We start from the raw sequence: 54,679 nt of genomic DNA, 5'->3' as shown, positions 1-54,679 counted from the left end.
CGGCGTTCATCCTGACATTCTAATGATTACCAAGTCTCAAGTAGAGATGGGTAAGTCATGTCGTGAGAATAGCAGGAGGCCCTAGTCTAAGGGGGACACCTTAGGTGAGGGATAACGGGCTAACCTCGTGCGACAGCTGATGGGTTTCCAGTTACTACACCCACGAGTGCACGAACGGGCAAAGCTACATATTCATACAATCCGGATGGTCAAGTCAAGTAGTCGGTCTTGCCTGAATTAATTTGTTTGGTTCTTGCCTGTTTGAGTAATCGGTCATTGCATGATTTAAATGTTTGGTTGTTACATGCTTATGTAATTGTTTTATTTGTAGGATTAATATGATTAATTAAATTACACTAGCTTACCCTTCTTTTTTGTCTTGTCATGTTTGTCCGATCGGTTTTTCCTTTGCAATAATCATCCGACGGGTGTGAGCAGAAGGAGAAGAGGTCTCGGTGGAGCAAACTCTGGAAGGAGAGGATCCACCAGTTTAATACTGACGTTTGTTCTTTTACATATTTTAGTACTAGATTAGGTTTTTGTTTAAAGTTTTAACTTTATAGTTATTTTTGGATAACTGTACTAGTCACACTTTATTATTAAGTGGATAACTGGTCTATCATATCATTTCATGTAAACATTCTACTAGTTTATACCATATTTTGGATGTTACAATGATGATATTAATAATTTAATGACTTAATTACTTTTTAGGTTGTGATAAATTTAGTAACTTTTAGTCGAGTCTTTAATAAACTTTTATAATCTAGGAAATACTTACTAAATTAAATTTTTTTATTGAATCAACTGTGTTTTGTTAACTTAATAATGTGGTTGTTAATTACCTAGTTCGTTATTATCTTATCATGTCATTTTATTAAATTATCGTGACATGTAATTTTGTAAATAATAATTTTATAATTTATGATTTTATAATTTTATAATTTTATGACACTAAATATGATCTAATTTCATCACTACCAAAATATACTTTTTACAAAATAAAAAATTGACTCGTACAAAATTTAATTTATGTAAATATGTATAGTGATTGGTGATAAAATTAGACAATACCCATTATTGATGATTTATCAAATAATAAAATTTTAAAATTATAGTTCTTAAAATTTTAAAATAATAAAATAATAAATTACATGTGAGAACAGTTCGAGCAACCTAACAAAATAATAATCACATCAGTCAATTAACATTAAGTTAGCAAACAAAAATTAACAAAAGATATATTCAATTTGAAATTTTAAATTTATGAAATATTCAATAAACTATAAAAATTTACTAAAGACTAAATTGAAATTTCCAAATTTATATTAAGTTTAAAATCATTTTTAAAATAACAATTTAATATTTTTTTAACATTTCATTTTAATAGTTTTAATAAGCCAAAACAATTAACTAAAAAAAACCATATAAAATTTCATATACATTTATCCAAATCATAACATCAAACTTTATACACCACAAACTTTTAGAATTACGAGTGACTATACATAAGCTGAAAGTTTTACAAAACATCATGTCTACATAAATTACTCATACTATCTATGTATATGTACCCTTGTTGTTCATCTCCTACAGCTGAAAGTTTTACAAAACATCACATCTACATAAATTACTCATACTATCTATGTATATGTACCCTTGTTGTTCATCTCCTACTCCACTGAATCATCATTCTCTGTTCATACCAATCAAATGATCATTACAATAGAGAACACAAACGAAAACAAAGATAAGCTAATATTACCAAAGAACATCCATACAATTAAATCAATAGAATATATATATATATATATATATATATATATATATATATATATATAACAATTATACACTCAAATCAATTAATACATAATTATGTACATCGACTCTAGATTTGACCATCTATATACAAGTATTGATATTAAACTTTTGCGGAACCTACATTTGTGTGATGAAATAACTTGACCATTCAAGCTACCTTACAAGGTTAATCCATTAAACATCTATGGCCCAAAGAAGAGCCACTAGACCACGAACCTCCTGTTACTTCTCATGATATACCCACCATTCTCTACTTGACCTTGAATGATTATTAGAGTGTCAGGATCATCCATATTACAGCCCTTACATAAATACTTCACACTATAGAACAACAACAAGGATTTTCCCTTGGAACTCCCTTTCACCACATCTTAATCCATACACACTTCTAAAATTACCATCGATAAAGCATCAACAATTACAAATAAGTAGATATTAAATCCATAACCAAACAAGAATTCATAAAACACATAAACATGAAAAGAATGGACACAAAGAGTGCCCAACGAGCAAGATCCCTCTCCCAATGAATTACGGAGAAAAAGGACCCAGACTTATAAAGGAGAAGTGGCACTTAACACCACTCAATATCGCTCAACGCCCAACAAACATATAGTCCAGCATCAACGCTTAGTAACCTTGAGTGCCCCTCAATGCCCAGAACACAAAGAGCTCACTATCTTTGTAGCGCTCAGTGCCCAACTTCATTGTCCTAGAGCCTAGTGGCTCTCTAACTTTACAGAGCTCAACGCCACTCAAAACCCCTCAATGCTATACCAAAAATCAGTAGCTTTGATTATGTACTACAGCCTTATCCAAATGACCAAATTGCTATCCTTATCCTTATGATTGTTTAGAAAACATGTTTAAACCTTGGATTGGATATCAATTTGCTCAATTGGTCAATGACTCAGTCCATTAAATCAAACCAACACTCATAACAGCCCAACTACAAACTTAGCAATACTTAAATATCAAATGTCAACAAAACAAGAAGCTAACCAAGTCTTAAATAAATGACATCACTTAAACTCCTAACTCCAAACTTACTCAAGGAACAACTCCCGTAGGAATTCACTATCAAACCCTTATTACTAGACCCAGTTTTAGCCAATACGTTAACCTTTTACCCATTTTAATATCCAATAACAAAACCACCATTTATGTCATTAATCTCATCAAGTCAGATCATCAAAACAAGTGAAATATAACAAGCAATTTTATCAAAATTTCCTCGTACCAAATCATAAGATTCCAAACCCAAACACTCAAATAATTGTACCATAACACAACAATATTTCAGCAACAATTCCAATTAACTAAACAACAATTCCTAACCCTCATAGTTCATCCAAAACCAGTAACATTCACCAAGCAGTCATAACAATATTTCACTCCACCAAACTACCAATTTCACACCATTTCAAATATATAACAAACATCATACTAAATTAAAATGTGATAGTTAGCTTTCCTTACCTATTAGGAGGTCAAACAACCCTAATGAACACAAACAACTCCCACATATCAAATATCTCTATCTGTTCCTACAAATAACAGAATTATGATCACGATATGCCATTGAAATCACTGATGGATAGAGAACCTAATGGAAGATGTGGATTATACATGTGACGAAGCTAAGCTCACATGCATAAAAAGATAGAGAAAATTGAGAAAAAAAAGTATAAGTTAACTTACTCTTTTATAATAATTGATCGAATAGGAAGGAAAACTTTGTCATAGTGATCACTTAGATACTTCTTAAAATGACCCAATAGTTAAAACACTAAGAAAGAGGGTAAATCCTCATAGAACTAGTTTTAAAAAAATTGTATGTATTTTAAGTAATAAGACTCATAAATAGAAATTCTATTTATATTTTTAGCTTTTTAATATTAAAATAACATATTCCCATCATTTAGAACACATTATTAGATTTATTACTATGTTCTCTAGACTCACAAATTTTCTCAATTTATTTTTTAGTTAATGCTTTTTTCTCAATTTTTTTATACTTGATTTTCTTTACATAAACTTAATTTCAATCACATTGAGTTTTCTTAAAAATATAAGACGACATTGAGATAAATATAAATAAAAGCAATACTAAATCATTATATAAATATTAAACTAAAAATGTTATTAAGTCTTAATATTAATATAAATTATAAAGAATCACTAGGAATTTTAAATATACAATATGAGAAGTTCCTTCAAATTGAATTTCATATTAATGCTAATTCTTCTATTAATAAATATACATATAGTTATTGAAGACTAAACCCATCTTCAACTACCACAATTATTAATCAAATTCAAATACATATAATGTAATTAAAACTTCTCCATTAAGATTACTTTTTATTATAATGCAGGTACGAATCATTTGGGTCATCTCTTTTCACGTTCTGCAAATCTAATATTTTATGTCTAATATTTTCAAATACTATTACACATAAATTATTGCCATATTTTAATTTTCACTCGTCATAATATTGAAAGAGTACAGTTAATCGTTTATGAAATGAGAAAATGGTAGTTAGAAAAGAAATTTTCATAATATACCTTGAGATATGTACATTGAACCACAGAAAAAATGAGATAAACAATATTATTAAATTAACATAATGTTCAAACTTATATTCTTACTCATCTAAAGATAACTTGGGAATTTACAGGTAAACTAAGGCCCACTAATTTAAAGACATTTTTCAATCTTTAAAAAAGTCTTACCATTGGACTTTTAAATAAACTGTCAAATCAGATTATGCTTTTAAAAATTCAAGCTTTAAAATAGAGCAATATCAAATAAATAGACCAAGTTCAAAGACTTAAAAAATTAGACAAGACCAAAGTTTTACGAAACCTAACTCAACCCTTCTGTTTTTAGCTTTGTAGATATTTTTATGATCTTAAAGTCACTTGCATTAACAACAAAAATTCCCACAAAAGAAAAACTATGGAAATAAACACAGAAAAAGTTTCTGCTAATAGTTGTAGATCAGTCTTTCATCAAAAATATATTATGGGCAAACATTTTCTCCTAAAAGCTTCTAAACAAAGAAAAAACATGAAAAAAAAAATACATACTTCATCATACATTAAAACTACTTGAATTAAAAAAATAAAATGAAAAGCTTTATGAATTTATTTATTTTTTCTCCAATAAGTTCTCCTGGAAAAGTTTATTCAAACATATCTAACATGTCATTTTCACTTGAGAAAAAAAAAAGATATTGAATGCTGAATATAATTTTCAATTAGTTTATATTATATTACCATGCATATAATGCCTTGTGGCAGATTCATTGGTGCTTAAACCCCTAACACAAGATTTTTGTTCACAACAAAGTAATCAGAAATGCAAGTAGTTGAACTTGTGGTGGGTATCCACCACATACTTTAGAACCACAATACAAAACAAGTAGGACAATTAGCAAGTAGCAATCAAAATAATCAACCAAAGTGCTGCAAAAGATTAAATTGAACACTTCAGCATCATAAATCAACGTCAAACTACATTAGCCACAGGGTACAAGGTATTGCAACTTGTACTTTTTGGCTGTTTTCACGTTTTATCTTCCCAAAAACCTCTTTATCCTGTTCAACTACACCACAATAAACAACTTACACCATTCTTTTTTATATAATGTTATTTATTATATGATCACATCCTTTCACCCCATACCACAAAGGTCTTGTCATCCCAGTGTATCAAATTGTTCATTTCAAATGTCATGTCAAATCATATCTCTTCACTGACCTGTAACAAAAATGACTTTAACTCCTTGTAAAATCAATAGAGATTACTACTTGGGTGTGTGGAAAACATTGGGTTTATAATTGTGGTAGTGGTACTAAAAACAATCACTTGTGTAGCTTTTTACCTCATTGTAGAACTGCACCATAAAGAAAACGTTTTATTTGATTAATAAACTTTAAGTTTATGCAGAAAAACTTGTGATCAATATCATGGCTGCATAGGCAAAATTGTTCTTTGTTTTGAACATAGGCAAAACATGGCAGGTAGAATATTGATCCTTCTAGAACTGATTATGCATGCATCAAATTTACCTAAGACATTGCTCCATTAAACTAATTTCACACTTATAACAATGATGTCGGGAGAAGTAAAATGATGGGGTAAAAACCAAACCTATATTTAGATAAACATATATAGTTTGTGAAGCACTACAGTAACTTTCAAGATACATTTTGACTACTAAGACATTTAGGTAGTTAGTCTTTCTACTTTAGTCCACACTTGTGCTTCAAAAGCATGATTGATTTTCCATCACAAATTAATACCAATACATTTTCAGTGTGTACACTGGAATACAGTAGACAGTGATATTTGAAAAAGACTTGGAAGAACGTTCTATCTCTTAATGTTGAACTCACTATGAAAATTTTTAATTGATTCAAGTATGGTATCCACATCATGCTTGACTTAAGCAATAGGATCTTAGCAAAAATCGAAGTCGTCGTAAAATGCACTTGATAATATTCTGCCACTGGCTTGCAGTGGACAAATGAACCATTACGTGGAACTTCTTTCTTATCATTATCAAAGCTTCAACACTTTAGAACTGATTCCATTACTTCAGTTTCAAGAAAAAGATCCAACCACGAAAAGTAAAACAAAGCAACAAAAGATTCAAATGAAGGAAAAGAAAACAAGCTAACAAGGAAAATAGTAGCAGGGTTCATATGTACCTTTCATGGGTCCAAGGAAGTCTGCAATTCAATGTATATAACTCACCTCATTTGACTTATCGACAACAACGATATTCTTCCGCTCATGATCCATTATTCTTGTACACTGAAAAATGTTTCAAGCATCTACATCACCCAAACTAGTGTGATGAACAATATTTCAAGCATGACTTTGCAGGCAATCACACATTCTAATTAGTTTAATTAAAACATACACTTAAATAACGAGATAAACAATATAGAAATAGTAAGTGACTAAACGAAGTAGCCGATATGATAGTGTCAAAGGAGCTCTAATAATAATGAAAATGATTACTGCAAACCATATGACCCATGTCATCCTAAAGAAGTATTTTTCAAAGACCAGTGATACAAGATCCAAAGGTCAAAAAGAAGCCCTGTGAAGACTGCTGGGTTAGTTATTAGAATTTCATACAATGACTACATATGAAATAATTGGACTGAAAGATGGGCAAGAGAGGATCTTCATCAACCATGTTACATGAATTACATATGATGCGGACAACTAACAACCAGTGCCAAATCAACCCACAGAACAGAAAAAGGAATGGTTGTGCTTCAATACTAGTCATAGGTAAGTCATTTTGACATATATGCGTTTCCTATAATTTCTGCTTTTAATGTAATAAAAACTCAATTTAAATAAGATGATCATCACAAGTTTAGGAGAAATGTCACAGATGAAATTCAATGATATTATCAGTGGCAATATTTTCCTTAATAATTTCATATTTTTTTGGACAACTCCACAAGAGAAAGATAAATAAAGTGTTGATAAAATCATAAGTGTGTAATCCACTTTATATATCAATATAAGATAATCTGATCAATACAAATACCTTTGCAGCAGTCTCAACAATGCAAAACCAATCAAAACGTCAGAAATATAAAGTGAAGATCCTCTGACTCTTTAACCTGCAACCATCAATAATGAATTTGACTTTCAATCTCCACAGATATATAATAAAACGATTTATTTACTGATCAAATTATGTTAAGAAAATAAACGATGGCAGGAAAAGGTGTCCTCTCTCACATATATGAGCGTAATTGGTAAAACAATGGAATATCAGATTAAAAAACTAAACTTTCTGTTAAAATTGTGTGCTACATAGTTCTTTTTCTAGTTTTTCTAAAACAAGAACTTGTCAAGATAGAAAAGGTACAAATGCAAGGAAAACAAATCCACAGGAAACATACAAAAATGCAAAAATGGCTAACAACAAGGAACATGCAACACTCCGTGTCAATTTGGCTGAAGATCTAGCAAAATATACCTCCTAATAAGAAGACTAATAAAACAGTACAAAGAAGCAAGCTGAACTGCTCAATTTGAATGAACCTAAGAGGCAACCAATGACCAACAACGATTGGAGCTTTTCATTCGACATTTCCACAAAGATACACTAAATAATCACCAACTGAGATTATCAGTAATGCCTTTTAGCCTGTCAAATCCTCTAAACTTTTCACACAGGATTTGCTGTGTATCCTTGAACAAAACGAATTGCCAAATCCTCAGCTTCCAGCGAAATCATTGAGATAGAAGGTACTTCTTGCAGTCTCCCAATGTCTTTAAGATTCTCATGTTGATAGAACAAAGATAATGGGAAATAAACCTCATGAAATGGTTCGGTAAGAAGCAATAGATGTACTTCCTCGTAAGAATTTAACTGCCGCACCAGGAGAGATTGTAGATCATCTTTTACCGAGGACCCCTGCACTATCTACTTTTGCTATATAACACCTACATAATTGATACCATATTAGAGAGAAAATAAATTTGTATATTATAGACTGAACAGTACAAAAGTGATTGCGTCTGTTAGCACAGTTGGGTGTAGTACAGACTGAATAGGAATTATCTGTAACAGATAAACTAATTCTGGTAGTTATAACTGATAACACACTATGGTTACTGCAAGAGCTTAATTTGATACAGAAGGAGTTATACGCTCACATCTTCTCAGACTCATTCTATACAAGGGTCAATAATCCATTCAGAAAAAAATAAATTTGTGAGCATACCTTTCTCTCTTTGCACAAAATGAAATATGGATTACAAAGAAGCGTGAAATAAAAAAACCATAAAGCAAAAATTATTCTAGTTCTCTGATACACACTCTTTTTTTAAATTTAGTCCTTCACAAGTCTAGTTTTATCAATTAAATTCTACAAAGTTTTTATTTAGTTCTACCATACTCTTTTTATGGTCTGGGAAAAATTGCACCGAAGAACTCTTCTGCTATGGCAACATGTGAAAAAATTGTGCATCAAATTATACTGATTGCAGCATTATGTAGTGAATCCTATTATTCTGTTTCATTTTCTCATCAAAGCCAATTGTGATTCTGGTAAGTATTAATCCAGCGTATATTCTCTCTCACATTCATGGTTGTTTTCATTCCTCTCAAGAATGGGATAAGATCCAAGAATATTTTCAAGACAAACAAGACCAGGAGTGGTGCAGTTTTGCATTGAGCTTAGATCGATAGTTCTTGAAGATTGACCTATGTCAGACATTCTTTTCTCCATCAAAACACTTGTTGATTATCTCGCTTCGATTAATGATCCGGTTTTGCTTCAAGAACACATGGATGTTGTTCCTAAAGGACTACTGCAAGAATATGAATAAATTATTTCCATTATTAAGTTTGAACCATTTCCAATTGAAGAAGTTGAGATCCTACTTCTCGCACATGAGTTGTGTCTTCAAAGGTTTCACAAGAAGGATATTTCAAGTTCTGCCACTGTTAATCTTACTCAAGTTCCTTCATCCAACACGATTCCACAACTGTGATTGTCATCTTTCCTAAAAGCAAAAATAGTTCATTCATGTGTATAAATAAGTATCTCTTGATAAAATAAAAGTGTACATATTGACCTAAACATGTTAAACTTTAAACAACACATTCAGATCAACACAGCGGAAGCAAAACGGATCAAAATGTGTACCTCCTGCCATTGCAGCTCAAAACTCGAACAAAACTTTGTTTTCCAAACCTTTACTCATTCAAAACTCGATAGTGTGTTTATCTAAATAGAGGAGTAGGTTTAGTGATAAAAAACTGAGATAGATTCTATTGTCCATCACATAACACTAGGACTTTAGAATCAAGAAATGCAAAATTCCTTGAGAATGACTTGGTCAGTGGGAGTGATTAGTTTCCAAACATTGTTTATGAAGAAGATCACTATGAAGCTCAACCCCATGGCTCAAGTGATAGATTGATTGTCATTCACACTCCTCAGGCACAAATGGGTGTTAGACAAACAACAATTGAAGCCTCATAAACTACTGAAAACGACCCTATAGATCAATTTGCTAATGAGGACCAAAAAGATAATGTTGAACAACCTGTTGAACAACCTGTTGAACAACCTGTTGAACAACCTGTTGAACAATTGCTTGAGCTACAAGTTTCTCAATAAAATGATGAGGCAACATTGAGAAGATCTACTAGAGTAAAAAAGTCAGCATTTCCTAGTGATTATGTAGTGTATTTGCAAGAATTTGATTACAATATCAGAGTTGCAAATGATCCTGAAACGTTTTCACAAGCCATGAGTTCTAAAGAATCGGACCTATGGTACAGTGCCATGAAAAATGAGATGGATTGATAGGATCTGGAGGGTATATGAGAGGAAAAAGAAGAGCTAGGAGAGGAACCGAGAGGAGTTTTAGAAGCTTAACTATAATAGCAGTAAAGGGGTGGGAATAAGCTCATATAAATAGAGCTGATGTATTTTTGTATAGTTTGAACAGTTTTATTCTTGGTATAGACATGACTCTTTTATCCAGTGGAGGGGGAATTAGGCTCCCTTGGGTGTTTGGATGTGTACAGATTGAAGAGGGAATCAATACAAAAGTATTATTTTGTTATCTGTGTACTTGTTGGGTGTGTGTAGGTGTGGGTTTAGATAGGTTTCATAAACAAAAACCTATCATGGATTCTATGGCATCTAACAAAGTCTGGGATCTCGTTCAGTTGCCTAATGGTGTGAAATCCATTGGATGTAGATGGGTCTTTAAAACCAAGAAAGACTTACAACGCAACATTGAGAGGCATAAGGCAAGACTTGTTGTCAAAGGGTTCACTTAGAGAGAAGGAGTCGACTACAAAGAGACATTTTCTCTTGTATCTAAGAAAGATTCTTTCCGAGTAATTATGGTATTAGTAGCTCATTATGACTTTGAGTTACATCAAATGGATGTGAAAACAACATTTCTTAATGGTCATCTAGAAGAAGAGGTTTACATGAAACAACCTAAAGGATTATCTTCTAAAAGTAGTGAGAACTTAGTTTGCAAGCTTAATAAATCTATCTATGGATTAAAACAAGCCTTCCCACAATAGTATCTAAAATTTCATGATGTAATCACTTCATTCAGCTTTGAAGAAAACATCATGGATCAATGTATATGTTAGAATGAAATCAGCTATTAAGATTTCTAAGGAATTAGGCTTTACAAAATCTGGGAAATTAGGATTATTGGTTCCTGATTATTAGGAATATTTATTATAATTGATTATGTATTATGCTATAAATACATGTTGTGTGGTCTGCATTAGACACATAATTCATTCAAAACATATACAATTCTATATGGTGTCAGAGCAAGTTCTCCAAGTTTCTTCCACCACTATCTTTGTCGCCCGCCATGTCTGAGTACCTCAGTCCTGCTCTCCTAATTTCAGTTCTCTGCAGTGCCTCTTCCACTATTTGCTACCTCTGTCCACCGTCAACCATAGTCTGCCCCTTTTTCTCTGTCATCGAGCATCCTTTTCCTCCCATGACCACCATGATCGAGATCAGCTTCCTCCGGTGACCACTACGCTTCATTCACTACTTCAACCTGACCGACCATGCTTACACCCAACTGACCGTGCTCTAACCTAACTGACTAGGCTCCAACCCAGCTGATCGTGCTCCAACCCGACTTTGATATGAAGGATATGGGAGAGGTATTTTATGTCATTAGCTTTAAGATCCATAGGGAAAGATCTCGAGGCATGTTGGGTTTGTCTCAAGAGACCTATATCAACAAAGTTTAAGAAAGATTTACATGAAGGATTGTTCACCTAGCTCCCGTTATGAAGGGTGATAAACTCAATTTGAGTCAGTGCCCAAAAAATGATTTTGAGCGGGAACACATGAAGAATATTCCATATGCTTCAGCTATCGAAAGCCTTATGTATGCTTAGGTTTGCACAAGACTTGGCATTGCATATGTTGTTGGAGTTTTGGAAAGATATCAGAGTAATCCAGGTGTTGACCACAGGAAAACTGCAAAGAAGGTAATGAGATATCTTCAAGAGACAAAAGATTGCATGTTCATGTATAGACGAACTGAATGTCTAGAGGTGATTGGCTACTCCGATTAAGACTATGCTAGTTGCGTTGATTCATGAAAATCAACATCTGGTTATATTTTTATTTTAGCAAGTACAGTTGTATCTTGGAGAAGTGTCAAGCAAACCTTGACTGCTACTTATACTGCGGAGACTGAGTTCGTTTCCTCTTTTGAGGCTACCTCGTGTGGTATATGGTTAAAGAGTTTCATATCTAGGCTTAGAGTTGTGGACTCTATTTCTAGGCCATTAAAGTTGTATTGTGACAACTCTTGTTGTGGTGTTTATGGCTAAAAACAATTAAAGTGGATCTCGAAGTAAGCATATTGATATCATATACTTAGCCATTAGAAATTGTGTTAAGGAAAAGAAAGTGATCATTGAATATGTTAGCACTGAGTTGATGATTGTTGATCCTTGGCTTAATACCTCTGATGGTCCCTATTTTCGTTAGGTGTGTTCAATTTGGTCCCATTTTTTTTTGTTCAATGTTGTCCTAAAGAATGTAATTTTTGTTCAATTTAGTCCTTTTTGCAAACGACGTTTAAATCGTTAACGGCAGCCAGTCCAGATGTGCACAAGACTAATGAGATGGCATTTAACTTCTGCCACGTAACCATCTTCTTCAACCTTCAGCCCAAACAGAAACCGAAACCCTAGCGCCGCCACCGAACCCTAATGCCGACCACCGCAGAGATCGTCCAAAGTCACCATGCTGCCGCGAAGCCGCTCCTGCAGAGAACCATGGCAGCCATCACGCGCAACCTCCATGGCCACCACCATCAAAGTCGCGATCTCCTCAGGCCGTCGCGCTACCCAGATCACCTTCGCGCCTCTGCCATCACAGGATTTTCTTAAGAAGCCCACCCAAACCACCAGAAACAGAGAAAGCCGAATCGCACCAGCCAAATCGAGAGCTTCATCGTCAGCGCGACAATCCTTGTCGCCGTCGCGCAAAGCTCCAAGGCCATCATCTTCTCCAACCTGCAAAGAACCACAACGAAATCTAGAAAAATCCCAAATCAAAGAAACCTAAAATCGCGCCGCTGCTTGCCTCCATCGGCCACCATGAGTGCTTTCTTACACAACTAGGTTCGTCTTCTTCATGCTATAATGAGTCGCACAATTCGCGAAATCATCCTCCATTGAAGCAAAACCGCGAGCAGCGTTTTCCTTCTTCTTGCGGCGCAGGCGCAGGAAGGTTTCCCCCAAATGCAGAACCCTAATTTTGGGTTGAAGGTTGAAGAAGATGGTGACGTGACAGAAGTTAAATGCCATCTCATTAGTCTTGTGCACACCTGGACTGTCTGCCGTCAACGATTTAAACGTCGTTTGCAAAAAGGATTAAATTGAACAAAAATTACATTCTTTAGGACAACATTGAACAGAAAAAAACTAGGACCAAATCGAACACACCTAACGAAAATAGGGACCATCAGGGGTATTAAGCCTTGATCCTTTAAATAAAGGCGTGCCACCAAAGAATTTTAAGGATCATGTAGTACCACTTAAGATTGAAACTGTAAAATAATTCTAGAGGGCTTGATTGATCCCTCTCACAATCTTCTATTTATAAGAATAAATTGATACACAAATACATGATAAATAGGGTAACCCTAGACACAATATAATCATGATAAAATAGGATAAATATCCTAACACTCCCCCTCAAGCTGGAGCATACAAATTGTATGTACCAAGCTTGGAACAAATAAACTCAATCCGAGGACCCCTTAATGACTTGGTCAATACATCTGCGAGTTGATCGTTTGACCCAATAAACTCCGTACATATTTCTTTGGTCAACAACTTTTCACGAACAAAATGACAATCAATTTCTATATGTTTAGTCCTCTCGTGAAACACTGGATTTGATGCAATGTGGAGAGCAGCTTGATTGTCGCAATACATCTTCATAGTATGGATGTCACAAAATTTAACCTCTTGAAGGAATTGTTTCACCCATATAAGTTCACATGTTAGTGATGTCATTGCCCTATACTCGGCTTCCGCGGTTGATCGAGCTACTACATTCTGTTTCTTACTTTTCCATGAAATAATGTTTCCTCCCAGAAAAACACAATATCCTGTTGTAGACCGTCTATCAATAGGTGAACCTGCCCAATCTGCATCACAATACCCAGAGACATGAATGCTTCCTTTATCTTCATATAACAATCCTTGCCCGGGAGCCTTCTTTACATACCTTAGAATGCGAATGAGAGCATTCCAATGGTCAATACATGGAGCCTACATGAACTGACTAACCACTCCAACTGCAAAGGATAGATCTGGCCTTGTAATAGTGAGATAAATCAGTTTGCCAACCAGCCTCCTATACCTCTCTGGATCAGAGAATAATTCACCTTCTTCTGTCCTTAATTTCTGGTTTGGGTCCATGCGACTGTCTACCGGTCTACAATCAATCATGCCTGTTTCTTGTAATATATCAAGAGCATACTTCCTTTGGGAGATTACAACTCCATCTTTTGATTGCGCTACTTCAATGCCTAAGAAATATTTGAGACTTCCAAGATCCTTGGTTTGAAAATGTCTACACAAGTACTCTTTTAGTTGAGATATTCCAACAGCATCATTTCCTGTAATGACAATATCATCAACATATACTATTAAGTAAACACATTTCCCGAGAGAAGAATGACAATAAAAAACTGAATGGTCTGCTTCACTGCGTTTTAGCCCAAATTTTTGAACAATGGAGCTAAACTTTCCAAACCAAGCACGTGGGGATTGCTTGAGGCCATATAGAGATCGATGCAATTTGCATACCATACCAAACTCCCCCTAAGCAACAAACCCTGGAGGTTGCTCCATATAAACTTCTTCCTCAAGATCACCATGTAGGAAGGCATTCTTGATATCCAATTGATGAAGTGGCCAGTGACGAATGGCTGCCATGGCAAAGAAGAGACGAATAGTAGTCATCTTGGCTACAGGAGAGAAAGTGTCACAATAATCAAGACCATAAACCTGAGTGTAACCTTTTGCAACAAGCCGAGCTTTGAGCCGATCAATTTCACCATCAGGGCCAACTTTAACTGCATACACCCATCGACAACCAACCGCCTTTTTTCCTGGGGGAAGGGGCACCAGCTCCCAAGTATTACTGTGGTCAAGAGCCTGCATTTCTGCAATCATAGCTTGTCGCCATCCAGGATGATCAAGTGCTTCTTTCACATTCTTGGGTATAACAACAGAGGACACTGAGGATAAAAGAGAAAAATAGGAGGGCGACAATCGATGATAGCTTAGAAAATTATAAATGGGATGAGGGTTCCGAGTGGAAAGAGTACCTTTTCTGAGGGCAATAGGCCATGCTAAATCATTTGCACCAGGAGGCGTGGGAGGAGGTGACGAGGGAGAAGAATCTGAAGTAGGAGATTCACCATTGTCTTGGGGAGGGGGACTATCCATTGGGGCCCTGTGTGGGATGATCTCAGTATGTGGAGAAACAGGTGTAGAAGGATTGTGATCATGACTGGGAATGATAGAGACAGTGGAGCTATTTGACTCAACCATTGGAATAGGAAGGACCTGCTGGAGGATAGAAACATCCTGAACAGATGGAGAGAAGTAAGGAGTCTGTTCAAAGAATGTGACATTGGCAGACATGTAATACTTCTTAGTTTCAGGAGAGTAACACCGATATCCTTTTTGAAGTCGAGAATAGCCTAAGAAGACACATTTGAGAGCGCGAGCGGAGAGTTTGTCTAGACCTGGAGACATGTCATGAACAAAACATACACAGCCAAACACTCGGGGAGATGTATGAAAGAGAGGATCATTAGGAAACAAAATGGAGAAAGGGACTTTATTATCAAGAGAGGAGGAGGGCATCCTATTAATAAGATAACATGCAGTTAAGATGGCATCCCCCAAGTGATGGACAGGAATATGGGCACCAAGCAAAAGGGTACGAGCAGTTTCAACCAAGTGTCTATTTTTTCGTTCTGCTATACCATTTTGCTGTGGTGTATGAGGACAAGTAGACTGATGTAAGATACCATGGGAACTCAAGATGGCAGAAAAGGAGGATGAAAAATACTCTTTGGCATTATCACTTCTTAATATTTTGATTACTTGACCAAATTGATTCTTGATTTCATTCAAAAAGGATGTAAAGATAGCTAACAATTCAGAACGATTTTTCATAAGATAAACCCAAGTACATCTTGAATATTCATCAATAAAGGTAACAAAATATCTAAAACCAAAGGAGGAGATACGACTAGGTCCCCATATATCAGAATGGATGGTGGAAAAACTAGAATTACATATTGATTGAGACCTTTTAGGAAAGGAAGATCTAACATGTTTTCCTAATTGACATGACTCACATTCTAAGGTTTGGAGACCACTAAGTTCAGGACACATCTTTTTTAATTTGGACAAATGAGGATGGCCAAGTCGATTATGTAGCACTTTAGGATTAAGAGCAGCAACACAAGACACCCTTGGACGAGATCCAAAATGGTATAATCCGCCAGCTTCATATCCTTCTCCAATCTGTCTCCCCGAACCACGCTCCTGTATAACAAAAGATTTATGATCAAAGGTTATTGAACAATTTAACATTTTAGTCAATTGGCTTAAGGAAATTAAATTAAAACGACAATTAGGGACAAAAAGGACTGAGTTGAGATTGAGGGAGGGAGACAAAGAAACATGACCGACTCCTTGGAAGAAGTTTTAGATCCATTTGCAAGGGTTATGAAATGAGGTTTTTCTCGAAAGGAAATAGATGAGAACAAAGAGGTATTACCAGAAATGTGATCAGAAGCACCTGAGTCAATTACCCATGAATTTTGACATTCCATAGATTGAGAAACGCAGGCTGTTGATGTATTGGGAGATTGAGATGGTTGTGCCAAGCTGTTAGACTTTAACCTTAAATACTCTTGACATTCATCCTCAGAAAACATAGAAGTGGAGGTTTCAGTTTTCAAAGTGGAAGTTTCAGTCTTCGAAATATTGGCGGTTTTGGAAGGGAAACCATGTAAGGAGTAGCAATTCTCTTGAGTATGACCCATCCTTTTACAATATGTGCATTGAGTACGTCCCCGACCTCCTCGTCCTCCTCCTCTAGTGTCACGTCCTCCTCTTCCTCGTGTGGCAACCATGACAGATGGTTCCACTAGTTCATGCGCTTCTTGAGTTTGAGATACCGGGACACGCAGAAGGCGAGTGGTCAATGTTTCCATAGAGGGGACCTCATGACTAGTTAGAAGTTGATCTCTGAGATGATCAAAATCGGGATGTAGGGCACGAAGGATCAACACCATGTAGAATTTGTCTAGTTTCTTTTTTATATCCTCTAATGGATCTACTTCCAAAAACATCCTAAGTTCTTCGACAGCAGATTGGGCTTCAGCCATGAAGGACACCATATCATGGTCTGCCATTTTAAGAGATGCAAGTTTATTCGTAGTGTCATAGAGACGTTGAATATCGTTGGCATAAATGTTTTGGGCTTTCTTCCAAAAGGAGTGACAAGTTTTGAAAGCCCTCAAAGATACAAAAAGTTTGGGTTCCACTGATTGCCATAACAGGGCACACAACTGGAAATCTGCTTGTTTCCACTGATCAACTTTTTCAGTAGGCACATGGCTTCCATCTCGCTCAAGGTGGTCATAATGCCCTTGGCCAAGGAACCACATTTCAACGGCAGCAGACCATGATAGATAATTTTTTCCATTTAGCTTCTCGGAGGTAATTGATGGACTTCCAGAGAAGGAAAGAGTACTACCAGACGCCATTTCTGAAGAAGACGAATAGTACTAACGAAGAACAAGAAAACCCTAAGGGTTTAGACGAAGGAAACTTTCACAGTGATGGACGACGGTGGCCGGCAATGGCGGGCGGTGGCCGGCGGTGACGGTGGCCGGACGGTGGCCGGCGACGGACGACGGTGGCCGACGGTTGACGGTGGCCGGCGGCGGGCAGCAGCGGGCAGCGGCGGGCGACAAAGAACTGTGGCGCCGGACAGATATATATTACGAGACAGAAACCAGAGCGGGATCGACCCGCTTTGATACCAACTTAAGATTGAAACTGTAAAATAATTCTAGAGGGCTTGATTAATCCCTCTCACAATCTTCTATTTATAAGAATAAATTGATACACAAATACATGATAAATAGGGTAACCCTAGACACAATATAATCATGATAAAATAGGATAAATATCCTAACAGTACCAATGAGACTTCATTCCACAATGTAATTTCATTATAAGTACATTTATTATTTTCAATTAAACTCTTATTCGGTTTGATGTTGTTCTCATATGGTTTTGTGCACATATTTATTTTTGAGAAAATGTTATTTGGTTTGCATCTAGCATAAACATATTAAATTGAGAACTAATGTTGAGAGAAATATATCATGGTACATAAAAGATGATACTCACTGTTAGAAGACCTATAGCCATAACTCATATATAATGTCACTTGTTTGCAGTTGATAAGTGGATAAATGGGCTGGAAAAATGTTAACGATATTGTGAATATTGTAGCAGTTCTTATTTTTTAGGAACATAATATGGTCTATTTAACATTATGCATATTCTCTTTCATGTGCATGGAGGTTATGATTTAGTTGCTAGTTATGATTTAGTTACATATTTTTCGGTTTCATTAACCTCTCTATGTTTGGCAGCAACCTATCCATATTCATTAAAATATGTGATGACCCGGATCTATAAATAGGATGGGGTATTATTAGTTTTTGACACTAAACCTACTCTTCTCTTTAGATAAAGAGAATTCGATGAATATGGATATGTTGCTATCAAACTTGGAAAGGTCAATGGAACGAAAAATCAGCAGCTAAATCATCACATCCATGCACATAAGACAGAATATGCATAATGCTTAATGGACCACATTATGTTCCTAACTGAAACTGCCACAATATTCACAATATAACATTTCCGTGATGATTTCACAAGCATCAACAGCAACAACAATGAAGGCCCTTTTCTCTATTACTCTCACCATTCAAACATAATTCCTCTGTGTTCCCCTTCTATAGCAAAGATGCCACATTCTCAATCAATAAAAAGAAAGGCAACCAAATCAAGTTTAGAACTTTACTACAAAATTTAGCAAACCTCTATTTTGAAAAACAAAATAAAATCACCAGGGTGGTCTTTCCAGCAACAAGTGAAGCACATTGTGCACCACCCCATCAATGAAAGGGAGATTGAATCAATGTGCAGATGAAAAGGGCAATGGAAATTTTCCCGCCAAAGCTTCATCCGGGAAGAACTTGTGAAAACCCAAAATAGCATTTGCATCGTTCTGCAGAATCTGATTCTGTTTGCTATTCAATTTAATGTTTATAGGATTTTGCTAAAATTATAAAATATATAAAATTTCATTTTATTATTTTGATTCCTCTATGTGAAGAAGAAGATATTTTTTTTTTTAAAAAAAAAGAAAGAGTGTATTAGTCTTGGTATTTCCCTATCGGAATTATTTTACTCTCTTCTAGGTCAAATAATCAATAAGTTTTTATTGTGAAACAATTTTTAATAAAAAAAATTTTTGGGGCTTTAAATGTTACAAAAATATTTAAATCATCACTTTAGATATTTATGAGAGATTATTTTCTTACAACCCCTTTGTCATTTTTTTTAACATTTCGTTGTTGATTTTATTTTTATGAATATAAATTATTTTATTGTTTTACTTTTTAAATTTCATAATTATTTTACAATTCAATTAATTAATTATAAAAAATATTTAATTTTTTAATTAAGATATTTTTTTAAATCTAATAATATTAATTTTTACTTTTATGATTAGAATACAAAAAAGTAAAAACACATAGATATGTGTTTCAAGTATAAATGAATAAAAATTAACCTACCTATTTTTTAAAATATAGAAACTAAACAAATTGATTCAAAAGTATATTTATTAAAATCAAATTTTATCTAAAATAGAGAAATCAAAAGCCAATTTTCTTTTTATCATCGTCTATTAATTTCTTTTCAAATAAGTTCATATTCACTATCACTTAACTTTGATATTTCAAGTTATACGAAATCTTCCCGTTAAAAGTGAATACCGGAGGAAAGTATATGTAATAATAATAATAAAAATAAGATTTAATTCTTTTCGACATCCCTATTTGTGCAGGATTGTCTCAAATAGGTCCTCGTTTTCTAAAGTATGTCAAAATGGTCCTTAATTTTGAAAATTGAAATCAATTGCGACCTTCCCGTTAAGTTGGCTGGACGGCGTTAAAGAAATTGATGCGTGGGCTGCTGAGATGACCAAATGGTACTGACGTGGCACAGTACTGTTGTTGACCTGGCTTAATGGTGAGTTTTTATATTTAAAAAAGTGAAATTTTTAAATCAAAACGCAACGTTTTGATTTTTAACAGAATAAATGAACGTTTTAAATGAATCTGATATTTTTAAACCCTATAAGTAAAGGTTTAATTTCGGGGTAAGAGACAATTTTTCGATAATTTGATTACTTTAGACCTTCATACGAAACATATTTGACTTGAGCGTCGGAGTGTCTTCTATAGGTCAACCTCCCTCAAACTGATCGATCATCCAGAGTAGTGAGAGGAGCGAACGTTCGTCCAAGCAAAAGAAGTGGGTAAGATCCATCCTCGTCCCAATCCAGTAGAAACATTTTGGCACCCATCGTGGGACCGAGGATAGTAGAAGAAACCCAATTGAGACCATAAGAATGGCGGGACGACCAGACCTGTTGGCATTAGTCCAGGAGATGCAAAGGCAGATGCGAAGCGCGCTTCAGGGCAAAGGGAACATTAATTCAATGATCGGCAGTGCCTACCAATGCACCAACGGTTGAGCTTGCTCAAACTGAACCCGAGGGAACGACACAGAGTGAAAACAGTTCCAGGACCCGGACAGCCCGTTTGACTAATACTATACGGGTCGATGAGCTTCACCCATTCACGATGGCTATTATGGAGGAGTCAACGCCAGATGAGATGCCTTCAACATTTGACAAATACGATGGATCGGGGGATCCGGAGGAGCATCTTAGATCATTTGTGGACGCTATGGCGTTATACTCGCCTAATGATTTGGTGTGGTGCAGGGTATTCTCCCAATCACTTAAAGGAGAAGCCCTAACGTGGTTTCATTCCCTATGCCCTTGTACCATAGATCGTTTTGGCACATTGAGAAATTTGTTTGAACAACAGTTTGCTTCTAGTCGAGCGCAAAATCTTACTTATCTAGAGCTAACAAAAATTAAACAGAGAAAAGATGAAACCTTGAGAGATTTTATGGACCAATATAATCAGACTATGCGGTAGGTAAAGGATGTTGGCAAAAAATTCATAATGAGAACCTTAGCAATGGCCTTAAGGCTTGGTCCTTTTGCGGACAACTTGTCTGCACAACCACCTACAACCTTGGGAGAAATGCAAGAGAGGGCGATGAGTTTATCCGGATGGAGGAGATGCATGCCTTCTGAAAAAGGCAGCATGATGAAATTGCGCAATCCTGTACAGATTAGGAGCGAAAGGAGGGCAAGCGGACGTTCGTGTAGGATGAACGACGTGGTGCATCATATTTCTTCTAAAAAATGAACATTTCATCATCTTTCTGAATGACGTCAATGCAATGAAAATATGACATTAGAACCAAGTTTGTCATCTTAAAACTTTTAATCATGGCTTCCCTAAATTCTGCAATTATATTTAGGTTGTTGCTATTAAAGATTAAATCATCAACATAAAGGCATACAATAAGAATATGATTAGGCTCAAAAGATTTCATATATAGAGTATGCTCAAACGGACATCTTTGAAAACCATTATGCATAAAGTAAGAATCAAGATTTATATACCAAACCCTGGGTGCCTGCTTCAAGCCAAATAATGTCTTCTTCAGTTTGTAGACTTTATCTTCTTTGCCTTGAATCTCATATCTTGTAGGTTGTTCAACATACACTTCATCTTTAAAAGTATCATTTAAAAAAGAGGATTGAACATCCATTTGGTGAATTTTCCAATTGTTTTGAGTTGATAGAGAGATAATCAGACAAATTTTATCTAATCTCGCTACCTGAGCAAATACCTAAAAATAACCAATACTTAGTTTTTGTTTGTATTGCTACCAATCTTGCTTTAAAGTGATCAATTTCTCCATTAGGCTTGTATTTAGTTTTGTACACTCATTTCACTCCAATTGGTCTTTTTCTTGTTGGTAAGTCTATCAATACCCATGTTTAATGGCATGGAATTCAACATCCATTGTTTTTCTTCAATGTTGATTATTCAAAGCTTCTTCAAATGTTATAAGCTCATAACTTACAAATAAAGCAAAATTGATAATTTCTTCATCAGATAGGTTATTGTCATTTCCCAATACATAATCATCCATCTAGCTAGTACTTTGTGTTGCCTCTATGGTCTGCTTGATATTTATGGCTCATTAAGTGTTGGATCTACATGATCGTTCTCCTCTTCACAACTTTCTGGAATTACTGCAAAATCCTTTTGAGCTTTGGAAGACCAATCCCACATTCATTCTTCATGAAATGTCTCATCTTTGCTGATAACTATTTTCCTTGTCATTGTATTGTAAAACTTGTATGCCTTTGAGCTAGTATTGTAACCAATGAAGATGTATTTCTCCATTGTCATTAAGCTTCTTTCTGAGTTGATTTGGCACATGGACATATGTTGTACATCTAAAAACTTTGAGGTGTCAAATTAAGGGTCTTCTTCCACTCCAAGCTTCTTCTAGTGTTTTATCACAAACAATCTTTGTTGGACACTAATCAAAATAGACACAGTAGCAGAGACTATTTATGTCCAAAATACTTTGGGCAATTGTTTAGCTTTAACCATGTCCATGATTCTTCTATTCTTTCTTTATGTCAATCCATTTTGTTGAGGAGTGTATTTGGTTGTCAATTGATATTGAATCTCATGGTGGTCAAAGATATTTGCACAAGAAATATATTCTTGGTCTCTATCTGTCTGCTCCCGTGCTTTAATCTTGCAGCTACTTTTTTTCTCCACAAATGTCTTAAATGACTTAAAGGCATCACAAGCTTATGATTTTTATTTCAAAAACTATACCCAAGCTTTTATGCTATAAAGTCATCAATGAAAGTAATAAAATACCTACTACTAACATAGGTTGGTATCTCAACCATGCATAAATCTAAATGAACAATCTTTAATAACTTTCTTTCTCTCTAGGACTTTCTAGTTGGAAAATATTCTTTGTGTTTTTTCCCAATTTCACATGTCTCACAAACATTTTCAGAAATGTTTATAATAGGCAAACCAGATACATATACTTTTCTAGATAAAAAAACTTAATCCAAAAAATTGATAATTCTGAAGTGCATAAGTCATAACCAATTATCATTTGGTATGAAAGAACTTAAGCAAGACAATTATGTATATTGAACCTTCAAAGAAAACATGTGATTAAAATTCATTTTATCCTTGGCGATGAATCTCTTATTTTTATCAATCAATGTACAATAACCAATACTAATCTACATGTTGTAGTTTTTTTTTTTTCTGATAATTGTCCCAACTTAACACGTTTTGATGAAGACCATGAGCATGGAAAACATCATAGATGAATCCTAAGAACCATCTTTTAATTTGATGGCAATTATTCTTTTTCCCAAAATTAAAATATATATATTATTTTCAAACTTCTCAATAAATTTTACCACTTTATATAGTGAGGAAAATAAAGCATTTTCCCAACACGTGGTTACTACAACTAGTATCTAAGTATCAAATATTTTCATTGCTTGCAAGATTATTTGCTACTAGAAGTAAAGTATGTGTATTATCAGAACATTCACCAATATGCTAATGATTTGTTGTTTGAATTTGGAGTCTACAAACATGTGCCTGAACTTTCCACATTGGTAGTAACTAAAATATGTCATTTCTTAGTAGTTGAAACCCCATCTTCCTCTTTCACGATTGATAGATTGAAATTGTGTCCACCTCTTTCTTTAAAGTTGCTAGAATCTCTACTTCTAAAATTTAACTTTCCACCTTCATGACCTTTACTATTTTCACTTCGACTTTCTATTATGCCAGTAAAATTCACCTTACTTTTCAAGACTTCTTCATTTACTCTTTCAATCTTCTCTAAAATTCTATTCACATAACTTTTAATACTATCTTGTAATTATGCAATTATCATGGTGTTTGTGTTGTGGAACTCAATTATTGTAGTAACTCAACAATTTTTATGTGCATCACCTTGGTGACTCTTATGAAAAAGGGCACAATATATAAATGCACTCCCGAGTTATAGAAACATTTGGTTAATGTTAAAAATTCTACTTGCAAACAACTTACTTTTCATACACTTTATTCATCTCTAACAACAAAACCATATATAATCATCATCCAATGTAAAAGGGACTGAGCAACCCTTCTACCTATTATTATAAATACTTTTTTAATAGTAAACCTTGCTCTTAATATTTCAATAATTTATCCCCTTACTGGACATGGTGTGGAAAAATTAACTCTGGTAAATTGTTAAATATCCTACTTTAGATTTAAAAAATTTTAATTGTCATCTTTATCAATAGGATACATTTTCCTGCAATCTCATTCTTATGTAAATACTTGCATGATGATGTTCTGACATTCTTTATGAATTTTTATATTAGATCAAATCAATAATGTCCTTCTTCACTAGTTGTTTAATTAATGAAAATTTTAATTTCTTTATCTTAGATTGGGATTTTTTTTTCAAGTTGACACCAAGCATAAAAATTAAACTAATTTTATCTTACATATTTTTGAAATAAAATATATTTATAAGTTTTAGACCTTTCAAACTTTTTTATGAATTTAGTCTTTTATCACTAATCCAGACTTAAACGTTTGCCAGTCAGAGAGAGAAGAAAAAAAAACTAAGCTTTTTAAATAAGAATTGTCTAATATAAAAGGGATTGGTATCAAAATTTTATGATTTTATAAGGACTAAAACAGTCATTAAGTATTAAAATTGTAGAAATTTTTTTATAATAATCAAAATTGTCGGGATAAAAGGGATACATGATAGGTACTAAAATTATATCTAAATCGTGCTTTTAATTTATATTTTTTTATATTTTTGTATTTATAAATATTCGTGAAATATACTAAATTGGATAAATATCAAATGGTGGGTGGAACATGATGGAAATGGAGTAAAATTACCATAACAATCTCAAATAAAATTCAACCTATTAAATTTTTCTCATTTGTCTAACAAAAACTAGTTTGAGTAATTTTTTTTAAAAGCAGTCACAAAAAGGAATTAAAAAAAACAGATAAATTAAACTTTTTAGAAGTTAAAATCAGTTTTTTGAAAAAATTATAAGAACTTAGCTTCTCTAATTGATTTTTTAACTTATTCATAAATTAATTTTAATACATAGAAAACTTATTTAACTTATTTTTTCTAGATTTTTTCTTATAAATAGTGATAAAAAAACCTTGCTCACAGAGAGCTTAAATAAGCCTGACAATTTAAAATTAGGTAACACAAATTCATCCCAACTCATCGTCTAGATACTTTCAACCATAAGAATTGGAGTCTTCCCCATCCGAGGCTTCATAAACAATATTCAGATGGGTTGAAAATGCTTATTTCGATGAAGTGGTCTTTACATAGCCGCTTTTGCTAAAACAACGATGTTATATATACAAGTAAACAATTATAACATTAAATATTCAGTTTTCTCATTACTTAACACTAAACACCTCTAATATATACATAAATCCATCAAAACTTACATGTATATAACTAACCCCTGCGACTTCGTTGAGCAGTGGGTGGTAATTTCTCTGATGGGCCAGTAGGAAGCTTCTTTCCAGTCTCTTGTTCAATCCTCTTCTTGAGCTCCCTCAGTATACGAATTTGTCCAAGCTTCTCAGGAGACAACTTGTCCCAGTAAATCCCTGCAGCAAATAAGTTTTTTTAACAAATATCACAAGTTATGAACATCCAACAAGGGAAAGATAAACTGATGCTACAGAGTTCATGGTTGACATCTCAATGATTTAGAGATTAAAGGGTAAGAAAAAGACGTAAAGACAGATAGGTCGCATTGTTTCACCAACCTTGAGGCTTTGGAATAGTCGTGTGTGTGAAAATGACCTGTGTTGGAGTACAAATGATATCCACTGGTACGTCGTGGATTAGTAGCTTTTCGACTGGAATGTCGTCCACCAATTGGCAGTCATGCACTGCAAGGGTTGTTCTCAATGTTACATACAAAAGAAGACAAATTGCAAATTTTACACAAGACAACAATAAAAAAGTAATGAATTGGGCTGCACATTACAATATGGTATGTATGGAGGAACTGATTGAGGAATATATTGCACCAAAATTCAGTTAGCATGTCAGTATTAGTGCAAGGAAACTATTTGCCCAATATCGTTTTGCAACCCAAATATGTTCGACCCAGATAAACCTTTCTAAATATAAGAGGCTAGAGAATCATATGTGGAAACAGAAATAATATCAAGCATACAGGGTATATAATTCTTTTAAAAGAAAAATGTTTTTCTTAAAATCCATAACCAACTTCAACTGAGTGTTATACATGCAGGTACTTCAACTGTTGAAATTGTGTTTCCAAAATGTCCAAGAGAAAAGTTTAAAATGACGGGCTCACAAAAGTGGTGAAGGCAGGTTAGGAACCAAAACTACCTGAGGTAACAACTGGTGTTGAATCATCGATGGCTCCCATGTACCTCAGCATACCGTATTCAAGTTCTGCAAATCCCTGCAGTTCAAATCATCTTTGTTGAAGGAACATTTAAATTCAAAAGTCCATTAATAGATTAAAAGGTCACTCAAGGCTCACTCATACAACGTCAGAGGAAAGTAGGGATTTTTGTTTCACGGAAGCTTTGAAACTAGACTGAGGTTGGTTTCCTTCCACGAGGTATATTTCATGGGCAAGAAGTTTCATGATATGTAAGCAAATAGAAAGTCAAAGAAAAATTTTAAACCAAAGATCATACAGGTTGCCAAGCATTAAAAATCTAATTTTGTAGTTTTAGCCTTTTAATCGATAAGTGAACAAAAAGATTTAACATGGCCATAATAAAATTAAAAGACATGTAAATTTACCTCTCCCTTTCCCAATCGAGCCCCTGTACTTGGGTCAACAGCAACTGATCCAATAACAATAAGATCTACCTTTATCTTTTCATCTAACCCAATCGGTCGTCCATGCTTGGCAACACCAACAGAAGTGCAGGCTTCCCTCATGGTATCCAAAGTTAACATACTGGATTCAAGAATCGAGAAGAAACCTGTTCTCAGTCGAGGTTGAGGAGTCAACAACTTCTTGCCATCTGCGATATATATTGAAGATATACGGTCAGAAGAGAACTAGAGGAGAAGAAGATAAGAATCTCGAGTCTTGAATTAATTAAATTCTTAAAGTCTTATTTTATTATTATAATTTTATAAAATTGATCACAAATTCTGCTTTAGCCAGTTCAAGCTTCTTAATGTTATTTACATTATGCTCAATTTAGATGATAAAGGACCAGTAAAGAATTAGTCTCATACTCTCCCACTTATCAAAATAATAAGGCAAATCAAGAGTAAAGATCGCAGGCCATCACAATCACCAGAAGGCAGGTATATCAAACTTAACAAAGTGAAATATAGCACTTTCAGTAAAAAAGATTTACACGGTAAAAAACCATCATGACCATATATATCTGAAATTCATAACCAAAAAAGGTTTTATATGACCTAATAACAAAAATACCGAGTGTTACAGGAAAATCCACCTTTAAGGATTCTAAAATTTACATCAAATTATCAATATATGAATTGCTTTAGAATCCATGTGGTCAGACATCCAGTATGCTAGCTGGAGCCTTCAATGTCACAAGATCTTACATGTTGTCAACATAACGAGGATTCTCAAATTGATTACTAATAAATGTATTAAATAAAACCTGAAATGTGAAGTTCAGCCACTGACATCTAAGCCAGATCTTCACAACTCTATCACGCCACATCAATATTGCTCAAAAAATAATAGTGTCAATGTAATCTACTCAACAAATTTTTATCAAAGCCTCACTTCTAAAGGCAAAACTAATAGTAGCTTACTGCAACAAGGGATATACTGATTTACAATGACAATTAATAATCCATACTGATTATCGTTCATTTTTAGCTGCACCATACTAATACAACTTTGCACATGAAACCCTCTATGTTTAGATGGAACAGTTCAGGTTCAGGAAGATGCTCCTGAGCTTACATGGTGCAATCCACTAGTGCAGTCATGCATGCAACAACTTGTACCACTTAACTGTCAAGCAGCGTTTATTTTTTTTTTGGATATTCTTCACTTAGAATAATGCTAACATTTAGACTACTCTTGCACTCACAACAACAACAAGTGATCAACACCTGAGATATTAATATGAAAAAATTTAAAACTGAGCCACCGATATTGAGAAGTAGCTAACTGTGCGGTTTTGTATGATTACAAAAGCGAGTGCTAGTAGCATTATTCTTCCACTTATCATGAGCATATATCTTTAGAAGACTTTTTCATTTCTTCTTATTTCTCACTTATCTACAATCCCTTCAAACTCCAGAAAAATTGCAACAAAACCAATGAGGCGTCAATCACACAGCAGCACACACAAAAAAAAATTGAACATTCCCCTCCCCACTCAGCCCCACTCAAAACCAATGTTCATAAACAACATTCCCCTCCCCACTCAGCACCACACAAAAAAGAAACACCAAATGAAGTAACAGACCTGAAAGAGTGAGAAACCTGACTTGTTTCTGAGGAGAATCGGGATTAACCTTTACACATTGAGCAACTTGAAAAACATCTAGCTCCCTCATCTGCCAAAACCACATCAAGCAGTTCAATTAACCCATTTCAAATCCAGGGTAAATATACTGATACTTTTTTCACTTAACACGCTTTCTTATGGAAGCTAAACCTCCTCATATCAATCTTATTCATTTCGTTTGATACTATACTCCTTTAAACGATTTCATTTCATTTAATTTCCTGTTATCAGATTATATTGAAATTTATTTAATTTTCCCTTCACTTTGTCTTCTCTGTTTATAAAAAGTTTATCCTAATCTAACCATACCTTGCTCTTCCATTAAGCGGGTTCTTCACTTTCCATTAAAAAATAAATACCTTTTGAGCAGCGACGGGAGCCCCAACGAAATTGGGAATGCGATGGTGAACGGGTCGAGGGTTGTTGGCAAAATTGCGGGCTTCCATAGTGTCCCATATTCTCTTTCTGATTACCCATTTCCAGGCCTTCGGGTCGGCAGTTTCCGCCATGGCTCGCCGGGCCTCCGCGTCGAGCGCCAGCCGCTCCGCCTCGAACGCCGCCGCGTCGAAGGGCTGATTATTCTTGTCTGTCCTGGCCGATTCCACCTTGAAGCACCGGCGAGGATGCGTGGAGAATGAAAAGGTGCAGAGGGAGGGCGTCTTGACGGTGTTGGTTGTGAGCATAAATGGATGTGATAAGCGGAATGCCTCCATTTTATTACCAAACGTTTCGGTTTGATTTGAAATTATGCTCTGCTCAGGTTACAAGTGTACATATTGGAAAAAAAATAAAAAAAAAATAAATACGAGGAAGACATATTGTATTTCATAAAAAATTAAGATGGACTTGAGATTAATATTGATAAATATATTTCTATAAGGCTTATGATAGATTGACCAATATTACATAGAATATTAAGGGACTCCACTGAGACATAGAATATTAAGGGACTCCACTGAACAAGGACTCCGTTAGACAATCAGGGAAGAACTATGTATAAGTATAGGTACAACTCATAAATAAATGGTTTAACACATTACATCCTATTTAGGCTAATAATCAAACATAGATGTAACTATTTTAATATTCTTTCGTTTGAGCGTATAGATTATATATACTAGCTTAAAATAAATAAACTCAATTTGAGGTTTTCTTAATGATTTGTTCAACACAGTTGGTCATTTAATCCAACAAATTTAATACATATTTTTTTTTTGTTAACAATTTGTCACAAACAAAATGAGAATAAATTTTTATATGTTTAGTTCTATTGTGAAACACTAAATTTGATGCAATGTGAAAAGCACCTTAATTTCATACTGGGTGTCACATTAACTAGATTCTTGAAGAAATTGTTTCACCTATAATTGTTCACATGTTAGTGATACCATTACTTTATAATTGTTTCACCTATCTTTTGTTTCTTATTTTTTCATGAAATATTATTTCCTCAAAGGAAAACACAATATATGGTAGTAGATCGTATGTCAATAAATGAACCTACTCAATTTGCTTCACAGTACCTAGAGACCTTAATGTTTTATTTATCTTCATATAATAAACCTTGTCTGGAAGCCTTTCTAAGGTACCTTAGAATATGAATGATAACATTCCAATGGTCAACACATGGAGCCTTCATGGACTAACTAACCATTCCAACTACAAAAGACATATTTGACTTGGCAATAGTAAGATAAATCAGTTTTCCAATCAGCCTTCTATATCTTGGATTAGAGAATAATTCACCTTTTTTTGTCATTAATTTCTTATTTTGGTTCATAGGACTGTCAACCGGTTTACAATCAATCATGCATGTTTCTTGTAATATATCAAAAGCACTTCCTTTGAGAGATTACAACTCTATCTTTTGAATGAGATACTTCAATGCCTAAGAAGTATTTGAAGCTTCCAAGATCCTTGGTTTGAAAATGTCTACACAAGTACTCTTTTAGTTGAGATATTCGAACAATATCATTTCTTTTAATTACTATATCATTAACATATATTATTAAGTAAACACATTTCTCGAGGGATGTACAACGGTAAAAGACTAAATGATCTGTTTCATTGTGTTTTAGCCCAAATTTTTGAACTATGGAGATGAATTTTCGAAACCAAGCACGTGGCAATTGCTCAGGCTATATAGAGATTGATGTAATTTACATACTATACCAGACTCTCCTTAAGCAACAAACCTAAGAGGTTGCTCCATATAAAATTCTTCCTCAAGATCACAATGAAGGAAGACATTTTTTATATCCAATTGATGAAGTAGTCAGTGACAAATTATTGTCATTGTAAAGAAAAGACAAATAGAAGTCATCGTGGCCACGAGAAAGAAAGTGTCACAATAATCAAGGCCATAAACTTGATTATACCCTTTTGTAACTAACCGAGCTTTGAGCCGATCACTTTCACCATCAGGACTGACATTAATTGAATTCACCCATTACCAACCAACTGCCTTTTTTCCCGGTGGAAGGGGCACGAGCTCCCAAGTATTATTGTGGTCAAGAGCATGCATTTTTGCAATCATGGCATGTCGCCATTCGAGATTATCAAATGCTTCATTCACATTTTTTGGTATAATCATAGAAGAGACTGAGGATAAAAGAGAATAATAAGAAGGCGATAATTTGTTATAACTAAGAAAATTATAAATGGGATGTGAGTTTCAAGTGGAACGAGTACCTTTTTTTAGGGCAATGAATTAACCTAAATATCTTCACCAGGAGGCATGGTATGAAGTGACGAGGGAGAAGAATTTGAAGTAGAGGATTCACCATTTTCTTGGAGAAGTGGAGTATTCATTGGGGTCTTGTGTCGAAAGATATCAATATATGGAAAGGAGGGTCCAAGAGAACTTTGATCAAGACTTGGATTAACAAGGACATTGGAGATATTGGACTTAGCCACTGAAATAGGAAGGACCTACTAAAGGATATGAACATCTTGAACAGATGGAGAGAAGTAAGGAATTTGTTCGAAAAATGTAATATTGGCAAACATGTAGTACTTATTGGTTTCAAGAGAGTAACATCGGAACCCTTTTTGAAGTCATAGCCCAAGAAGACACATTTGATAGCACGCGCAGAAAGCTTGTTTAACCGTGATGTCATGAATAAAACATACACAACCAAAAACTTGATGATAGGTGTGAAAGAGAAGATCATTTGGAAAGAGAATGAAGAAACGACTTTATGATTAAGAGAGGAGGAGGGAGTCCTATTAATAAGAAAACATACAGTTAAGATGTCATCTCTGAATGATGGACAAGAATATAGGCACCAAGCAAAAGGGTACGAGCACTTTCAACCAAGTGTCTATTTTTCCTTTCTGTTATACCATTTTGTTGTGGTGTATAGGGACAAGTGGATTAATGTAATATACCATGGGAACTCAAGATTGCAGAAAAAGTGGATGAAAGTACTCTTGGGCAATGTCACTTATTAAGATTTGATTACTTGACCAAATTGATTCTTGATTTCATTCAAAAAGGATGTGAAGATGGGTAACAATTTAGAGTGATCTTTCATAAGATAAACCTAAGTACATCTTGAATATTCATCAATGAATGTAACAAAATACCTAAAACCAAAAGAGTAGAGGCAACTAGGTCCCCATATATCATAATGGATAATAAAGAAACTACAATTACACATTGAATGAGACATTTTTGGAAAGGTAGATCTAACATGTTTTCCTAGTTGATTTCATTCAAAAAGGATGTGAAAATAGGTAACAATTCAAAGTGATCTTTCATAAGATAAACCCAAGTACATCTTGAATGTTCATCAATGAACGTAACAAAATACCTAAAACCAAAAGAGCAGAGGCAACTAGGTTCCCAGATATTATAGTGGATAATAAAGAAACTACAATTACACATTGATTAAGACCTTTTAGGAAAGATAGATCAAACATGTTTTCCTAGTTGACATGACTCATATTCTAAGGTCTAAAGATCACTAAGTTTAAGATACATTATTTTTCTTAATTTTGACAAACAAGAATGATCAAGTCGATCATGTAACATTTTAGGACAAGGAGTTGCAACATAGGACACGTGGACGAGATCCAAAATGATATAATCCTTCAGCTTCATATCCTTCTCCAATTTGTCTCCCTGAACCACGCCATATAAAAAAAGATTTTAATCGAAAATAATGAACAATTAAACATTTTGGTTAATTGGCTTAAGGAAATTAAATTGAAAGGAAAATTAGGGGCAAAAATGACAAACTTTAGATTTATGGAGGGAAATAGGGAAACCTGACTGACTCCCTTTGAGAAGGTTTTAGATCCATTTGCAAGAGTTATGAAATGAAACTTTTCTTGAAAGGAAATGATTGAGAACAAAGAAGTATTACTAGAGATGTGATATAAAGCACTCAAGTCAATTACTCGTGAATGTTGACCTTTCATGGATTGAGAAATGCAAGTTGTTGATGTACTTGGAGATTGAAATGTTTGTGCCAAGCTATTAGACATTAACCATAGAATCATCCTTAGTGAACTTGGAATTGTTAGTTTTAGCCTTAGAAATATTGGTTGTTTTGGAAGGAAAACCATACAAGGAGTAACAATTTTCTTGGATGTGACTCATCCTTTTGTAGTATGTGCACTGAGGACGGCTCCGGCCTCTACTTCCACCTCCTTTAGAGCCACATCATCCTCTTCCTTGTGTGAAAATCATGATAAATGGTTCCACTAGTTCATGAGCTTCCTGAGTTTGAGGCTCTAGAACACAAAGAAGGCGTATGGTCAAGGTTTCCATAAAAGGGACCTTATGGCTGGTCGAAAGTTGATCTCTTATATGATCAAAGTCTAGATGTAATGATAGCGTCCTCCTCGAGCTAGGTTGGGCCAAAGCGCGAAGATGAAGCTATGGAGGTGGAATTTGTGCGGAAGTAATGGATATGGTGGTGGGCTCACAATGTTGGTGAGGTTTTGATGAGTATTTGTGGTAGGATGGAGGTGTTTGATGGATCTCCGGAGAGGTTGGGCCAACTCTAGAGAAGGGTTGTTAGAGGGACCTCATGGGATGCTCTAACCTTGACTTGAGACAAGATATGTTTGCACACATTTTGGCATAATAACATTCAAATTCATCAAGTGATTTTACAAGGAAGGAGACCCTTCTATTTATAGAGAAAGGTGTCTCCAAAGTAGACAAGAAACCCTAAAAACTATCCACTCTTAAAGAGACATGTGGCAATCCACTCTTACAAAGTTTCTCCACTCTTAGAGTGCCATGTGGCAATCCACTTTTGTAAAGTCTTCTCCACTCTTGAAGTAGCATGTGGCAATCCACTTTTGCAAAGTTCCTCCACTCTTAAAGTGCCATGTGACAATCCACTTTTGCAAAGTTTCTCCACTCTTATAGTGACATATGGCAATCCACTTTAGTAAGAGTTTCTCCACTTAGAAAATGACACATGGCCACTTCCTTCTTAAGAAAAACTCTTCACTTAAGAGCTTGCCATGTGGCCATCATGTCCCATGGTGGGACACACTCTTTAAAAATAAGATTACAAACCATACAATACTTAGCCCTTAATACAAGGCCTAAAATTAAATACTATACTATTTGACCCTTAATACAAGGTCTAAAATACACACAATTTTACTAAGAACATGTTGATGACTCATGATGATTAGAGCTCGAACCCACCTTTCATAGATGAATCCAACTCTTCTTAAGTATGCTTAACCATGGCTAGGGCATATGCCATCATACCCTCCCTCTTAAAAAGGATTTGTCCTCAAATCTTTAAGTTTCTTCAAAAACCCTCTTCTTCATATTGATCAACTTATGTATCAACAAAACCCTCCGGGGTCAAATAACTTTCTGCAAAAAACAAGAGATAAAGTAAGTGTTATTAGAATAATCAACCAAATTATGTAGTTTCCCTTTAAGTCCCGGCTTATCTTGTGTTGAATGCATATGCATTTGGAGTGACTTCCCTTTTTACCACCAAGTCTCATTTGGTCTTGTCTTTCCAATCTACTAAAGGAAGATGGAAAGAATACCCCTTTTGAATCTTCACACAAGCCTGTGGCCCTTAACATGAAGGCTCTTTTGTTGGGACACTCATTGGACATGTGTGTATTGCTTTGACACTCTGAACATTTGATTTTGTATATGTTAGTGTCATCTCTTTCCTTTTCTCTCTTATTTTTCATTTGTACTTGGTCTGTTTCAACTTGAGATGGTGTGAGAGGATGAAGTACAAACTTTCTATCTTTATGGTTGAAGGTTATCTCATTGGTACGACCATGATGTATGGTTTCCTTTTCAAAAAGCCAAGGCCTTCCTAACAAGATGTGACAAACTTCCATAGGTACTATGTCACATAGCACACTATCTTCATAATTCCCTATGGAAAACTTAACCTTCACTTGTTGATTAACTATCATGTCTTCACCATCATTAAGCCATTGAAGTTTGTAAGGTTGGGGGTGAGGCAATATAGTTAAGGCTAACTTTTCAACCAACCTAGTGCTACAACAATTGCAACATGAGCCACTATCCACAATAAGAGAACACGTGTTTTCTAAAACTTGACATCTTGTATGAAAGATGTTCTCTCTTTGGGTTTGGACTTGGGGACTAGGTTGATTCTTCAAAATTCTTCTCATTATGAGGAGATCTCCCTCGCATGGGTAGGAATCTTCTCCTTCACTCTCATCCTTACTTGTGCCTTTCTCCTCCTCCTCTTCACTACTATATGAGTCAACATCCCTCAAGATTATGGTCCTTTTAGTGGGGCATTGTGATGCCATATGACCTCTACCTTGACATTTAAAACATTTAATTTCACTAGTACGAGTGTGTAATGATGTTCCCTCCCTTGATCTATCTTTTTCTTTCTCCTTCCATAGATTCCTAGAGGGTTCCTCTTCCATCACTTGCTTACCTTCCCTCCTATAGTCTTTCTTAACACTATAGTTAGAGTGGTCAATTTTCAAACCTTTTCTCAAATGTTGTTGCTCAACTTTTATGCAAATTTGTACCAAATCATTGAGATCTTGATAGGGCAACAACTCCACTTTATCTCTAATATCAAGATTAAGACCACTTAGAAATCTAGAAATGGTGGTTCCTTCTTCTTCCCTAATTCCCGCTCTCATCATGTAGAGTTCCATCTTTTGCCTATACTTTTCCACACTCATGGTTCTTTGTTGGAGCCTTTGGAGTTTATCCATAAGCTCTCTATGGTAGTAGGAAGGTATGTGTCTTCTTTTTAGAGCATTCTTTAAGTCATTCCAATATTGGACTTGAGGGGAATTGGAGAGTCTTCTTTCTCTCACTAGGGAAGTCCACCAATACATGGCATTCCCTTGAAAGCTTAGGGTGGCTAGGGAAACTTTCCTTTCCTCTATTATTTGATGACACTCAAAAAGTTGTTCTACTTTCATTTCCCAATCTAGGTATGCCTCAACATCTTCTTTCCCATAGAAATGAGGAAGGTCTATCCTAATCTCTCTTGGTGGTTGTTCACTCTCCCTTCTATACCTTCTAGGTGGAGGATGTTGGTAGAATTGTGCAGCAGTCCTACTATCTTGTTCAGGGTATGTGTTTTCTGTGGGAATTTTTGAACTCCTCCTTGAGTGACTCCTACTCCTACTTTTCTTTATCTCTTCTTGGACCTTTTCTTGTTTCTGGGCTAGAACTCTAAGCTCTTCTTCTAAGGTTTCAAGATATTGTTCTCTTTCAACTCTTTCTTTTTCTTTCAAAATGGATTCTTGCTTTTGCCAAAGTTTTAGTGATTTTAGTTCCTTGGCCATTTGTTCTAAATTTGGTTGGGCCTCTTCACTATAATCACTATCAATTTGGTAAGAAGGTTCCTTAGACATTCTTAAAAAAATTCAAAATATGTAATGCACACACAAACTTGTATTTCAAAAGTAAATTCCTTTAGAGATTTAAGGAGGCAAAATAATCTCAAGTTCACTTCCAGGAAAGATAGGAGAATCACTAAGGATCACTTAAAATCCAAGCCTTTCCTAGCCAAAGTTTACCTCAAGTTCTCTTGCACCAAACTTCTCAAATGGAATTAGGTTTGATACACAAGTAGACACACAATAAATTATAAGCAGTTAAAGACAACAATTAAACTAGACTATGCGGCCTAATGGTAAAGTTAGAAGGCACTTTGGAACCTTCAAACTCTAACCAACTAAAAACGTTTTCAATATGGTTTACAAGTCTTTGTTAGGATATGGGATTGAGTATCACAGACTACCCCAAGATACCTAACAAGGTTATGAGTTACAAATCCAAAAGCAATACAATTTTACAACTCAAAAATGCGTAATACAAATAAATAATGTGTGTTCCTCTCTAAAGTGTTTCACTCGTTTTCTTCTTGTCTCTTCCTCACGGTTTTAAGGTCCAAAGAGGTCTCCGATCACCCAATATACTATGTCCAATTTCGTTTTTCCTCCAAAGAATATCCTACACCAAATATCAAACCAAATCCGAAAGGTAGGAATCCAAAGAGAATGCAAATCAAGGGCCAATTTGAACAATAGCTCTTCAAAAGGAGTTATGTTGAGACAAAACAGAGAGTAATGAACAAGACAATCAAGAAAATAAAGCTTAAAAACAAAGGCTAGGCACTCAAAAGAATTACCTAAAGAAAGGCACTAGAATAGATTAATAAAACCAAAAACAATTAGAATAGAGAATTATTACTTCTTATCTTTACAAACACTTAGCTAATGGTGCACTGTAGGCAGAGACAATATTTTGTCAAAAGTGTCATGTCCAAGTCTCATATCCAAGGGTCATGTCCAAGTGTCATGTCAAGGTATTATGTCCAAGTATCATCTCCAAGTGTCATGGTAAAGTCTCATGTCAAAGTCTCAAGTCAAAGTAACTTTTGTTTTTCACTTTTGCTTTTGCTTGTACTTTTACTTTTTTTTTTTTTTACTTTGGCTTTTTACTTTTGTCTACACTTTTGTTTTTCAACACAAATTAGATCTGGACAATTTGTTTGGGTAGCTCAAAGTTCATGACTCAAAGAAAAAAAAATGGAAGAAATCTTACTAGAATCAAAAATAGAGTATGAAACTCAAAGAAACACAAGAGAAACTTAACTCTAAGAACTTGACAATGATCTAATGACAAGCATGAACTCAAATATGAAAGAAAAAAAACACTCAGATGGATGTATATAGTGTAATTTCGAAATCCCAATGGGACATATTTTTTTATGATTTTTGCAAAGCCCGAACTAAGAGAAAATGACATAAAACACATGACTCTAGACAACATGGATGGAATTAAAAATAAAAAATAACCCAAAAATGACATTAAAACAGAACCAAATATATGAAGAAAGACTCAAAAAAAATATAAAAGCACGCCACAACACATGTATATGGAAACTTAGTGGTAAAAACCGAATGGTTCCGCAAAAGAACAAACTAGAACCATAAAAATAACATATATGGATGTAAACAATGGAAGACAATAAAGAACAACACAATAACAACAAGAAATACACAAAGATAGGTAAAGGACCAAGATACTTAGCTCTTGTAGACCCAAAGCTCTTGATACCAAATGATAGCGTCCTCCTCGAGCTAGGTTGGGTCAAAGCGCGAAGATGAAGCTATGGAGGTGGAATTTGTGCGGAAGTAATGGATATGGTGGTGGGCTCACAATGTTGGTGAGGTTTTGATGAGTATTTATGGTAGGATGGAGGTGTTTGATGGATCTCCGGAGAGGTTGGACCAACTCTAGAAAAGGGTTGTTAGAGGGACCTCATGGGATGCTCTAACCTTGACTTGAGACAAGATATGTTTGCACACATTTTGGCATAATAACATTCAAATTCATCAAGTGATTTTACAAGGAAGGAGACCCTTCTATTTATAGAGAAAGGTGTCTCCAAAGTAGACAAGAAACCCTAAAAACTATCCACTCTTAAAGAGACATGTGGCAATCCACTCTTACAAAGTTTCTCCACTCTTAGAGTGCCATGTGGCAATCCACTTTTGTAAAGTCTTCTCCACTCTTGAAGTAGCATGTGGCAATCCACTTTTGCAAAGTTCCTCCACTCTTAAAGTGTCATGTGACAATCCACTTTTGCAAAGTTTCTCCACTCTTATAGTGACATATGGCAATCCACTTTAGTAAGAGTTTCTCCACTTAGAAAATGACACATGGCCACTTCCTTCTTAAGAAAAACTCTTCACTTAAGAGCTTACCATGTGGCCATCATGTCCCATGGTGGGACACACTCTTTAAAAATAAGATTACAAACCATACAATACTTAGCCCTTAATACAAGGCCTAAAATTAAATACTATACTATTTGACCCTTAATACAAGGTCTAAAATACACACAATTTTACTAAGAACATGTTGATGGCTCATGATGATTAGAGCTCGGACCCACCTTTCATAGATGAATCCAACTCTTCTTAAGTATGCTTAACCATGGCTAGGGCATATGCCATCATGTAAAGCACAAATGATTAACAACATAAAATATTTGTCAAGTTTCTTCTTGATTTTCTCAAAGATTCGACTTCCATAAACATCCTCATATCTTCCACAATAATTAGGCTTCAGTCATGAAGGATATCATGTTACAGTCTGCCATTTTGAGAGAGACAAAATTGTTTTTGTATCATAGAGAAACGTTGAATACCATTGGAATAGATACTTTAAGCTTTCTTCCAAAAGTAGTGACAGGTTTTGAAAGTTGTAAGGGACATAAGAAATCTTGGTTTCACAAATTGCCACAACAAGACACACAATTGGAAATCTATTTGTTTCCACTCTTCAGCTTTTTCAGCAGACACATGGCTTTCATCTTGCTCAAAGTGATCATAATCTCCTTGTTCAAGAAATGATAGCAAATTAAGATAGATAATTTTTCCTTGTTTATCTTCTCAGAAGTAATTGAGAGGCTTCCAGAGAATGAAATAACACTTCTAGTTTCCATTTTTAACCAAGGAAACAAAAAACAACCAAGGAAGAAAGAAACCTTAACTGACTTCCACAAAGGTTGCTTCTGGACTTCACTAAAATAAAGTTTTGAGGGTCAAAACATAGAGAGGGGATCTGGCAACAACTATAAAGGTGACGTGTTCTGAAGAGCAAATGACGCGCATGGACAACACATGCCTATTCGCAACGTACAAAGATTATGCATGTGGCAGTGCATGGAGGAGAACTAGCCTTTGGCACCGACGGGGTTAGTCATTGTGTGGAGAGCCAATCTTGATCCAATGGTTTCCTGATGAAACTACAATGACAAAAGGCAACAAACAACGATGAACTACAACAAAACAATAAAGGACAGTGATTGACATTGTTGGACAATTTCAAACTGCAAAGTACAATTGCAAATAGGGTTGGATAGTAGTGAAACAACACCGGACAATGGCAGACAACAAAAATTATGTTGGACAATTACAGATAGCGATGACTAGTGTCAAACGAACAAGGCAAGACAGATAAATATCTTTCTAGAGGGTTTCTGATATTTCACTTACAATCTTCTATATAATGAAAATATGATAGAAAAGTACATGAAAGAATAAGAGATATATAAATAAAGAACTCATTACAATTAAAAGTACAATTCGTAAATTGTTTAGCACACTACACTCTACTTAAGCTAAGTACAACTCATAAATTGTTTAGCAAACTACACCTTACTTAAGCTAAGTACAACTCATAAATTGTTTAGCACACTACACCCTACTTAAGCTAAGTACAACTCATAAATTGTTTACTACACCCTACTTAAGCTAAGTACAACTCATAAATTGTTTAGCACACTGCACCCTACTTAAGCTATTGATGATACATAGAACTAATTATTCTAAGATAAGGTTTAGTTTCATTTCATTGATCTTTATTCTTATTAAAAAACATATAATTTTAATTATACTGGGATGAATTTTTTATTTTTTAAATCCTTACATATAATTTTACTCCTTGTTAATCTTTACGGTATAATTAAAAAAATATGATAAAAATACGACTAAGATGCTGGTGATTATACTATTTATTGTGATCACAATGAAGAAGTGATATATTGTTAACGGCTATAAATATTAGTTTTCCAATAAATGTAATGATATGAAGACGATAATAGTAATAATGCCGATGATAATAGAATAATAGGAGTGATACAAAATAAAAAATAATTATAGTTTGTAATAATGAGTGATATATATAAAAATCATAACAATACTAATAAAAACAAGAATAATAAAATATCGTCAACTATTTCATTGATTTTTGTTAAGACGTTTTCCTTGAATATTACATTAAAAAATGAAAATAAATAATTCAACTAGTGTATGTGCATCAAAGTATTAATTGACATAATAAAATAGTCATTTTATCTTATCTAGAACCACCATGTCAACAAACTATCCTTGAAAAGTAATTGTTATAAGGATCAACAAACTGATGATAGTTTTTAAATAGATGACATACATATTTTTTTAAAATACATGAATTAAACTTACCATATATATAACAGTTCATAATTGAATCACAGTGTATACCATTTCAATATACCAATCCATAAAGTTTTTCTCTTTAAATGTATGGACTAAACTTGTAACTATAGAAATTAAATTACATATATAATTAAATCAATACAAAATAATAAACCTGAGAACTCCTTAAAACTCTTACCAGTCCTATGCACGGATTAACCATTAAATCACAAAGACATGTACCAGAAAAGAATGGAAGAAGACTGATTGGATGCTATCCTTTAGTTTCATAAACTCATAAATGGTGTAAACTTTTTATCCACTCTACTTCCTACCAGAAATCCAAACATAGCCTCAGGAAGCATAGGAGCAATTCATAAATTTGTCCATATATAAAAGAAATTAGAGAAAAACCATGCATATCTAGCAAAGATTGCATAAAATAAGAGGTCCTATTATTTACTTAATGAGAATTTTACATTCTTTCATTGAAGGTTGAGATGGAGAGATAAGAAAGAAAAGATGAGAATCTAAAAGGAGAGGAAATAAAGAAAATGTTCTCAATCCTTGAACATGCAAGGAGGAAGGTAAGGGAAGAGAAGGGTAGGACATGAAAGAGAGGAAGAGAGAACCATGTAGCTTCTACAAAGTGCAGATAGGAATAAATAAACCAAAACAAAAATGTAGTTTTTCACTTAGCTGGACAAGAAAATTGAAATGGATTGAGAATACAACAGAAAGACCTACTTAGCCTGAATTACAGAGCATATACAACAATGATAATAAGAACAACCATAAGAGAATCCCTCAACTCTGAAGAAGGTAGTAACTTAACTTCCCTCTCTTTTCTATTCTTCAAGGCGACATCCGTCTGCAATAATAAAGCTTGCCCCACTACTTTATGTTAGCAACCTAAAAATCTAGTAGAGGCAAATGAGGAGAGAAATGATTCAAAGAGAAAAAGTAGAGCAGGTTTTATCAGTAAATTAGCAAGCAAAGAGACCATTACAATGACAATGAGGGTGACATAATCAGCATAAAAATTATCCTTCCCAAATTCAGAACCTAATAAGCTTAGCAAGTAGCAACCATAAATCGGTTTTCCTTCAGTTATTATGCTCATATATTCTGCAACTGAGAAAAGGAGATACGGACAACCGATCCAGAAAGTGGACTTGCATGTTTGCACACAAGGGCTTCAGTAGCCTGCTCCTCAGTCTCAAATTGAACAAGTGACTGTTTTTTACCATTCATCTCAAAGACTTTGCAGTTGACAATGTTACCATGTTCCTCCAAAAGGCTTACAATCTCATCTTCAGTTATGTCTTGTGGGAGGGTGGACAAGTGGATCATTTTTGTTGGGGAGCAGCAATACCGATAATTCTTTGCAGCATTTCGGTTGAATCGATTGAGATTTGAATTGACATACTCGTGTGTATCAGCACCTTGGGATATGTTTGCAAACTTTGAATAGTTGACTTCCAACCGCTTCCCAAACAACATGGCTCCCTGTGTTTTAAATTGAAAAGGTTTTAGTGAGTGGCTTAAAGCTAGAGCTGAAAAAGTGCCTGATTAAATTGCAGGCAGCAACTATGGAGAATAAATACATCAAATAAACACAAATGTTTTGTAGACAACTAGAGGATCTATCATGTTCAATGTAATGTGCAATAGCACCAGCTTATAATCTCGATTCAATTAGCTAACAATCCAGTTTTAATCAAACAGTTCTCCATTTTCTACTTTCTGATGGGAGTAGCACAAACCATTAATTAAAGATACTGTTTAACTCATTAAAATTTCGCATTAAAAAAATCAGCTTATTAGGATATTATAACCATAATCTCGATCAAAACTAATCATTGAAGAAATCAACATTGCATGCCAAACAATACCAGTAGAATAAAGAATAAACAAATAAAAATGAGTATAAGTTTTTTATTAGCACAATCTGTTAAGAATAAACAGTCATGAGACAAAAATATCATCTCCTTACAAAATACAAATTTCAAATTCAGTATCGCTGGATAATGCATGCAAAGGTAACAAGAAAATAAAACCATTACTATATTAAAAATTAACAATTAAATTACAAGTAAAAGTTGGGTAATATTTTTAATGGGCTAGTGGGAAAAATATCAGGATATGGTAATGGATTCCATTTCACTTTTACGTATGAATGCTTAAATGTGAATATTTAGAGAAGATAAACTTTAAAAAACATCTATCATTAACAGAAGAATCAATATTATGACTAATATTCAGGTAAAACCAAAATGGCTTTTGACTGTTGAGCTGCAGCTGGATGCAGTGCCTGTCAAGCAAGAGGAAATAGGTGCCACCACCAGGAAAGAGGAGCAACAAACCAAGGAAACAGAAAGAAGTTTCTCCAATGCAAAAAGAACATAATTTTTTTCCTATTAGGATAGACCAGGAACAAGATGTCAAAGATCACAAAAAGGGAGAATATAAAAAAGAGGTTTATGAACTCAAGTCAACAGAAAGAGCTTATCCTCCCCAGCTGAAATGCTAGATGGAAACTTCAAGGTTTAGACAGGAAAAAAGGTGTTTGAAAAAATATGCTTAAGAGACAGTTTTTTCATGTATATATCATGTTCAATACATTTAGAACACGTAGGCATTATTGTCTAGAAGGTTGAACATAATTTATATTAAGCATAGTAATGATCTCTCTCCACTAAGGATGTGTATTGGTAAAGTGCTTAATTAAGCACTTATTGAATAAGCACTTGTGTATTAGTTGTTTCAAAAATAAAATATGAATATGGTTGAATTGTTTCCGAGTAAGTTCAAAAAAGAGAAGACTAGTAAGCATAATATCTTATTGCATAAACAACAAATATAATAAATCTACAGGCACAATAATAACCTTTTATGTTAGTGAAGATATCACAAGATCTAATTAAAGATGTATATAACCAGTAAGGTGTACAAGAAACAAACCTTCAGAAAATGTACCGCTAATTCAGCTTGGAAACCATCCCCCATCTGGATAAGTGCATGGTCAGGCTTATTTCGGAGTAGTTTAATCCTGACAATGTTCCCATAAATGGAGAACAAATTGAACAGTTTATCTTCGTCTATTCTCTGAATAAAAACAAATTACAAGCCAAATATAATTTAGAAAAGTGTAGAGAACTTTATGGAAAAAGGGAAGAGAGATCAAGGCAATGTACTTACATCAGGACTGAGATTCGCAACAAGAATTGTACACCTTTCATTTGTTCCAGTTATGCCAGGAGGCAAACCTCCCCCAAAGGCAGCTGCAATTGCAGCAGCATTGGCCATCTAAAATTCAAAAACAAGTTAGCACGCCTTATTGATGTTGGCATATTTTATGTCCAGAATGATTTAGAATCAAAATCAACTGAGCTTAAAAAAAAAAATTCAAACAATTAAGCTAAGCCAAACATGCTTTAAAAATAAATGGGAAGAAAAAACCATTCAAGTGATGCACATCAACACTCAACTTATAAAGAAAAACATAACAGATTCATAATATATGACTGTGATTTATCACAAAAAGGACGAAAATCCCAACCTGATCACAGAGCAGAAGGGCCAACAAACATTTTCAGTGAAACTTCATTTGAAAAATTAAATAAAATATAAAGCCCCATTGGAAATTACTTTGCCAAAGATCAGCAAACTCAAAATCTCACCTTTTGTAGGGTAACAATTATGAAATCAAGTATTTACCACATTTAGATTTTAAAATATCTATATAGTAAAAAGAGATCAACCACTAATCCGCTAGACATTTATAATGCTACTTTTCACAATATGTAAATTGATGATAAGTTGATAACTTCATCATATATTCCACTGCAAATCACTAATCGCAAAAGTGACGTCAACTTGACTTGAAAATATCCACCTGTGAGAATCCAGCTGTAAAAAGCAAACGAAAAATATTAGTTATACAAAGAAATAAACAATAACAAACAAAGTAAACCAACCAAAGCAACTTAAAATATTTAGCACCTGTCCTTGCTCCAGAATACATGCCTCCTGCATCACCATATCCAGGCTATTTCATAGAAGATGAAAGATGAAGTTAAAAAACATTTTAGTTAAGTATTTGACAATGATCAAGATTTGATTCATAAATAAACAAGTGAAACAACATACTTGTGAAGATCGACCTTTCTGTTCAGTAGGCAGATTTGGGTTCGTGAAGTCCCTGTGGAGCATGAGGAATAAACTCATTATAATAATTACGACGATATAAAAGAAACAGTGTTTAAAAGGACTAGAAATAAAGAACCAATTGAGTCACACCTTGAACGATCATTATTGTAGTTCACTTGTAGTTCATCAAGGCTGCAATGAATATGAATTATTATCCAACCATAAATAAATAAAGGCAAGGCAGAAAGATGGGGGATACAAGATTAATCAGCAACATAGAAGAATAACACAAGTCACTAAACCCAAAAATCACAATGGAATGAAATTGCTGAGATAAAGTTAACTTACTTTGAGTATTGAATGTCCAGCTGACAACAACCATCATAAATATTGCGTCCCTATAAATTGTCAGAAGTACAATCATCAAATAAAAAAATATATCGTCAGAAATTAACAAGCCAAGTAATGCCACAAAGTCCATGTAAATGCAAAACAACCTGTAGTGTACTTCTGGCAGCAACAGCACTTTGACGGGATTGATACTGGATGAGAGCCTGAAAGCCTACACAGTTTTTAAACACGAGATGAAACCAGTAATACAACACATGTACAAAACATCAACCAATTAACTATGATAGGAAGACAGTCTTCTTCCATAAAAAAAATGCAGTGATGGTCCTTGTTCCTCAATAGTCATATCTAATAACAGGGTATATGTATACTGTGAAAAGAAAAAAAAAATGAGACACTGACACATTGAAAAACGAAAAACTTAATTTCATTCATATCAACGAACTCATTTTCCTATTTATCTACCAAAACATATATTTACATAATGCAAAAGAAATTATTACATGAACCCAATATATCCTCTATTCAATTCAATCCATTTAGGCCCCAAAGACAAAAAGAAATCTTAAAAGGAAAAGAAAGAGAGAGGAAGAAATCTGAGAGAATCTGACCAGCTGACTTCTGAAAGGTTACAATCTTTTCCACAAATCCATGGGGAGAAAACACTTGATGTAGGACATCCGCTGTTATAGGATACAGCATGTGATGAACTGTAACTAAGAGAATTCGATTTGGCTGTGCATCCAGAGAGTTGCCGACAGCAGACAGCATAGAGAAAGAGAAGAGAGAGAGAGAAAGGAGAATAAATAGAGAAGTTCGTGATAAAGAGAAAGAAAACTACAGAACAAAAGAAATCAACACTATACTTATTGCAATACAAAGTCTGAGAACAATATACATATATATTATGGGGACAAAACAACGCATAAATATAAAGAATACATATGGTAAATGAAAAAGGGTAGGTAAATATTCAGTTTTTGCCACAACAAGTTGAGGCATATATTTTCCGTTTAAAGAAAAAAAAACACAAAAAATACCAACCTCATCCTCTCGTGCTTGATTTTGATCCATTGTAGTTAGTTCTTGATGTGAGGAAAACTGAACATAAACATTTCTCCCCCTACAATAAAACAATAAGACAACTATGAAAAGAATAATAATTTCTTAGAAACAATGGGAACTAATAATGCTTTTCAAATCTCTTAACAAGACGTCCAATATCAAGTTATCAAAATACTACCTTTCTTACAATATATAAGAACAAAATACCTAATCCATCAGGACCAACAAAAAAAGTTGAATAACCCCCGAAAATGGCTTCAGTAAAGGTTAATGGTTATATTTAATTATATTATTCATAACTCAAGGGATAATTGTTTTAACCAATGGTTGACTTGTATTGCTAATAGGCCAATGAATGCATCTACTTTGTTGGGAAATGAGTCAATGTTTCATTAATAGACTTCATACATAAATTAAGGATATAAAAGACAGTTACCAATTAATACAGTTGAAAGTGGGTTCTTATTCTTATAAATAGGACAAGAGGTAGTTGTATTCAAGTAAACCACAAAAAAATTCAATTGTGAAAAGATAATCTATTTGTACCTTATGCTTGGCTGAACATTTGAATAAAATTGTAAAGCATTAACTGCAGAAGGAATATCTTGCATTTGAAGAAGTGCCTACAAGTGCAATAGATTATACAAATAAAAAAAATGATAAAACAAAACAGCCTACATTTCCCAGAATCTAAGGAAAACAGAAAATTTTATTTCGAAGTAAGAACACCAACCTGATTTTTGGCACGCAACATAACAAGCTTTGTTATAACTCCAAAAGGCTGAAATAGCTGAAGCAAATCATTCTGCAACCACATGAGTTATGACTTATATATCACTTGATAAATTTAAACTCGGCAGAAAATGGGAAAGAATTGTTCATTCACATCATCTTTGATAATCAGCCAGTGTCGTCTTTAAGTGGACCCCACCCCACCTAACATACTAAGAGGGAATCTACATTTGACATAAACAAGCACTGAAGAAGATCCTTTAACATCAACAAAGTTTTAAGTAGATTCAAAGTTATATTTTCTAGAGGTCTGGAGTGCCATGAATGCTTTATGTTTTAAAAAAAATCTTCTATTTTTATGAATAATATTCCCCATACTGCGATCCTATATCATTCTTCCTCCATCCTTCATAAATATTATCCCATGATAGAGATAGAAAGATTTTAAGAATTTCAATTAATTGTGAGAACAGCAATTGCAAATTGATTCCTCGAATATAATCAAAAGGATTTGTTTGCACATCAGCAGACATATATTCCATTCCAGTATAGCTCAACAATCTCCTCCCTCAAACAAATGAGTAAACATAAAAACAACATAAAAGTATTGGTTGTTGGCATTCAATTACTTTATGACTCTTGGAATACGGTGACTACAACTCAATAAGCAATTTTAGAAAATGTTATCATACACTTTCCGGTTGTCAGCAATACACAGTAAACAAACATCCTGTATTCTATTACAGGCTGGCATTTTGGACTTCTGTTTGCTATGGTGTGTACTTTTGTAAATCCCTCTTTCATTTAAAACGTATTCCAAAATCAACTTTTTTCCTTTTTTCCGTGACCTGACATCAAAGGCCCTCTGATAAGATTTTACTGTTTCATTTGGATTGTAGTACTCAATAGATCGGTAATAGTAATTTAGATTACGATCGCAAAACGACACTTCATATCAGAAATTATTAACGCAATTTCTGAAATCAATGTTCATTTGCTTTCACATTTCGCTAGAGATAGCTGTGTCTGGGTGTCTGGAATATTCAGATCATACTGAACTAGAAGAAATATAGAGTGCCGTGGCAACAACAAATAATGTATAACTGTTTCTGAAACGAACTATGAAAAGATTTACAGTTAACTACATGTTATTACCAGAAGTTTCGTTACTGACATGATCTTGCAGCTTCCTTTTATAAATATAGCCACTGATGTTGAATAGAACAAGTAATTTTTAGTTAATACTGTCCAACATTGTTTGATATACCCACTACCTAAGTTAGCAGGTTCGGTTAGCAAGGAACGGTTGTTTTACCACTAGAGAGATCCAAGTATAGCAACAAAAACCTGTTATAATCAATAACTGAAACGGAAAGTGTAGAACTAATTACACAAAAACAGCTATTGTCACTTTCTTTCCAGGAAGAGTAAATATTACAGAAGTTACCATTCTGGCCATGACAGCGCCGAAGCTAGTGAAACTATGCCATGTTAAAGCAATGACATGATCATATAACAAAAACAAGTAACTACAAAACACAGACCAAAAACAGAGTAAGAATGAGAGAAATAATTTACTTCAGATATCTCATGCCCCACATTTCGGACGTGAATGACCTTGGAAGGTTCAGCCATTGCAAATTACCTAAGCAAAACACAAATAAAAAAAGGAAATAAAAATTAAAATAAATAAGAAACATGTAACCAATATATCTGCATCTTCTCTTCTGTATGCATTCCAATTTGAACATGCAACAAAACTTTCCACTAAGAAGCTCGAGATTCATTTGCTATGAAAAAACAAATTCACAGCAAATCAAGATTCAGGCGGAAAAAAAATTGGGGCTTTCTGAAACGAAGTGCGAATTGCGTAAAAATCCAAACTTTATCTCCAACTCGATCGAACTCGTGAAAAACTCAGTTACCCAATTGAACAGGTGAATCTAAGAGTGAGTATAACAAAAAGTAATATACAAAAAATGCCACGCGGCAAAAGGGTATCTTCGAATCACAAAAGAAACACAAAAAAGTTTCTCAAAATCGCGTCACGATGGCACAGGCTGCAAATCGTACAAAATGGAAAGCTAACACTCAGAAGCAGAGAGAGAGAGAGAGAGAGAGAGAGAGAGAGAGAACTTGCCTCGAGAGAGTGAGTGAGAGAAGAAGGAAAGAGAAGAGAGAGAAGAGAGAGAAGAAAGTTGATTACAGAAGGTGCAAACAGTGTCGTGGATTTCTTGCCCTACGTATGTAATCATTTTTAAGCCCAAAACATAGGAACTCACTGATCCAACAATGTTACATATTTTTAATTTAATTTCTGAATTGTTTTCTATAAATTTTAACTTAAGAAGTAAAAATTTATTTATAATAGTAGTTTAATATGTGGATATTAATATTCATAAGAATGTAAATAAATAAAAAATATATTATGTGGGTTGCATTCGACAAACATTTATAAAGTAAAATATCGATTATGTGGGTTACAATTATCACTCAAATTGTACTTCAAAATTAAAAAAATAATAAAAATAATTCATAACGTGTATATTATCGATTTTTTTTTAAATCGTAACATAAGATAAAAATGTAGTATCTAAAAATAAGCAACCAGGCATGTATTTGTTGAGTGAATTATATATTTATTTCTTAAAGTTATAACAGCTTGTCCAATTAATCTCCAGAAACAATCGAATGATAAATAATTTATAAAATTAAATACTATTAATTATTTTAGTACCAAAAGTTGAAATCAACTATTAAATTGATCTCTAAAAATAAATAAAATGATGAATAATTCTTAAAATTGTTATTTTAGTACCTAAAGTTGAAATCAGATATTGAATTGATCTCTAAAAATAAATAAAATGATGAGTAATTCTTAAAGTTATAAATTAACAAATAATATAGTCCCTAAAATTAAATAGACGTAACCACATTTTTACTTATTGACTTTTAAAAATTTATAATACAAGCCTTCTTCATAAAAAAAATTCAAAAAGTTATGAATTTTACGCTTAACGGCACATTTTAATCTTAATTCTTAGTACTCTAAAGCTAATAATTTATGCAATTTAATCTGCAGATAATTTTGCAAAGTAATGTGTACTTATATATTTTTGACGGAAATATATGGTTTTCTACTGTCTTTCAAAAACAAATATGTGATTAATAACAGAATTTCATACTTTTTTTTATAACTCTATTTTATATATTTATTTTCTACTGTCTTTCAAAAACAAATATGTGATTAATAACAGAATTTCATACTTTTTTTTATAACTCTATTTTATATATTTAATTGTACTAAAATACGTTAAACATATAATCAATTAAATGCATTAAATTTTTAAAACTTACCTTGTTTTTATATTTTTATAAGTCCACTTTTCCGTTAAAGCATATAAAAAAAATTATTAACTGTAAATGTGGAAATGTAAATTTAGTATGTACTATTTTATTTTTTTGAAATGTATATTCTTAAAAAAAAATATTCTTTAAAGAAAAATAAAATTAACATAAATGCATTAAATATGAACGGTAACTATTCACAACAATTTTGGTGGTTTTAGATTTTTCTGACGAGATTTGGACTAATATTAAAAAAAATGTTCGTAAAAATATTTGTTTAAATTGCTAAAATAGAATAATTAATAACTCTAATTTTTCTGTGTTCACATTAAAATAAGTAATTTTATTAATACATCAAGCAAGATTATATTTTAAAGTGATGACAACATATTCTTCTTAAATCATTTAAAAAAACAATATAATTTATCTTTTATATATTTTTTAAGAACATTGATAAAGAAAATAGTCTCTCCTAGTGGTCAAGTCATTTAGGTTTTGATTAAAATCTTGGACAATAATTATGTTAATATTTTAATTTTAATATTCTAACTTAGTAATGCATGAAATCAACTTATTTTTAAGGTATGGGTTTTAAAGGTTTTAAAAAATTAGTTACATTGTGTTGGATTATCTCTTAAATCTTTTTAAGTCTTCTTCTCGTTATGGGTCTACCTAAGTTTAGGTTTTGATCATCGTCATGTCTTTGGACTTTGATGTTCACATCATTATCTCTCTTTTGAGAATGATTTGAAATCATTTCCAAAGCTTCATCATTTGCACAGAAAGGAGATAAATCAAATAAGTTAAAACTATTAGTCACATTATACTTACTTTTTGCCATAAAGTAAATAAAGGTTTATTGTAAGGTAACTATTTTTTCACTTCACTCACTTTCACTGATCTTTCTTTTCTCTCATGTATTTCTCTCTTTTTAGGTGTTTCACTCTTACTCTATTTATGTGTTTCACTCATCTTACTTTTCTCTTTCACTTTCTTTCCTCTCAATTTCATTTGATTCTCCCATTGATAGGCTTACTTCTTGTGTATGGTCTTAGGTCTCCAATCATATAAGGGATTGACATCATTCTTAACCTAAAACCTTAAGTGTAACGCCCCAAATTTCAGGGTGTCACGAGTTATTCAAAAATGGGTAAAATTTCAAAACTTTCTTATAGTGCGAAAATGTATTTTCAAAAAAACTCAACATTTAAACGTGCATAAAACATAATAGCTCCAAAACATTTGTCCAATAGAAATAACAAAGGAAATGAAATGATTTCAATTACATTGTCGCAAAGTTCAAAAATAATAACTGTAAATAAAATCCCAAGTTTGTCCTCGTCATCTCTCAAATCTATCATGTCTCAGCACTATCTGCAACATCATTTGCTCACGTATAACATCACACACGTTCTACGATCATCGCATTCACATACACAAACACAAACATGTATAGGGTAAGCTATCGGTAAAACACTCACAATAACATGATAAAAACATACTAATTAAATCAATAATAATCAAACACCTCATACATAATAGTAATAACAATAGGATTCCTAATCCTCTAACATAACAATTCAATCAAACGAATTACTCAATTCTCGATCATCGATCCTCGATCTTTGATCTCCAACTCTGGATGTCATCATTAATATCTCACACATAAACTATTTGTTTATCCACTCCTTAGAACCTATGCTAACTACTTACTATACTCTTATAGTAACACCATTATCACATAACATCACTTAGAGAATCTCAACATCATAGATACACCACCATCATGATTATCTCAATCATGAACAATACCATAAGCATCATCATACCATAAACACCATAGTAGTGGAAATAATCAATCACACTCATGTACCCTACCTCACTGACTATAGCCGCTCCTATAGTCCCATATGTAGATTCTCCATACAAAGATACATTTGAGTAGTCCCGCAATCTAGCTAAGGAACATGTAATCCTGCCACACAAGGACAAGGAAGACACCTTCACCCCATACAAGAAAGGCTCAATACCCGAAAAACCCTTCCAATGCACACAAGGCAAAAGGAAACACCTATCACCAGATAACACCAGGATTTAATAGGTACAACAAGTAGACTTATCTTTCACTCTCATGCTCATCAATCACATGCTTTAGTACATCCCAACACTCATTCATACTCCAATTCACAATTACATGTCAAAACTGACCTTAAACATGCTCATTACTCTTATTCTTTGAGTACCAACGCGTTTTACTACTTTCTAGGCTTGAACCATGTTCATTCTTCATCAAATTCGCTATTTTTCACCAATATACACTGTGATAATTGATTATAACTTTTGATAATCGATTATCTTAGTGAAAATCACCTAGAAACGTCACGCAAGAAGGGATAATCGATTATCATAAGTGATAATCGATTATCATAAGTGATAATCAATTATCATAAGTGATAATCAATTATCTGCGAAACAAAACACATCCTGGACATAATTCAAGTCTGCAAACACACATGCAACAACCCTAAATCATGAGGAAACTTCCCCAAAAACATCATTCATGCATTCAAGCATCAAATACCCTTGTAAACATACTCAAACACATACATCACAACACTTGAATCATCCAAATTCAATCATTATACATATTATAACACAAAGAACACAATTATAATGCATATGATTATTACCACACCCTTACACATACATTTGTATGGAAAACCCAAAGTCTCAACTTTATTCTCCTTTAACATCAAACCCTCCGTTGGGATAACCCAATAACCATACATACATTCACGGGGAAAACCCAACACAAATACTACATAAACCTTATGCTCATGCACTCATAAACCCTTGCCCAACAAGAGCAACATATAACCATAATCATAATCATATAACATATATCAACAAGGATTATTAATCAAAATAACCAAGAACACATATAACATACAATAATTAACAAGCAAAGGTAAGTTTCCCCATACCTTGACTGATCCTAGGGCTTTGCTTACACTCTAAAACACCATTAATCTCTAAGGTTTTCAGTAGTTCTTCCTCTTCTCTCCCTAAAACTGCCTCTCTCTCTTTTGTTTCTCTCTTTGATTTATAATTTTTAGGGTTTCTAAAACATCAAATGACATCACTCTCTATATCATAATATTTATAAGATAACCTAACTATATCTCTAATATATCTTCTTTTAAAATAATATATTTTAAAAACCAAATCTATCTTAATCCATATCTCCCACTAATCTCACGTCATTATCCATCCTTTTTATTTTCTTTTATTTAATTCAAACCATTTTCCTTCCTACACCTCCTTATTTAATTCCTACACCAATTAAATAAAGGTAAAATATCTTTTTGCCCTTTGGCCCAAAAATATAAATAAACCAAAGTTTCCTTTAACTTTATTCTTTCTAGAATTAAACCCACACACATTCAATCCTAAATTACCCTCCTATCAACAAGCTCACACATCACATTGATAATATCACACACATACAAATCATCACAATAACAACATACCAATCATGTGTTTCACTTAGTTAATAATAACATTAAATAATTAACATAATAATTATAATTTTAGGAAATAGTTAATCATCAAACACTAATTATCAAACAATAATGTCCAAGTCTCATAATCACATTATTTCCTAATTACTACAATTTCCTAGGGTCTTACAAGCAATTGGTGGGTTAATAAGTTTTCATCTTTATATGGAGTTCTACTTTTTCATTTTTACTCAATGTGAGACTTAGATTCACACTTGGAATTCCA

General features: G+C 33.8%; 2 protein-coding genes and 1 long non-coding RNA gene across 5 annotated transcripts; all 3 read right to left on the bottom strand.

The window, feature by feature from the left end:
* Positions 1 to 1,484: 1,484 nt before the first annotated feature.
* On the bottom strand, positions 1,485 to 8,435 carry LOC128193575 (uncharacterized). 2 transcript variants are annotated; one of them, XR_008244898.1, is made up of 4 exons: positions 7,839 to 8,435; positions 7,401 to 7,476; positions 6,587 to 6,646; positions 1,485 to 1,696 (listed from the first exon to the last, which is right to left on the bottom strand). It is a non-coding gene; the product is annotated as an uncharacterized LOC128193575 (long non-coding RNA). The 2 variants fall into 2 exon arrangements; XR_008244897.1 differs by lacking the exon at positions 1,485 to 1,696 and having other exon boundaries at positions 6,077 to 6,646.
* A 17,112-nt stretch (positions 8,436 to 25,547) lies between these two features.
* LOC108344760 (5-formyltetrahydrofolate cyclo-ligase-like protein COG0212) lies at positions 25,548 to 29,527 on the bottom strand. Its single transcript, XM_017583247.2, has 6 exons — positions 29,128 to 29,527; positions 28,727 to 28,817; positions 27,060 to 27,286; positions 26,634 to 26,709; positions 26,039 to 26,164; positions 25,548 to 25,876 (listed from the first exon to the last, which is right to left on the bottom strand). Exons 1-6 carry the CDS (start codon positions 29,479 to 29,481, stop codon positions 25,722 to 25,724), a joined length of 1,029 nt encoding a protein of 342 aa, XP_017438736.1. The 5' UTR covers positions 29,482 to 29,527; the 3' UTR covers positions 25,548 to 25,721.
* Positions 29,528 to 41,856: 12,329 nt separating this feature from the next.
* On the bottom strand, positions 41,857 to 49,806 carry LOC108345887 (polypyrimidine tract-binding protein homolog 3). Of its 2 annotated transcripts, none has more exons than XM_052867243.1 (15): positions 49,686 to 49,806; positions 49,124 to 49,190; positions 47,547 to 47,618; positions 47,360 to 47,436; positions 46,794 to 46,871; positions 46,360 to 46,514; positions 45,895 to 45,959; positions 45,746 to 45,795; positions 45,548 to 45,589; positions 45,398 to 45,449; positions 45,251 to 45,296; positions 45,144 to 45,157; positions 44,447 to 44,554; positions 44,210 to 44,353; positions 41,857 to 42,754 (listed from the first exon to the last, which is right to left on the bottom strand). In XM_052867243.1, the coding sequence occupies exons 2-15, from the start codon at positions 49,178 to 49,180 to the stop codon at positions 42,365 to 42,367; spliced, it is 1,350 nt and encodes a 449-aa protein (XP_052723203.1). In that variant the 5' UTR covers positions 49,181 to 49,190; positions 49,686 to 49,806; the 3' UTR covers positions 41,857 to 42,364. The 2 variants fall into 2 exon arrangements, with proteins under 2 accessions (XP_052723203.1, XP_017440216.1); XM_017584727.2 differs by having other exon boundaries at positions 46,360 to 46,483; positions 46,793 to 46,871; positions 49,686 to 49,774.
* Between the last annotated feature and the right edge of the window lie 4,873 nt (positions 49,807 to 54,679).

Source organism: Vigna angularis, chromosome 8 (assembly GCF_016808095.1).
Source record: "Vigna angularis cultivar LongXiaoDou No.4 chromosome 8, ASM1680809v1, whole genome shotgun sequence".
Classification (NCBI taxonomy): Eukaryota; Viridiplantae; Streptophyta; class Magnoliopsida; order Fabales; family Fabaceae; genus Vigna; species Vigna angularis.
The sequence above is the reverse complement of the archived record's forward strand: the minus strand, read 5'-3'. Positions and strand labels throughout refer to the sequence as shown.

Bases quoted from the DNA above. Each gene is read 5' to 3' on its own strand.
- LOC108344760 (XM_017583247.2), bottom strand. From the start codon at position 29,481: ATGGAGGCATTCCGCTTATCACATCCATTTATGCTCACAACCAACACC. The intron at 28,818-29,127 runs GTATTTATTTTT...TGGTTTTGGCAG, and splicing joins CTCCCGTCGCTGCTCAAAAG to ATGAGGGAGCTAGATGTTTT. The intron at 26,165-26,633 runs GTAGTTTTGGTT...CAACCCTTGCAG, and splicing joins AACACCAGTTGTTACCTCAG to TGCATGACTGCCAATTGGTG.
- LOC108345887 (XM_052867243.1), bottom strand. From the start codon at position 49,180: ATGGCTGAACCTTCCAAGGTCATTCACGTCCGAAATGTGGGGCATGAG. The intron at 47,619-49,123 runs GTAAATTATTTC...ATGTGGTTGCAG, and splicing joins TGGGGCATGAGATATCTGAA to AATGATTTGCTTCAGCTATT. The intron at 45,297-45,397 runs GTATGTTGTTTC...TCTATGAAATAG, and splicing joins AGAAAGGTCGATCTTCACAA to CCTGGATATGGTGATGCAGG.